Source organism: Lotus japonicus, chromosome 1, assembly GCF_012489685.1.
Source record: "Lotus japonicus ecotype B-129 chromosome 1, LjGifu_v1.2".
NCBI lineage: Eukaryota > Viridiplantae > Streptophyta > Magnoliopsida > Fabales > Fabaceae > Lotus > Lotus japonicus.
In genome coordinates this window covers 11,644,784-11,715,621 of record NC_080041.1, presented here as the reverse complement: position 1 = coordinate 11,715,621, position 70,838 = coordinate 11,644,784, and the positions used below count along the sequence as shown (strand labels likewise).

General features: G+C 36.5%; 7 protein-coding genes across 7 annotated transcripts in view; 2 read left to right on the top strand and 5 right to left on the bottom strand.

The window, feature by feature from the left end:
- Nucleotides 1–1,213, top strand: part of LOC130733622 (transcription factor DIVARICATA-like) — a 1,920-nt gene extending 707 nt beyond the window's left edge. The window contains exons 2-3 of the mRNA XM_057585849.1: nucleotides 1–178; nucleotides 921–1,213. The exon at nucleotides 1–178 is cut by the window's left edge and continues 228 nt beyond it. Of these exons, the coding sequence (XP_057441832.1) occupies nucleotides 1–178; nucleotides 921–1,137 (395 nt within the window). The 3' untranslated portion in view covers nucleotides 1,138–1,213. The remainder of the gene's footprint in view (nucleotides 179–920) is intronic.
- A 1,952-nt stretch (nucleotides 1,214–3,165) lies between these two features.
- On the bottom strand, nucleotides 3,166–7,487 carry LOC130733621 (coronatine-insensitive protein 1-like). The gene is made up of 3 exons (XM_057585848.1): nucleotides 6,523–7,487; nucleotides 4,719–5,190; nucleotides 3,166–4,223 (listed from the first exon to the last, which is right to left on the bottom strand). The coding sequence occupies exons 1-3, from the start codon at nucleotides 7,038–7,040 to the stop codon at nucleotides 3,402–3,404; spliced, it is 1,812 nt and encodes a 603-aa protein (XP_057441831.1). The 5' UTR covers nucleotides 7,041–7,487; the 3' UTR covers nucleotides 3,166–3,401.
- A 20,729-nt stretch (nucleotides 7,488–28,216) lies between these two features.
- On the bottom strand, nucleotides 28,217–31,378 carry LOC130733620 (signal peptidase complex subunit 2-like). The gene is made up of 5 exons (XM_057585847.1): nucleotides 31,161–31,378; nucleotides 30,913–31,064; nucleotides 30,602–30,683; nucleotides 28,689–28,831; nucleotides 28,217–28,563 (listed from the first exon to the last, which is right to left on the bottom strand). Exons 1-5 carry the CDS (start codon nucleotides 31,239–31,241, stop codon nucleotides 28,467–28,469), a joined length of 555 nt encoding a protein of 184 aa, XP_057441830.1. The 5' UTR covers nucleotides 31,242–31,378; the 3' UTR covers nucleotides 28,217–28,466.
- A 5,377-nt stretch (nucleotides 31,379–36,755) lies between these two features.
- Nucleotides 36,756–41,822, bottom strand: LOC130733619 (uncharacterized). Its single transcript, XM_057585846.1, has 4 exons — nucleotides 41,233–41,822; nucleotides 41,027–41,142; nucleotides 38,582–38,825; nucleotides 36,756–38,421 (listed from the first exon to the last, which is right to left on the bottom strand). The coding sequence occupies exons 1-4, from the start codon at nucleotides 41,575–41,577 to the stop codon at nucleotides 37,000–37,002; spliced, it is 2,127 nt and encodes a 708-aa protein (XP_057441829.1). The 5' UTR covers nucleotides 41,578–41,822; the 3' UTR covers nucleotides 36,756–36,999.
- Nucleotides 41,823–42,411: 589 nt separating this feature from the next.
- Nucleotides 42,412–46,248, top strand: LOC130725245 (uncharacterized). Its single transcript, XM_057576516.1, has 4 exons — nucleotides 42,412–42,502; nucleotides 43,409–44,488; nucleotides 44,796–45,398; nucleotides 45,488–46,248. Exons 1-4 carry the CDS (start codon nucleotides 42,412–42,414, stop codon nucleotides 46,246–46,248), a joined length of 2,535 nt encoding a protein of 844 aa, XP_057432499.1.
- Nucleotides 46,249–55,093: 8,845 nt separating this feature from the next.
- On the bottom strand, nucleotides 55,094–57,503 carry LOC130731605 (signal peptidase complex subunit 2-like). The gene is made up of 5 exons (XM_057583886.1): nucleotides 57,262–57,503; nucleotides 56,281–56,432; nucleotides 55,828–55,909; nucleotides 55,519–55,655; nucleotides 55,094–55,375 (listed from the first exon to the last, which is right to left on the bottom strand). The coding sequence occupies exons 1-5, from the start codon at nucleotides 57,340–57,342 to the stop codon at nucleotides 55,282–55,284; spliced, it is 546 nt and encodes a 181-aa protein (XP_057439869.1). The 5' UTR covers nucleotides 57,343–57,503; the 3' UTR covers nucleotides 55,094–55,281.
- A 3,106-nt stretch (nucleotides 57,504–60,609) lies between these two features.
- LOC130733618 (peroxisomal nicotinamide adenine dinucleotide carrier) lies at nucleotides 60,610–66,617 on the bottom strand. Its single transcript, XM_057585845.1, has 11 exons — nucleotides 66,223–66,617; nucleotides 66,052–66,129; nucleotides 65,874–65,948; nucleotides 64,563–64,693; nucleotides 64,368–64,422; nucleotides 63,419–63,529; nucleotides 62,912–62,980; nucleotides 62,727–62,834; nucleotides 62,295–62,363; nucleotides 61,466–61,520; nucleotides 60,610–61,009 (listed from the first exon to the last, which is right to left on the bottom strand). The coding sequence occupies exons 1-11, from the start codon at nucleotides 66,301–66,303 to the stop codon at nucleotides 60,816–60,818; spliced, it is 1,026 nt and encodes a 341-aa protein (XP_057441828.1). The 5' UTR covers nucleotides 66,304–66,617; the 3' UTR covers nucleotides 60,610–60,815.
- Nucleotides 66,618–70,838: the final 4,221 nt, after the last annotated feature.

The window sequence follows — 70,838 nt, the reverse complement described above, 5'->3', positions numbered from 1 at the left end:
TGAAAGTGGCAGCCATGATTCCTGGGAAGACTGTGTTTGATGTTATCAAAAAGTTCAAGGAATTGGAAGATATCCTTGGCATAGAAGCAGGGCATGTTCCCATTCCTGCAACTGTTAGGGTCAGGGGTCCTAATCATGTGAGGAAGAAAGGGGTCCCCTGGACCGAAGAGGAACACAGGTGAGTTTCATCAACTTGGAATCTCCAATTGTCTCTTTGTATTGATATTTTACTCCCTTCTCTACTTACTGAAAACTTCACCACATCTTTGGATCAGCTTCTATTTCATCGATATCTTTTTGGAATCCAAAAGCTACTTAGAAAAAGTTTTTCCCAAAATTGATTTTGATTTTAGTATCAATTGCAAAATTACTTCCAAACATGCCGCCAGTAGAACGAAAACTTATTGATATTGGAATTTTGCCCATGAATCATGATTATATTGAGGGCGAGTATCGGCGTAACGGTAAGGTTATTGCCATGTGACTCTTCAGCCATAGGTTCGAGCCGTGGAGTGTCTCTTTCAAAAATGCAAAGTTAGTCTAACTTTACTGTTATCTACATTAAATCCACAAAATAGATTTGGTTCTTCTTGGACTTCACGCATAATGTAAACTTGTATTTGCCCTTTAATCATGATTATACTCCACAAGCAATTGAAATTCAAGACTGCAATCAATTTTTTTTATTTCATTTTCCTTCAATTTCAGTTTCTTATCTTACTACTGATCCTGTGGTTTGTTATCCCATGTCAGCCAATTGAATTTTACACTAATTGCTTTGGCATTCTAGCATAGTAGCTATATGCTATAATTTGACCATGAGTTTGTATAAGTGAATTAGATTTTGAGTCATATGCTGTTTGATCGGTTTCAATCTCTATCATTTTTTTATGCTGATTTTGGTATTAATTATACTACAGAGGCTTTCTGATGGGACTTCAAAAGTATGGTATAGGGGATTGGAGAAACATCGCTCGCAATTTTGTTCTTACAAAGACTCCAACCCAAGTAGCTAGTCATGCCCGGAAGTACTATAAAAAGCAAAAGGTTTCTGGAGATAAAGATAGAAGGAGCATCCATGATATAACCACTGTTAATAATGGATCACTCAGGGTTTTCATTCAATCCAAACTGTGATGACTTTCTGATGAAGTACTAGTAATTGTGCTCTATTGTACCAAGTATATTAATAAAACATGCAATTCCATTCAAATATGAAGCCCTCATTCTCATCCAAATCCAATACATTGAACCACATAATGATGCCAGTGTTCTGCCCTCAATATTTGGGACAACCCTTGCTGGTTTCTGATACAAGCCTCAGGGTAGGCCCAAAATAAAAGGAACAGTATCCTCAAGTCTAATTTAGCTTATTAGATATTCCAATATAAAAACTCCTAGTAATTCTGAATCAACTTAAGACACTGAAGCTACCCACATAAGTTTCTCTGTAAAATTGATTATGACTTTAGAATCAATTCTGGAAGGATTTCCAAACATGCACTAATTATGTAAAACAAATCTTGAGCAGCCAGTTCATTTGCTTATGTGGGTCTCTTGATCAGTTAAGCACTTGCACTGAAATTTTGAGTACCATATGGAATGGTAAGCTTTATGTGTCTATGAGGTAGTTAGGCATTTGCTTTTAGAGTGCAAATGGCCAAGTTAGCCATGTTTGATAAGCATCACTTTGTTAGTCGAATCTGAGTTTGCATTCCACTGAGTCAGAATCTCATGCTTCATTGGCTCAGAATATAGGTAGATTCACGTAAGCATGCCAATGTGGCTCACACCATGACAGTCATCTTCTATTAAAATCTGATTCTCAGCCAATCCAATTTTACCTTTTTTGTTTCATATATTTCTGAGCACTCGCCAGTCAACTTTTCAATGGTGGCAATACTGTTGTGTCAGCGGTGTTCCTTCTTTTACTGGTCTAGTGAAGCACCATGCTTTATTTTTATCTTTCCTCAAATGTCTCTTTTGAGTTTTTGTTGAAGCTCTCTTCAAAATCCTGGAACATGTTTTTTTTACTTAAAAACTGAAGTTTATATGAAATACTGGCAAAAAGACAATCAATGCACCTTGGTATATATATAATATGATAAGTAAAAAAAATTACATCCTCGTGTCACATGATGTTTAAAAAAATTTACATGTTTTTGGGTAAAAATTTACATCCGTGTATATATAATATGATAAGTCAGGGCCGGCCCAACACTAAAGGAGGCTTAAAGCGAACTTAAAAGTGATGCCTTATTACCTAAATGAATGCTAAAGTAAACTTTATTTTTGGAGACCTTTTTTGCTTAGTAAAAAAAATTTGGGGGCCTTTTTTACTTAGTAAAAAGAAAAGAAAAAATTGAGGCCTAAAGCCCTTGCTTGGGTGACTTTACCCTTGGGCCGGCCAGATAAGTAAAAAAATTATCAAAGTGTTACATCCTCGTGTCACATGATGAGCAAAAAAATTTATTAACATTTATCAAAGTAGTACATTCCCGTGTAACATAAAATCAGTAAAAACAAATCATTAAAATATTAATCCTCGTGTCACACATAATAGGTAAAAAAATTATTAAAATGTTAATTCTCTGGGTCACGTTACTCAGTTACCTGAGTTAGTATTGTTTATGAATGAGGACTGTCATTTTCTTCAATTTGCGAATGATCCTTTTCCCTACAATATGGATATGGGTGGCATTGATGGGGTGACAACCGTAACGGGCACTGATTTTAAGGTGATGGCAGCAGAAAGATAATTTCATAACTTTAGACAAGAAATGAGGTACAGGTGTAGGCAACCACATTCTTTGTCATTTCAAAACAAGCTCAGTTATGAAGCCAGTATTTTCTTACCAGTGAATGTTAAATTTCGTAGTTAAATTGTCTGATGAACCGAAACATCAACATTTACTGTTGACAAAACAAATCTGAATTTTTCAGCCCCTTTAAAATATAAACAATTTTATCTATTCATTTTTGTGTAGTTCTTTTCTTTAAAATGCTGTTTAATCAAGAGTGACGAATGGTTCAAATAAAGCAAGACATTTGAGGGGAAAGACCATATTGGTACCCTAAAGAAGGTACATCTCACACAATTAAAAGGATGTGAGAAAGCTAAGCAAGATCACAAATTAAAAACACAAAAAAAGTAGAGGCAAATAATACATAAAAACAATCCTTTATATTCACAAATTTGAGCATCTTCAGGGGAAAGAGAACTAGCAGCACCAGTTTGAAGAAGAAGCATATCTGAATTACAAAAAGAGAAACAAAGTGTTTTATTGCAAGACTATAATGTCTACGAATTCAGAGAAAACTAGAAACCTCTGCTAAAACACTGCAATCACTTACAAACAAGATTTTCAAGGAAAAAAAAAAAGGTATGTACAAGTACAACTTTATGTGTCAACAACATAAGCTGCTGCAGGATCCAAAGGTATAACAGTATCTGGAAAATCTGTTCTTGGTCCAGCAAGTGAGTAATATGCAAGAATATGTGCTGGATGCTCCTGAACTATAGGCTCTTCATGATTAACAACCACGCGTCTCGAAGGAATCAACTCAATGTTCCAATAGGGGCGAGCCATGGCCAGAAGATCACGCCCAGATGGAGAAGCTCCATAACCTTGCACCCAAAGATACCTCAGAGATTTGAGTCTAGTTGCAGCAATAGCTAGTGCATACTCACTGAAAAAGGAGCACCCTCTTATTTCAAGTTTCTGAAGGCTGGGGCAACCTTTTGAGAACTCTAAAAGACCTGCATCAGTTTCCCCAACATAACCAAGAAGCATCCATCTCACGTTTGGACTGTATTGCCCTATGTAACCAAGGCCTACATCAGTTAAGCCTCCAGGTCTGAGATACAAGGCGAATCTTCTTAGCTTGTCACAACCTCTGAGTAAAGCCCTCACCCCATCGTCAAGTGGCAAATCAGTTATTTTCTCCTCACGGTCTAGTAAGACTAGGCGAAAATCACAAAGGTTTTTCAAGTTAGCACCAATCTGCTCTAGAGATGCATTTGTAATGTCGGATACATAAACAGCCATGTATTCAAGTTCTAGGCACCCCTGTGATAAGGCGATTAGTCCTCTCTGGGAAACTACACCTTCTTCGTCCTCCATTCCTTGATCATCGTCACCTCGTTCAATTCTAAGCCTTTTCAGCCTCTTACAACAGCGAGCAAGTACTTCTAATCCTCTGTCTCCAATAACATTTCTTGACTGCCCATAAAGAAAGATTATTGGTTCATTAATAACATTTCAAATCTTGTCTAATCACTCATTCAAAATAACCTACTATCCAAATACATTGTATTTTAATTTTCAGTTTATAGTTTCATGGCTCCTTTTATGTAATCAAAGATTCACATCAATATATGCAAGCATGTTTGTGCCTGTGGAGTACACTTAGAGAGGTGTATATATCAATTTGGAAGGCTAAATCAAAAGAAATTAAGATAGCATTTGGTGGATAAGTTCTGTATTTTGTGCATATCAAAAGTAGAACAGAACAAAACAAAGGAAATAAAAGTGGTATATTTTAATTCTATTAAAAAGAATAGAATCAAAAGAGAACAAAATAGAACAGAATGTCTTATTGCATTCTATTCATGTGACAAATGGAACATTAAGACCACCAAACAAATGAAGAAAATAGTAATCACATGGATTTTTTAAGGATAACCAATTTTAATGAGAAAAGTTATATAAACTTACCTCAAGGACTTCCAAGTTGGGGCACCTTTGGATTAAGGTACAATGATCCTCGGTATCAAGCATTGCATAAAGAAGATCCAGCTTTTTCAATAGGGCTGCGTAAGGGAACACGATTGGCATTTCATTTTTTCCAATATATGTCAGGCCCAACCGATTTAATTTTGCTGGTAACGATACAGCAGAGTATTTCTCCGGTTCTTCATTGTAGGAACCTCCACTGAATTCTTCTAGAGAAGTAGCATATCGAAAGAAGTTCACCAATTCCAAGATTTCACAATCAGTGATTTTCACAGAGACTAAGTTGGGGCAGTTTTTGGCTATAAGTTCGAGGTCCTTAACACTGACATTGGCAATATCGGTCAAGTAAAAATTCAGTGTCTCGAGAACTGAATTATTCAAAGCAATCTCATGGAGCCAGTCACCATCATTCTCAACAACAGAGCTTTCCTCCATAAACAAGACTCTTAAATTCCTGCCAAAATGAAAAAATCCAACTTCAGAACTCAGACTTGCGCTAATTTATAAAAAACAGGCACATGAAGCAAATGTTAGATTCATACACCTGAGAAATACCGTAGGTTTGAATCACATGTCATAAAAATCTTACATAAGATAATGTCCTAAGAAATGAATACAGAGGATCAACTAACACTACCCAAGCCAGTCTCCAAAATTTTGCGAGAAGAGGAAAAGACAAGAGATAAATTATAAGGCTAACATTTTTAATTGAAGCATATAAGTATAGGATTGTTTATATCCCGGACGAATGAAAGAACACAAGTATGAATCTTTCATGATTCTAAGGACTCTGCGACCATGCTCCTCACAGATTACAAGGATTTGATCAACATCGGTTTTAGTCAACAATTACAGGAATTCCATCTTCTTTAGACATACTTATTAGCGATCAATGACTAAAAGGTATATTGATTTGAAACTCAAGCAGCATGAAATGAGCCAATTTAGATAGATTTAGTGCATGTTTGAATACATGGGTGGCAGTGAAGCTAAAATCACAGTAGACAAATTGCAAGAGCTAAGGAAAGTTGCTTCTGTCCACTGTGAATTTTGACTTAGTGTAGTTTTCACAGTGTACACAAATATGCACTTAATTTTTTGGACTAGTCATCACAGATCACAAGAGTGCTTCCTTCTAAGCAATCTGAAATGCAGTATAACAGTAACAAAACAGAGGATTTTCAAAAAAAAAATAATAATAAGTGGCGTTACAAATCTTACTGAAAATTTGTGAAACATAAAATTATCCCACAAAATATTAGAATATTAAAAAGTACTACCAGAAAGGTTGAAAAAACAAAAAAAACACTGTCGAAATTAGTGTTATCAAATAGCGGCTATAACGGATTTTTGACTAATCGCGACGCTGCTATTGTCACTATAGCGCGCTATTCGCCGCGGCTGAAATAATGAATTTTTGACTCACCGTGATGGTCCGCAATCACGATTTGACAACAGTGGTCCCAATACAAGTGGACTATTGGTAGTGGAGCTAGAGCAGGTTACAAAATCCCAAAACATTAAATGAAAGCACAAACTCTAAAACCACTACATGAATCCCAGGTGGAAGCTATCATCATGATTTTCTGAATTATTCTAAATTAACAACAAGGGTCCAGCTTCAAAGAATAGAAAAGTTTTACCAAAATCACAACGTTCTCTATATCAATAAACCAAACTTGCAAGTATCCAAAAATTATATTTCTGATTCGATTCATTACCATTTGCCTAACCATAAAACGTAAGAATCCAAAAAAATGAAGAAAAAAAGTTTAAACTAAGCTACCTGCAAAAGCTACCAATATAGTAAAGCCCGTCAGTGGAGAAACCAGAGCACTTTTCAAGCTTAAGCCCTTGAAGGGTGTGAGCGCGTGAACGAGCAAGAGCCTCAAGATCGGAGTCAGTGACAATCATGCGGCGAAAGTGAAGCGACTTCAAGCAATCGAAATACTGCGAGATCTCCTTCACCCACGGCGTGACAAATCCACCCCAATCCTCTGGTATGAGATTGAACATCGCCGCCCTCGGCTTCCCCTTCAGCATCAGCGATTCCAGGTGAGGAAACCGCCGGCGAAGCCTCTCCGGCGTGGTAGTGTAGCAGAGCGCGATGGTGACGTGCTTGCGCGTGAGAGAATCTAGCTCGTACCACCGCCGGCAAACCTGCGACACGGCATCTCGGTCCTTCGAGTCGTGGATGTACGGCATCACGCAGTCAAGCACCACGTCGGTCAAGTTTGAATACATCGTCATCCTCCGCCTATCCCGGCCGCCGCCGCCGCCTCCTCCGTCGTTGTCGTCGTCCATAACAGCCTAAGAAAAAGGTTGCGGAGATTCCGGTGGCGGTTACAGAGATCTAGCTCGAACAGGATGTGGTTGACACGTGTGAGTGAGGAAGGGAGGTAGTTATGGAAGGGAGAAAGAAAAGGAGCCGTCAAAGGCTGTGGTTCGGTGGAAAACGAGCCAGGTGGATCGGAACCGAACCGTGGAGGTGGCCAATCGGAGGAGGGACGGTGGAGATTGGGAGAGATGAGGAATCGGACGGTGGAGAATGGGGGAGTTTTGTGGATTGGATCGGAGGGAGGAAATATATGAGAACCCAAAAATAGGGGTTGGAATTTTGGTACTAGTGATTAGAACTAGGTGTTAAGTATAGTATAGAAGCAAAGAGAAAGAGAAAGAGAAAGAGAAAGAGAAGGGTTTCCAAAGAGATGATGAGAGAGAGAGAGAGAGAGAGAGAGAGAGGGTTTGTGTTGTGTGTGATGTGAGGGAAATGGTGGTAGAAAGTAGAATCCAGACAGTGAACAAAACGACAAAAACTCACCTCTCACCAGTAGTGTAATCACTAGTACCTAAATATTAATGCAAAACTATATTGTTGGGTGACACTACCCACTAGTAGGAGTGTACAAGAGACGGGTTGGGACGGGTTTTGATTAACCCTAACCCGGCCTTAAATATTGATCGGGCCAATTTATAGACCCTAATCTGACTCTAGACCCGAAGCAACCCGACATTATGCGGGTCTATTTTAGGACGGGTCTATGTAGGACGTGATCGGGTTGGCCCGAGAGACAATGAGTCTAAGACTATTTGATACTAATTGTAAAATTTAAAGATAATAACATGCTAAAAGAGATATAAGTTTGAACTATTTTTTAGAAGAAATAACTTGAAAGGATTCAATTCTTTCATAATCTATTGCACTTGAGAGATTTACATTTTGTTTGATCTATCTACACGTGTCACTCATTTTGTTTGTTCATTCTTCACTTGCCTCACATGTGCATAATACACACACATGATTTTCTCTTGTTAGAGCATGAAAGTGTCCATAGTTTGACCAACGTTTTTAAATTCATAAGATAGATGTTAAACATTTTAATTTCATCCACATGGACTTAGGGGTGAACATGGGCCAGGTAGATCCAATGAACTCGTCCAACTCAATCCGATCAAATAGAAAAAATGCAGGTTGGATCGGGTAATCAGGTTAATCGGATGGATTTTACTACAACCCAACCAAGTTCGGATCGGATTTCGAATTGAGTTCAAATCCATCCAACCCAACCCAGAATCCACATATAATAATAATTTTTTTATAATTTTACTCATAGTTGGAATGCTAGTGTCATAGTGAAGACTTTTTGAAACTTTGAGACTTAAGTACTTGTAATTATTTGTCATATTTGAACTTAGAGTATTTGTTCGTAGTTATTTGTTACATGTTTATATATATTATTTGGCATATTGGAGACATCTAAGTTCTAGGTGTCATGACATGACATTTAGTGTTGCTTTTCACTTTTTAGGTACTATTTATGTTAGATTGTTTCATGTCATTTGGTAATGAAGTTTTATGTTTTCATAATATTTGGCTATATGTCATTTATGTGATATTATTTCATGCTATTTGGTATAACTTTTTGTGTCATTTTCATGCTATTTAGTATTGTAACATATTTAGTATTTTTTATAACTTTTTCTGAATTTATAATAATATTTACAAGATTTTTTAATATTTCAGATATATTATTATTTTAATAAAATGACCCAATCAATCCATCCAACCCAATCCGAACTTCGTCGGGTTTGTTCGGATCGGGTTCGAAGATGAAATTTGTGAAATCCAACCCAACCCAACCCATACAATTTTGATCGGTTCGGATTTTATTTTGACAAAAATTCATCCAACCCAACTCATGTGCACCCCTACACATGGTAAGATAAATTTGAGCACCATGTATCACATTTACTCATTATAACAAATTAAAATTTTATAAAATATATATGTGGGACGGACCGGGTGGCCAGAGTGTCAACCCGAACCCGACCCTACCCGAAGTCGGGTAACTCAAAGATCAACCTGAACCCGACCTCTTTTAATGATCGGGTCGGGTTCAACCCGACCCTAAAGGTTTGGGTCGGGACGGGTAGGGCCGGGTCTTGTACACCCCTACCCACTAGTGTATATTGTGTTGTGTACTTGTGTATGTATTTGTTAATATGTATTTGTTAATATGTATTAAATAAATGACATCATATATGGGAATTGTTATTATGATTTATGAGAAGAATAGATACAAAAACTTAATGAAATTCCACATGAGAGGATTTCTTTCCTTAACCATTGGTTTTTCTTCATATTGATTCATATATCACATTTAGAATTACATCTTTAAGAGACTTCTCTACATCCGGATAAATACATTGTTGGTAAGAAAAATGTTTTGCTCGATCTTTTGATAGGTGATTAATAAAATCCTATCTTATTGTAAAAAGAAAAAACATATTTTTTGACACAATTCATTATGATTGGTTTGTTTTTTGAAAAGTTAACATGTTTCTCCCAACTCTTAAAAAATATGATTTTTCAAATAATATGTCAATCACACCGAGTGTGTTTATGTGTTTCTAGTATTTCTCAAGAATAAAAAAAAAAGAGAAATAAATCACATGATGAAAGACAGATGAAAAGAAAAACTAAATGGAAGTGAAATATAAGAGAAAGTAACTATAATATGTGAAAGTGGTAATTACAAAAAAGAATATATGAAAGTGGTGTTGGTACTTGATTTCCACTCTATCATGTAGGTACCTTGCCTACGTGTAAAAGCATTTATTTGTAGTTTTCATTTTTTATTTGCTTGACTTCAAGAACTTGACTTTGCTTGATATCAATTATTTCTAGTTTATCTGTCTATTTATTTATTTTTATTTTAAGATGATAGCTGTAAATGGACGTATATGTATGGAAAAAGAAAGAAATATACGTCATAGAAATGTAATAGAAAAGGAAAAACATAAACGCAGTAATGAGGGTTGGGGTGAATGGGCCTGCACTATGTCGACCAAGTAAATCTGAACAAAATGATTACATGCACGTACAGCGGGGTGTAGTGGAAAAGATTGATGGCGTTTATGGTTCATCCAGAACTAGTTTCCATTTTTCATTGAATGTATTGTTTTTTTTTTCATTTACATGATACATATTTTTGAGAATTATGCTTTGAAGAAATTTATAATCTCCGAAGGTATGTAAAATTTATTTGAAAAGTTTAATAATAGGGAAGTTAAGTTCCCACCCTAATTCTAAGAAATGTTTTGCAGGAAATTTGATTAAAAACATGTTTAAAAAAGGTTTAGCTAATTAATATTTTTATCATATTCAACTATTCATATCAAACACGAACAATTTTGGATTTCCCAATTAATTTTTTCAGAAATTTAAATGAATCCACCTACTTATGAAGGATTGAGAAAACAAAAAACTGAAAAGATAACAGTAATTAGGAGGAAGGCGAAAAAGAAAACGTGGAATACTTATGAGACCAAACCAGGAGACGACATTATTGTGCGCCATGGATCACAACTCCACCATCTGATTCGCCAACAATAGTGAGGTGAGGAGGGGGAATTGAAGGAAGACAAAAAGACACAGAGAACACTTGGAGATCGCAACAGCGAAGTCCAAGACCATCCCTGGTCGCTGACAACAGAGAGCGCCTCAACACCTGCAATGTCCAAGAGATGCTCGCTTATCACAAGCAAAGAATGGAAGAGGAACAAGAAGAACAAGAAGGGGTTGTCAGGCGACGGAGCTGATGACGAAGACGGTCAGAGCGACGACAAAGATGATTGGAGCGACGATGACGAAGATCAGAGCAGTAACAACGAAGATCGAAGCGATGGACATGGAGGAATCCGACCAGTCACATATGTTTATGATTGTTTCTTCATCTCGAACAAGCTGAAAGTTCGACCCAACCGTCCATAATGGCTAAATTTGAATCGGTTATACAAGGTATAGGTCGGTTTGGATAATGTTTCTCACCCCTAGTCATGAGTGTGGCTTCTCACTCACATTCCAAAATTCATTCACATTTATTTTTTTACATTACATCAACTTAATTTTTGGATTATTAAATAAAGTTGTACCGCATTCTTAACTGCAAAATGCAATTTTCGTATACCGCAAATTAATTAACTTCCGAATTTTAGATCATGGAAAGTAAAAAATAAAGTTTAATTTCTATGCACCGACGGTGTAAATAAGTTTTACACCATCATTCAATCACATCCCTCCATTTTGTTAGCTCACAATTAATTTTGAATTTAATAATATCTAAAATAGAAAATGGAAGGTTGTGATTGAATGATGGTGTAAAACTTTTTACACCGTCGGTGTATAGAAATTAATCTCAAACTTAAATACCTTTGTAGTTTTTTTTGGAAGTTACATTTAAAGGATGATGATTTTTATTTTATTTTTTACGGAGAGGATGATGAAGTTAGATGTAGTGACAGTGGTTTTAGTGTTCCAGCCTTTCCCCAACTTTGTGTTGTACTTGCATGTGTGGCGCAACAAAATTAATCATTCCTAATGATTAATTAGTCATATAAGGTCCATTGTAGGAATATCTAGTTAACACAAAATATAAATATCAGGGTTAAATCGAAATATTAGTTAATCATTAAGAAACAAAATATGAAAAAGAGTGGGGACCTCCTGAAAGGTGGAGATGGTGCATATAATATGTGAGGGAACGCGTGTGCTGATTTCCTGACTAAGTTTGGTGTGAGCATCAAGAGGAGGCTCTGGTGTCTTGTTCGCTCCCGCCCATCGGCTTGAACCCCTTGCTTCTTCCGGATGCAATAAACACCTCGTTTATGAGGGGTAGTGGGTCTTGTTTTTTGTCCTTCTTTCTTACTTTTCCTTAAGAAAAATATGAAAAAGAAACTCAATTATTGTACAGAAGAAATAAAAAACACATCAATTCCGTAAAGGAACACGTCTTAAATTTTTTAACAGAAAAGGATATTTCCTTGAACCATATCTTGTTGTCCATAAAGAGAAAACCCAGTATCATATCGTCCAACACCTCTTAAAAAATGTCTGATGCAAAATATACGATGCAAACTTGAATTCCCCACCACATTAATTAGTTGTTGCAGGAAGCATCAATCTTTTTCCACTTCCATCGTGACTTCAAACTTGAAAGAGATAATACTGAGAAAAATTCCAAAATTTGTGGATCGGACGAATACAATGAACTAAACTATTGGGCTTAAATCACAATAAATGCTCGACTATTGTATTAATTTATGCCTTTCCTTTGGAAAGATAGAGATTGCACTAAAATCACATACTCCCTCCGTTCCTAAATAACTGATACTAATTTGGTTTTTTTTTTTGTTCCTATTTAACTGATACTTTTACAATTTCAAGAGAGCATTAATGCTACTTTATCAATTGTGTCCTTCATTTATTGTTGGTAGGAAAATTGAAAAGTTAGAATTGATAAGAGAGATAAAGGGTATAATAGGAAGTTAGATAGTAATTTTAGTAAAATAAGAATATTAATTGCTACTTCTTAATATTTGTGCCACAACCTTAAAGTATCAGTTATATAGGAACGGAGGGAGTATTAAGCTAAAATATACTATTAGATTAAATAAACCAACAAATTTTGGCTCAAGTTTTCCCTCCTAGAGTGTTAGAATTAGAAGCCCTGTTTTTAGATGTTATGATGCAAAAGGAATTATGTATGAAAAAGAATGAAAAATAAAATAAAAAACAACAACGAGGTTTTATGTATGGAAAACAAAAGTGAGAGAAAAAAAATGAAAAGAAAGAAATTAGGAGAAAAGAAAAATATACATTAGTAAAATATCATCAATATCCTTAATTAAGAAATTAAATATAATAATTAATTTTATCAAAAAATATAGTTCAAGAAATATAATTAAAAATAAATATTACTCCTATGTACCATTAATATTTATTGATATTTTTATTGTTGTTATAAAATATTAGGTGAGGGGTGTTTTGGGAAAATTATAAAGAAGGAGTGCCCTAGAGTGTTTTCTCCTCACTTTAGCAAAGAAAATAAAATGTGGTCCATATCATATTTTTTTCTCTCTCTTCAATTCTCTATAGAACCAAACAGGAGAATTTTTCTTGAAAAGTGTGGGTTCTTCAAATATTTTTCATTTTCACAAATTCTCTCATTTCAAACAAACATAAATGTGAGTACACTAAGACCAAGTAAATCTAAATAAATGATCACATGTGGTCCATGTAGTGGAGAGATGACACTAAGTGACTTCAAGAAGAGGAGTGATGATGGACATTGGACACCCTCTTTTACGGATACACTTCAATGACGCACTCATTATATTGTGATTAATTTGTGAAAAATATTAAATAGTACGTACTATGAGAGTAAATACTACTCCCTTCGATCCTTATTAACTGTCCACTTTGAAGAAAAAAATGTGTTTCTATATATCTGTCCACTTAGAGTTTTAAGAGAGCATTAAATGATGTTTTTCCAAGAAATGTCCTTGCAGGAACAATAAATGAGGAAAGATAATATGAATTTTAAAGGGTGAAGTAGGAAATCAAATAATACTTTTATGAAAAGTAACAAAATTAATTGCACTTCTTAATATATGTGTTTCTTCTCTTCCTGGACAGTTAAATAAGAACAGAGGGAGTACCAAACACAAGAATGTCTATGTGGCAAATATTCATCTACCTCTTTTCTCTTTCATGGTTTATTTTTCTTTGTCCTACGGTTTCATTCATTTTCCTCTTTTTCATAATTTCCCTCTCCCTTTCTTTCTTCCTCCGCCTTCAAGAAATAGTTTCAGTTTTGTTTAGTGAACACAATGAAAAATTATTTCTTCACACCAAATACACCTTTTCCAATAGCTAACAAGGCATAAGCCAACACTATAACATATTTGTAGTGGAGACAAGCGACATTTTATCGTGCCCTATGATAGGCCCCAATGTTCACGCAATGAACTTGGGAGAGACTAAGCTTCGAACCAGAGAAGAATTCTAAACTCAGCTTTTGGAAAAGTAAAGTGAACATGAAAATAACTCGTTACATATCACTTATAAATAGGCTAGTAAGCAACTAATCTAACCTAGTGCATAACCGTCCCGCCTTATTTCATGGCTACATGTTTAAACTATGAGAGAAATGTGTTTGACGTATTCAAAGACCGGTAATGCAAAATATCTAAACTACAATTGCTCTTTGGTAGTCCCTCTAATGGGCTTGCTCATGAAGAAGATATTGCCCATAATGAGAAAGTCGCCCATGAAGATGAAATCGCCGTCAAGATGAGATTTCACGTGAAGGTGAAGTCCTCGTGAAGATGAGATCACCCTTAAGGATGAAAACATCAGTGAAGATGAAATTAGGTTGCCCGTAATGAGGAGAATTCTCGTGATGAGGTCTCCCATTCAAATTTGCTTGGTCCAAATTTTACACTCTAGACTTAAGTTTGCCATTTCGGTCCATTAGTATTTTGAGGTCACCCAATACCACAGCTTATGAGACATGATCCCCTTCCACTCAAATAACCAAAATTTTGTTGGTTCTTCAAACAATATTTTTTTCGAAACAAACCACCTAAGACCAATCAATTAATCTTGACACAAGGAATGCGACCTGATATTAGCTTCACCTAACACCAATCAATCAATCTTGACACCACGAATTCTTCAAACAGTTTTTTAAAGTCATTTATGTAATTCCTAATGATGACCATTAATTTTCGTAATGAGAGTTGAGTTGAACTACACATAAATGCAAAGGTGAATGAAGTGCGCTATTGAGAAAAATACAAGAATATTGTACCATTGTAGTGACACCTCATATTACATATTTAACGTGGTAAAACATGTACTATATGTGAAGAAATAATTGAGATAAGTTGATAATGATTAAATCTGTGGTTTAGGTTTTTTTTTTGAAGGAAAAAAAAATATGGGGAATATATTTCTTGTCCAAGGTATATATCTCTAAGCTAGTGTTGTATCATTTTCCCCTTTTGTGATACGTCGATTGAGTGTTAAAGCCTCTAATCACATATCTTTTTGACATTGGCGAAGTCTACTTTACGTTTATGGGAAAAAAATATTGTTTGATTCTAACCTAAAGTAATTTTCTAATGCTGGTTGTTGCTTGTCAGGGTCCACTAGAGAACCTAACGTTTAATCAGTAAGATCCTCAGGGGACTAAATTACTGATGATCCATTATCATAGTGATGATCGATTTATAAAGTTGCAACTATATATTGACCATTAATTTCATGTCTCAGCTTCTGTTGTAGGTTTTAATTAGATTATTTACTCATTCTTTTGTAGCTTTGCTTAGCATAAGTTTTTAAGATCGAATTTACCGAAAAGGTCAAGCATATAAATTTTTTAAATACATGTGTTACGTTCTTTAAGTGTTCAATTTTTAGGTGATGTGTATGAAAAAATATTTTTTGAGAAAATTAAAATATTCATTTAATATAACCTGAAAGCCTTAAGAGATTTACTGATTTAGTTTCATGATTACCTGTCATAAGAATACATGTAAAATTGTAAAAATACTAAGGTGACCTATGTGTACATTACGATTAGGGAATGCAGTGGGAATAAATTTAAGGATCCAATCCTTCAATTTTTATTCGTCATCCTCCAATTAAATTTGTCGACAAGTTGATAAAAAGAAAGATGTACATCACTTGCAATGTGACCTCAAACTTTTATTTGTCTTCCTCTCACTACCGTGAGTTGTCAGATGACCCTAAGCTTGAACACGATTGAACGTGAACAGTATGCAAGTAAACACCAAAGTAAGGATAAACTCATATTTTATTGTAAAAAAAAACACCTAAACTAGAGAAATTACTAAAATAAAAGAAAAGCTAGCTACATAAAAATATAAATTAAAGCTAAATTACTAAATTAAATACTAGAAAAGACACTACTAAAATAAGAGTCATTAACTTTCCATATGATTATAGATGTGGTCTGCTAAGTGTTTTAATGTTTCTCCTATTTTGGTTTCTCTTTTTCAGTTTTCCTGCTTGCTTTTCTATTCCCATTTTATGTGATTATTTGGTTATGTAAATTCATATCTTACTTTTGAATGGCTGATTAGTGGTTAGTTGAACTAATTATGAGCTTAGAGAGTTGAAGTTAATTGGTATCTATTACTCTGTATTGAGATCATTGTGTAAGTGTTTCTCCACATGAGTCTGTAATTTTGTATTATGTAATGTAATTGGGCATGTACTTAATTAATACATATATAGAATCCCGCAAATTAAACTGGAAAATTTAAATTCATTAAAGTCAGGAGTTTGTCACTGTTCGATCTTAATTAGACAGTTGCAGTTCAAAAATGTTATTTTACACCTAATTAATTGTAAGAGCTAGGGACATAAATGTTGAGTGAGATGAAGGGTGAAGGGTCTCGGATTCGAACCCAGTGGAGGGATTAATTTACTAGCATTTTTAACAACTAACGCCCATAAAAAAATCAACTTATTTAAATTTAAGTTATCTAATAAGATCAAACCGTTAAGATCTCCTGATTTCAATGAATTAGGATGATTACCTTGTTGCAAGGATTCGACCACCACATACTAAGGAAACCAAGTCAATTCTACTTAGACAACATACAATGTTATTGCATACATGGTGGTTCCTCTACCATTTGAATTTTAGTACTGTATTTTACAAACGGGTAACCAGAAATATTAGATATTAATTAATCAAATTTTGGATTTACTCTTACATGATATAGATATACTGTTATTGATAATGTAATTATACAGCAGGGCGTATCCAGGATTTTTTTATAGGGGGCGAAATATAAGACTAAAAAAATCTTCATTGAATATTATATAAACTTTAAATTATAAAATATTATTTAAATACAACTCTTCATTATTTCATAGTACTAAATTTATCAATTATTGTATCAACATAGAGTTCTTCAGCAATTTCTCTCTCGATATATACAATTAATAAATTTATGAGAAGATCATCTTCAATTGTTGCAAAGCCGAAGTCTTAACAACTTTCATTTCATAAAAAGATCGTTCTGTAGATTCGATCTGTTGAAACAGGGAATGTCAAAACAAGATGTATCAATCTATCAACAAGTGGAAATATTGTTGTTTTTCCAGTTTCAACTAACTTCTGGTAAAACTCGGATAAACTAGAAAAATATATGAATGATAATATCTTAGTTGGAACTTGAAACGACAAATTTCTCTTTTCTAGCTCGGAAAAATTATCTGCAAAAAAATTTCTCAATAAGCTTACAAATTTTCTCATAACCAAATGATTTAAAATTTTCCTTAGGATCTAAAGTTGAACTAAGTAAGAGAAGCTCCACTGCTTCTACACTAAATCTTATTCTATTTAATTCAGATAGTTGCAAATCAATTGCAGAATAAAATACATATATCCTATAATGATGTTCCTTATCTCCATCGCTTGTTTCTTATGACGATCATTACCCATAAAATAATGAGTTTTCATGTCAGGAACTTCAACTTGATGAATATCACAAAATGTTATAACATCTTCTATATAAAAATATCTATAGTCGGTGAACATTTCAAAAAAATTGGGGGGGTGATGACCCATGTCTGCCCCTACCTAGATACGCCCCTGACACTAAAAAACAAACGTCATCACCCAACTCAATTTGAGATTTGTCACTGATTAAACAAATATTAGAAGTTCCTTGAAGGAGTTTAAGTTTAATATAATGTTTAATTGATGTAAAGCTTTTAAAATTATTATTATTTTGTATTTTATTAAAAATTTACTAGTATAGTTTCTATGGGCATGCATCTAGATAGTCAAACTCATACAATAATAACTATACATTAAAAAAAACTATACTCTCCTAGTATCCTTTCAAAAAAAAAAAAACTATACAATAACTATATGAGTGAAACTGATAATAAGTAATAACTATAGAATAACTATATATGCCTTGCTGGGGTCCCGTTCTGGGGTCCATCCTTCTTGTTACCTCATTCACTGGGCGAAAAAAGGGAATGTTGTGTTAGAAATCTGGTTGTGATAATCCTGGATAAAGTCAAGAATCGTGAGCGTCCACTTTCCGAACAAATTATTTCGACCCTATAATTGCCTGGGTTCACGAAATCTTTGTTGGGATAATACTTGACAAGAGAACAGATAACGAAAAATAGAGATATTCTGTTTCTGGTTTTCTGTATCAATTTCTTAGGCTGCAAGTAATCTTATATAAGAGGCTGCACGAATGATCACAACTGTTCGAAAATAAGTCACAATTTTTCAAACAATTTCAAACTAGGGTCACAACCGTTCTGTCAATTATGCGTTGGCTCACCGAGCGTGCACTCCGCACTAACCTGACTCGATTCCGAGCCTAACGCATAATTGCATCAGCCTATAGTAGATCACATTACTACTAAAATACATTGATGATTCTAAAATCACCAACAAATCCCCCCATTTTAGTGTAATCCTTGATCTACTCAATTTGTATAAGAAAATATATACAAATTTATAACACACAGATATAACGATTAAACAAATGCATAAATGAAAATATCTTGCGATTGAATTTCCACTTTAGTACAAATACACATTCCAAATACTCGAGAATCGGGGTGTCTTTAAAGATTGAACCTGTCAACCCATTTGAATACCTAAAGATATTGTACACATATGTTTCTACAACACTCTACTATTCATACTTGACACTTTACAAGCCATGTGTCCTTATCCATTAATAAGCATATAGGAAGCCAAGTCCAAGCTTCTTGAAGCGGCAAAACTTCATGCTTACACAGGTGATCCTTTTAATCTTGCACCTGCATTTACAATTTTCCAAAAGAACCATTAAGAAGATATACTTCAACCTAGCCATCACTTGCAGGTCTGAGCACATACCTTGGGAAGATAAACACAAGTACTCTAATCTCTAACTATGATCTCTCCACATTGAATTCAGCTTCTAACGTTGTATTAGAAGGGAATTGGGTATAACATAGCTGGTAGATTTAAATGGACTTTAATCCCATTCCAATTACCGACTTCTTCACTAAGTCTCTAGCTAACCCCTTCGTCAAGTGGTCAGCTAAGTTTTGTTGCAACCGAACAAACTCAATGGATATCACCCCATTCAAGATTAATTCCCTAATCATACTATGTCTAACACCCAAGTGTCTAGACTTTCCATTGTACATTTGACTATAAGCCTTGGCCAATGTGGCAGCACTATCACAACGGATAGAAATTGGTGATATCGGTTTAGGCCATAATGGAATCTCATATACCAAGTTTCTTAGCCATTCCGCTTCTTTACCAGCAGCAGCTAACGCTACAAACTCTGATTCCATTGTAGAACTAGTTATACATGTTTGCTTCTTGGAAGCCCACGAGATGGCACCTCCCCCAAGCAAGAACACCCAACCACTTGTAGAGGATGAGTCTTCAACATTATTTATCCAACTAGCATCCGAATAACCCTCTAATACCGAAGGAAATCCCACATATGACAATCCATAATTCATAGTACACTTCAAGTACTTGAATACCCTAGTTATCGCATGCCAATGATGTCTACTAGGATTACTAGTAAATCTGCTCAACTTTCCAACCGCAAAAGCAATATCCGGTCTAGTACTAATCATAGCATACATCAAAGAGCCTATAGATCTTGAATATTCAAGCTGATCTACAGATTTACCTGTATTTGGCATAAGTTTTTCACTCGGATCCATGGGAGTACTAACCGGAGAACAACTTTCATGATTAAACTTCTTGAGTATTTTCTCAATGTAATGAGATTGCGTAATTACAATCCCTTTATTCTCCCGTTTAATCTTAATACCAAGAATAACGTCCGCTTCTCCCATATCCTTCATGGAGAACTTTGATGACAAGAAATTCTTTGTTTTATCAACTTGATTTTGGTCCGTGCCAAAGATCAACATGTCATCCACATATAGACAAATAATAACTCCTTTACCGGATGTATCAAATTTGCTATATACACATTTGTCAGCTTGGTTTAGAATAAAACCACTAGACAAAACAACCTCATCAAATTTTTGATGCCATTGCTTCGGAGCTTGTTTCAGCCCATACAACGACTTAACTAGCTTACACACCTTATGCTCATTACCAGGCATTACAAATCCTTCAGGTTGCTTCATATACACTTCTTCTTCCAAATCACCATTCAGGAATGCTGTTTTGACATCCATTTGATGGATCACTAGATTGTGAATAGCCGCTAAAGCAATCAACAATCTAATAGTAGTGATACGAGCAACTGGAGCATAGGTATCGAAGTAATCAATCCCTTCCTTCTGTCTAAAGCCTTGGATTACCAATCTAGCTTTAAACTTGTCAATTGTACCATCGACTTTCATCTTCTTTTTGAAGATCCATTTGCAACCCAATGGTTTACAACCTGGTGGTAAATCAGATAATACCCAAGTATTATTTTCCATGATAGAACTCATCTCTTCATCAATTGCTTCTTTCCAAAAAGCAGAATCTCGAGATTTCACAGCTTCATCATACGTTCTTGGATCCTCCTCTATACTATAGCAATAATAGTATTGATTATCAATCTGATCCTTTGATCCCTCAACTAAATATAATTGAAAATCAGAACCATAAGATTTAGGTTTTCTAGCTCTTTTGCTTTTCCGAGGTTCGAGTGTCTCACTTGGTACATCAGTTGAATGATCATCCTTTATAGGTTCATCCGACTTAGATATAAGGTCCTTTGGTCTAGGTATAGAAGAGAAACAATTCTCATCAAATATGGCATCTCTCGATTCTATAATCGTGTTAATAGAAATCGAGTCATTAGGTTCTATAACATAAAACCTGTAAGCCTTGGAATGCTCAGCATATCCAACAAATATGCAAGCTACACCCTTTTCACCCAAAGTTTTCCTTTTAGGGTCCGGGAGTCTAACCACGGCCCTGCAACCCCAAACACGTAGAAATGTCAAATTGGGTCGTTTCTTATACCAAAGTTCATATGGGGTAGTCTTGTTCCTTTTATTAGGAACCCTATTTAACAAATAGCAAGCCGTTAATATGGCTTCTCCCCAAAACCCTTCACTCAAACCAGAATAGGATAACATGGCATTCACCATTTCTTTAAGAACTCTATTCTTCCTTTCAGCCACACCATTTTGTTGAGGTGTATAAGGTGTCGTAGTCTCATGAATGATTCCTACGGATTGGAAGAATTCAGGATCATAATATTCACCACCTCTATCCGTACGTAATGTTTTAATCATCCCATTCTGTTGTAATTCAACTTCAGTTTTATAAACTCTAAATTTATCTAAGGCTTCATCTTTAGAATGCAACAAATAAACATAACAGAATCTAGATGCATCATCTATGAAAGTGACAAGATACTTTTTATGTCCTAATGATGGAGTAGCATGCAAATCACATAAATTGTTGTTCCTTTGTTGTCATCAATTTTGTAAAAAAAAAACAACCTGATGTCCTAGCCGATGTTGTGACATCTGCCTTGATGAAGGCCAGGACATCCGCCCCTGCTGGCATGCAAGTGGGTCCCTTGTGGTTATGCTTTATGGTATGATCTGTGCTTACTTGAAGGTCAAGTAACTGTGTGTTGGGAGCCAGTTGCGGGTTGTAATTGTTGAAGCAAATCTGTGATTAAAAAGATTTGTTTCTATTTTTACTTGTTGATCACTCATATCAGATCTTGAAAGATTCTCTGCTGATATGAGTTGGATCAAAGTGTTCTTCAGCCCAAATAAACCCTAGCCGCCTCTGCTGAAGTATATATATTGACAAAGACCTGAAGCTTGAGGTTTATCGAGAGAATTACCTTGAAGATCAAGTGTTCTTAAGAGTGTAAGTTGTTCTTTGTCTTTGTTAGTTGTGAACTCGTCTTGCTCACTGATTCTATAAAGTGAGACTGAGTTCTGTGTTGTGTTTGAGTGTCAAACAAACTCTGTGTTATTGTTGTTCACCAATCACTGTGGCAGTGATTGAGGAAAAGTGAGAGGGGCTCTCATACTTAGGCTGTGGTTCTAAGTAGAATACCACTGGGTAGAATAGGTTAAGAACAATGAACTTGATGTGTTCATGTGGGTCTGTAATACCTAGTTCTTGAGATAGTGGAATTCCTTTTCATTGGGCGAAAGCTAACCAGACGTAGGTGTAGTTTCACCGAACTGGGTTAACAACTTCCTGTGTCTTGTTTCCTTTTAGTTGTTTGTTGTTTCGTGTTCAGGTCTTTTAGTTGTATGATGTTCTAATCGATTGTCCCAGCATCGTGCAGGACATTTGTTCTAAGGGATCTAGAATTTCATAAATCACTATGTATCAATTCAAGTATGACAGATTTCCTTGTTATGCTTTTAAAAGGTTGCCTAGTAATCTTTGTTAACATGCAAGTTTTACACTTTTCTACATTTCCATCAAAAACAGGGATTAAATCATCTTTAGACATTTCAAGCATTCTTTTATAATGTACATGTCCTAGATGAGCATGCCATAAAGATGAATTGGTAACATTCAAAGAAGACATAAATATAGAACCAGAATCTTTAGGAACACCGTTCAAATTCATCATAAACATTCCATTATTATAATATCCAAATCCTACAAACACACCAGACTTCGATAAAACATATTTATCGGATTCATACACTTGCTTGTATCCAAGCTTATTCAATACAGGACCAGAAACTAAGTTCTTACGTAATTTAGGAACATACAAAACATTAAACAAAGTAATAGTTTTTCCAGAACTGAATTCTAACATCACGCTTCCTTTGCCTTCAACAGGATCAAAGTGATGATCTCCCATGTAGAGGACAGATCCATCTTCCACTGGAACAAAAGTCTTGAACCAGAAACGATCCTTGCAAACATGTGTTGTGGCGCCAGAATCAATCCACCACGCAATAGCATCATCCTGCACATAAAATGCTTCAGAAATTAATGAAACTGAATGTTTAATCAAAATATTCAAGTTATGAATTGATTTCTGACCTTGTTCTTGGGATTGGTCCTTAGACCCCTTTCCCGAACCACTTGCATTCGCGTTATCATGCTGCTTTCCAGAACGGCAATCCCTCTTGAAGTGGCCTGTCTTACCACACTTCCAGCATTCTAGTTTCGGTTTCTTGTTTGAACCGAAACTTCCTTTGTTGTTCTTGAAAGCACGCTTCTTTCCTTTGTTTTTGTTATTATTGTTCTTACTACCCTCCTCGATCATATTAACCGAGGGACCAGCAACTTCTTTTCCTTTTCCCTTGTCACTCTCCTGCGCTCTTAGAGATTCTTCTATGCGCAAGTGACTTCCAAGTTGGACCAAAGACATGTCGTCTTTTCCATGCTTCAAATTGTGTTTGAAATCCTTCCATGAAGGGGGCAACTTGTCTATGATACTTGAGACAGATATTGTTTCATCCATCTTCAATCTGTGCAGTGTGAATTGTCCAAGAATTCGTAGAAGTTCATTGTATTGTTCCATGACAGACCTTGATTCAACCATTTTGTAATTGTTGAAATCAGTCACCAAGAACTTCTTACTGGATGAGTCCTCTGCCATGTACTTGGCTTCAAGACAATCCCACAATTCCTTTGCAGATTCCACATTTTGATAAATATCGAATAAAGGATCAGACATACCGTTAAGAATGTGTCCTCTGCATATGTAGTCGTCATTCTCCCACTTTGATCTGCTTCTTATATTTTCAACAGTTTCTTCCTCCAGAAGTTCAGGAATCGGTGTAGACAGGACGTATACCACCTTCAATGTTGTCAACAAGAAGTGCATCTTCCTCTGCCAACGCCTGAAGTCTTGTCCTTGAAACTTGTCCAATTTCCCGAACTTAGTAGTCATCTCCTTGACAGCGCCTTCTCCAGCCATGATTATCAGAAAATAATTTGTTCGTTTGTTAGAAATCTGGTTGTGATAATCCTGGATAAAGTCAAGAATCGTGAGCGTCCACTTTCCGAACAAATTATTTCGACCCTATAATTGCCTGGGTTCACGAAATCTTTGTTGGGATAATACTTGACAAGAGAACAGATAACGAAAAATAGAGATATTCTGTTTCTGGTTTTCTGTATCAATTCCTTAGGCTGCAAGTAATCTTATATAAGAGGTTGCACGAATGATCACAACTGTTCGAAAATAAGTCACAATTTTTCAAACAATTTCAAACTAGGGTCACAACCGTTCAGAAAAGCCAGGGGCTCCGCCCCTTGGACCCCGGTTCGTATTCGCAGCCAATTATGCGTTGGCTCACCGAGCGTGCACTCCGCACTAACCTGACTCGATTCCGAACCTAACGCATAATTGCATCAGCCTATAGTAGATCACATTACTACTAAAATACATTGATGATTCTAAAATCACCAACATGTTGCAATTTACCTATAACGTTAGAAGATCTATCCCAATCGGTTGATCTGTCTAAAGAGGATTTTGTCAAATTTTATCACCTATTTTTATTACCAAGAGAAAGCAATACTTGACTTTAAAGAACATAAACATCAAATTGTTCATATTAATATAGTTACAAGATTTGCTTATAAAAAAATAATAGTTGTAGATTTGATATCCAATATTTAAAACTTCGATTATAGCAACCTAATAAAATAGTTAGCAATGAATTGTCATAACAGTGATACATAGACCCATTATACCCGGTTTTTGTTTAGACACCATATATGCTCCATGAGGTATGTTCGAGTTAGGTATGAATTAGGTTTTTTTATAGAAGAAATGGTACTCGAAGAGGTATGTCGACAAACTGGGCAGGGTGTCAATGGCATACTGAAAATTTTCGGTGGAGGAGGATTGTCTTCTATATTAAATTGTGGAAACCAGCAAATGCCCACTTGAGTAGCATGATGGAGCGTCACAAGATCTCTTTGAGTAGAAACGTCCACTAACTTGAGATTTTTGTCCGCAATGGATTCGAAGCTCAAACCCGAGTTCTGATAGCTAGATGTTTCAACCTATATTAGCTGAATTACGTCATTTAATTTATAAAATTACAATCAAAACTATTTGTTTTAAAATTAAAATTATGGCTTGGCTTATTGACAATTAAGTTAAGAGTGTGTATGGTCAATCTTTTCAGCTAACTTCTATAATTTCAACTAACTCTATTCAAGTATCCTATAAATTCATTTGACAAAATAAGAGTTGCTTGCTTAATTAATTTATTTACTTAGCTTCTAACATTTATTTTTAAAAAATGAAATGGTGAAAGGTACGGAAGTGTCTTGACATGAAAATCAATGGATACTCTTGATCTAGACAAAACAAAAATGATTTTTAAGTTTATCAGTATTTAAAAAAAAAACTTAATAGCACTTTTGGTCTCTCACTTATTACGATTTGGAAGTTCTGGTCCCTCATGAAATCTGTTAGCCTACAACATCCCTCACGTTTACTAATTATTGCAGTTTTGGTTTTCCGTCAACATTCCATCCAATTTTTGACGGTTTTTGATTAAAAAATTAATTAAAAAAACTAGAAACCATAAAATTGTTAATTAGAAAACATAAATTTTATTCAAACCTTATTTTTAATTGATTTTTTAATTAAAACTCTTTAAATGTTTGATGAAAGTTTACAAAAAATCAAAACTGCAACAGTTAGTAAACGTGAGGGACGTTGTAGGCTAATAAATTTCTTGAGGGACAAAATCTGTCAAATCATAATAAGTGAGTGATCAAAAATGCTATTAAGCCAAAAAAAAATTGATTGTTCTGCTTTTTTGGATGAGTCTCTGTTTGTAGGTGTTGGGCTGCTTGATGGGTTCCCTTGCCGGTTGAACTTATTACGATATTTTAATTTTAATGGAGATCTTTTTAGAGTGGTAGATGCTTGAGGGTTTGCTAGGTATTTTTGCTTGTGGGACTTTAGAGGTAACTTTGGGATTTTTTTACTATAGTGGCTAGATTTCGTCAGGTTTTATGTTGATTAGGTTATTGTTATTGTACTCATGTTGAGATATTGCTTTCGGAAAAGAAAAAAAACAAATGCCAAGCATAACCATTAAATAATTATAATTATCTACATACAATTCTAGATTTGTAAGATTATATTTGTATGCATATAAAGGTTTATCACCCATTTCTTATGCCTAATAGATCCAATCTCCAACAACTGGATGATGACTTTTCACAGGGACAAATAGCTCTCTAATGACCAAGTGGTTCTCCACTTAGACGACACCAAGGTGCAATTATTGTATAATATGTTCCAATTGTCTTTAACTTGATTAAGACATTTTAACTTGTACATCCGTCTTACGTTGTGGAGGGGTCTACTATTCTTTTGTCTATATACATCATGCACTCACAGTTTATGCTCGAACATCATTTTCCTAAGGGGAAAACCTGGTATTCTAGGGCCCGAGACTTGAGAGAAAATGGTGATAATGCCTCATCTTACCTCACCACTTTCAAATGGAATCTTGAAATTTCCCCATACCGGACAAACATTTAGGTGTTCGCTCTCGTGCGATGCCCAATGGATGGCAATGTAAGCTTGACCCACCGATCCAACCAGTAAGAGGTGAGACGAGTCACACAATCCAACTTGTGAACCTACTTAACACATCAATCCAGCATGCCAACCCACCAGGCGCACCAGCTCACGACTTAGCGAATCAACCACGGGCCTACTTAACTTATTTAAAAAAAAATGTATTTAAAAATATTTTTTAAGTGTTTTGGACGAATTTCAGTATACCAATTCATGAACCAACCCACCAAATCATAAAAATATATTTATTTAATGCTTTTACATCATATTCATTATTATTATTTTCAAATAATTACTCACGAGCCGACTCACTACTAAAGGGAGCAAATTGATGTTTACAACTCATTCTCAAACAAATGGGCCAGGCAACTTGGCCCGCATTACCACTCTGCCGCCGATGGAGTTTTGTTTGCCACAAAAACTTGTGATTATGCTTCATTCTTTTTTGTCTCCATAAGTTCTTTTGTCATTTATATGTCACCCCAGCAGAAAACAGGTTAGTTCTCAAGCAGGGTTTTAATAATTGATAACATTGTTAATATACAGTCATTTCTACTGCATTTTAGAGAAGACAAGTGTAATGTTTTATAAAAAGAAAGAAAAAAATCATAATATCCCTCCCCAATAGAACAGCTGACATTAATTTTTCAAGATATATCATGACCAGAAAATTAAATTCCTCTCCAACAAGCAGAAATTTAAGAAATCAAATTCAGGAATATGCTAATGAGATTCTGTTTTACTTGATGATCACATGTAGGCTTCAGAAACTGTGTAACAAAGCTTAATATTGTTATTGATTGTATCGGGCTTGAAGCAGTCATTGGACTTAATTCTAAATCACAAGCCTTGAAACCTTTAACCTATCAAGGGGTTTCTATTGGTATCATCTTAGAACACTCTTCTCTCACATAAAAATATCTTCTGGAAATGACTGGGCCGGAAGCGAGTGGATGGAGCAGGCAGAGTTTTCAGTGGTACCAAAATAAACCCCACCTATCAGGTGACACCATAGACATGGTCAATCTGAGGTATCTATGGCGGGATATGCCACCCACTTATATTGTTCCATTACCGGCTCCAACTATCAGAGACACAATTGCTCACACTCACCACCACAGGCCACGAATGGCCCAGCAACATGATAACTCCAAAAAATAAGGACGCCTGGTGGGTTTCTAGGGACCATTGGCAATTCAAAATATAAAGAAGAAAATTGACAATGAAGGAAGGAATTAAGACAAAGCAAAGTTAGATTTTTTTGGGTGCCCACCGTGATCTTGAGGTAGAGTAGACTTTCCCCAGTCACACCAACTAAGAACTCGTAATGGCATAATCCAAATCATTAGAGGAGCCAACAACGCCAAAGTATTGGAAAATCATCAAATTTATAACCCTAAGTTCGAGATCACTATTCGAAAAAATTTGAGAACGACATTATCGCTTTCTTGATGATTCATGCTGCTAAATCTTCTTCCTCCTAAGAAGTTTCGGCATTATAGACAACTAGTTACAGAAATGTTAATGTTTCCCACATTCATGGGAATGTTGAATTTCCCCTTGGTAAGATTCCAGGGAAGCTTAAAAGAATCTCATACCAAACACCTCTAAAAGAATTTATTTTTCTATAAAAAAAAAGTATATGAGTAAATGAAAATAGAGGTTCGGCCTTTTCAATAGCATAAACTGAAGAAAAACAGGAATTACTTGTGTTCTAATGCTAGTGAAAGGTTGATTTACTCACTTCCATTTTAAACTTTAGAAATTGGATAGAAATAAAGTCCATATCCAGATATATGTTTCTCCTCCAAAATGTCATTGGCAGAACCAAGATAAGTCTTCACATCACTTACTCTTCTTTGGTTCTTTCGTATATTGAGCTATCAGAGCTTCAACATCCTTCCAAAAGAGGCCCTCAACTAAGACTCCATCCTTGGTGAACCTGCAATCCAAACATAAATAGACATGCATTTTAAACTTCAAAAAGCAGTGCAACAGATTCACATGTGCAGTGCCACTGCAGGCATGCATAAAGAATAGGGGTTGGATGCGGAGAGAGATAGGTACCACTGAGTAACACTTTTAGTTAAATGCTTAGGCTCATTTGCAGAAATTGATTTTGGATCAGCACTTGCTATGGTAAGTGTGTACATGTCAGAAAACCTAGGCAGTTTGGAGGAAACTACCAAACCAGTACTGGTAAAGGATCCCTGTAAGCATGAAATAAAATCGAAGTTAGAATATGTGATAATAATCCTAACTTATATGCATGTCAAATGCCATTACTTGGTTTGATACTACAGATCATAGGCAAACCTTAACTTATTGAAGTAAAAGACATTGTCGTACAGTTACTACAAAGATAAAAACATAAAATATCTACAGTCTATACCCTTGGTCCATGGAAACCCTGTAAGTATAATGAATCATGAGGCTATGTTTGGATATCTGATGGTTAGCACACACTTTAAGATAAAAAGTGAATGAAACTCTTCTTATGGAGTGGGGTGAAAGTCCATTCGTGTTTCACTCAACTCAACTGATATTCAAACACACACTTACCCCCTAAAAATCATCTATGAAAAATGAAGCAACATCCAATGAACACTGGAAGCAACTAAAACCCTAGAGAACATAAGCACCTTTGGATCAACTCAAATTCCAGATGAAAATGCATGAAAATTAGAAAAAAACAAAAATATAGGCAATAGTCTACAATATAATCATACCAGTACATAATAAGAAGTTCAACTCAATCATTTCATAACACAATATCAAATAAATATTGTTTACCAAACTGAGATTAGTTTAAGCTGTCAGTCAACTTCATGTATGCTTTAATGCACAGGTGATCTGCTTCATGTTTACAATGACTACTAAGCTAGCACAGTCATGTTCAGATTAACATATGTATCCTTAGGCCCATGCCAATGCCATGTCAACATTGTAACAGAACTAACTCAAAGGGTCCATTTCTTTTAGATTTTGATAGAATTGATTTGGAAATAATAGATGTAAAGAAGAATTGGTTTTGAAAGAATTGAGATGACAAAAATTGAGTAGTGTTCGGAAATAATAGTCTAAAAGTGAGTTTAGAAAAACAGATTTTTCTTTAGATGATAAAGTAGAAGCATCTTTTAAGTATAAACGAAAGTAGTGTGGTGGGCCCTACACCTAGAATCAATTCTGCTCAATGCAAAATCAAATTTTCTACCATGAAATTTATCGAAACACACTCTTCACAAACACACATTTTATTTTTATGAATGCCAATCCCGTTTGCATTTCCTGGAATGTTGACTAAACAAGCACTACGATACAATCTTAATCCAACAGAAGAAAGAAAAAACAGTAATCCAGAGAGTAGACAAAGAAAAATGGTATGATTATTGTAGAAATCATAGAAAATGCAGTAGGGAAACCGGCTACTCCCCAAAGCCAAACACCTACATATAATTAGTGCTCTCTATTCATGCTAAGAGAATGATTCTTTTTTATACCTCTCATTTCACTACCCATTCACCTATATGGACACGCAATCCTCACCACTTCACCACTAACATCCCACTCCCCACTTTCTCCCAACTCCAGCTCATCCTCCTTGGCAACCCTTTTCCCAGTTTCTCCAGGTGTATACCATCCACTCTTTAAGCCAATAAGACAACTGCTGAACCGAATCATTTTAAACCGCCTCTGAGGTCTATTAAAAGTTAAAACCCTAACCCCTCTATAACCTTTATAAATTGAAATCAGTCAGTCATAAAACATAGCCACATATTTAAACAGAGCACATTAAGCACTATGAAAGTAGTGAGTAGCATAGTAATACAGAAAAAATTCAAAGGTGATCTACAATTGCTGAGATATAGGAAGATCAGTCATTCAAAGCAAAGTAATTGTAACAATGCATCTATTATTCATATAGGAATTCAACCCTAGCATTAAAAACAGGCACCTTAGCTAAGTTCAGAGCAACTTACAGCAGGAGGATAAGTAAACAGAATGGCATTTTTCTCCTTAGTGTATATGATCAGCTGCAACACCCCATTGAAGATCACATACGTATGCAAGAGTTAAGGATCAAACAGCACTGAACCAGAACAAATCAAAATTAAAAAACAACAGCAATTCCCAATTCCTTTCTCACACAAACCATCAAATCCATCTAACAATGAAACTTAACAACTTTCAATCTGAATAACTCCTGCATACAAACCCAATTTCCCCCTACATGGAGCAATTTCATCAAATCAAAAGAAGCAAATAAATGGTGGAAATTGCAAAAGGATATAAGGCGATGCAGGCAAGGAGAAAATCCCGATTCTCAGGGAACTTCTTCTTGTAGAATTGAGCAAAGAGAGCAATGACAATGATGACAGTCCCAACCAAAAGCCTCACGTTGCTCAATCTCACATCTTCCACATACCCACGACTCGTTACAATCTACAAACCCAAAATTCAGATCCAAAACTCGATTCAAACATAAAATTAAAGGAAAATTGACCAAAATCGAAAATGGGGGTTAGGGTTTTGACAGACCTCAGAGACAGACTCGTCGAGGATGTGCTTGATGGAGTTGTGATCGAGGAGATTGGCTTTCTTTAGAGATTTGGACGCCATTAGAACTCTGAGTCTGAGACTACTTGGATTGACCAAATTGAGAAGAAGCAACGCGATTCAATTGAACCTGAACGCTGTGTAATGCTGCAATGTAATGTAGCAGTTACTAGCTAGCTGCTGCACCTCACTGAATAAAACCTCCGGTCAGTGCGTAATGCGCACTGTTTCTTGTCTCCACGTGTTATTACATTCATTCCATTTTTTTACATTGGATTGGATGAGGCTGAAAATGAGTAATCATGTTTTAGAAAAATATTAATGAATTATAGAAGAAATTCTTACACTTGGAAAATAATTAATAATAATTTATTTTCTTAAATTTTACCTTAATATGAAATTTCCAACTCGCCACAATATGTAATTACTAGTGGAATTACCCGTGCCCTGCACGGGGTGACTTTTGTTATTTAAAATGTAAATTTTGTGTAGTATTATGTTTTTTATTTTTTAGTAAATATATCTTAACAATTGTTTTAATTATATGTTCTTAATAGTGAACATTGTGTATTAATCTACCATAAATTTTTACTTATTTAAATTTGGAAAAATTGAGATTTTTTAAATAAAAAAACTTAAAGTCACTTAAATTTTCAACTCAGATTCTTTTTTATAATTCACTTGAATTTTAAATTAAAAAGTTCTAAAATAAAATTTATGGGGGAGTATAATTTTTTTTAAATGAATAAAGATAGAATTTTTGTTTTTTTGAAAGGTAGAAGTTATAATATTGAGGTCGTGATTTTATTTTCTATGTAATTCAATGTTTAAATCTAAGATAGATTAACAACTAAATCCAGTTCCTACTCTAGTATGAAACGAATAAATTTTAGGGATTTATTTTACATACTTCATTGTAGTTTTTTAATTTTACAATTATCTTGTAAACTGATTCATTTAACAAATAATTGGTCAATGAGTACATTAACATCGTCTGTGTTTGAGTCAATGTGATAAAATGAGTAGGGTGAAAACCTGCTAGATGGGTATACGATTAGGCATGGGTAATTACCCAAAAAAATACTGGTTACCCAACCCACCCCATACATTATTAATTTATATATATATATATATATATATGACATAGTATTTTAACAAACATTAAGTATAGGCATTTGAGGGGGACTTGTTTTGTTTCGCCGTTCTGGTTTGGATTCTGTTGTTTTCCTTATTCATGAGAGGGTTGTTCTCATGAAGAGTTTTTTTCTCTAATAATATTTCATATTCAGTTTTTTAAAAAAAAAAAACTTAATTGAAGTTATAATTTTCTACTATTTTAAAAAAATAAAATTTTTTTTTAATCATAAAAAATAATTGAATAAGTATTGTTATCATATTATATATATTGTTACCCAAAAGTCTTGTATCTATTGTTTTCTTAAAGTAATATTGTATATATTGTTGCTAATATACTCAACTTTTTATGAAATATGTAAATTATTAACCTACAACCTTACTTAAGACTATAACAAAAGAATTTAAATTACAAATTTCTCACTTCCTCTTTTTTAAAAAATCTATATACGCGGGTATAGAGACGGTATAGGTAGTTTTTGAAAGCACGGATACGGGGATGAGTACTATAATATCCTACCCATTGCCTTCTCTGTGCAGTGTACACCTCAAGATTCACTTCCGTTGGAATTCAATCATTAAGGTAAATATATAGTTTTCAAATTAAGGAATCACAAGAAGGTTAAATTATATTACTTACTCTAGAGCATCCAAATCAACAACAATATAGTTGACTTTTGTGTCTTATTTTTTGAAATCTAAAGTTCACCTTTAGTTACGACAAAACACATGACATCTGCATCAAAATATTGAAGATGGTGGTGATCTTTATTTTTTTTTTTTCATTGAAAGAAATTAGAAATATGTCTGAATTATACCGATCAATTTCTCATCTTCTATGAGTTGTCCAGACATAAAAAGAAAAGGTGTGAAGTTAACCCATCAAAGGGAATTTGTAAACTTTTTATTAGTTTCACTGCGGTGGTCAGCTTAAAGTACAACCTGCATGGATGAGTGCAAAGTTTATATTTGTACGAATTGATAGAGACGTTGATCAGGGCAATCTCGTAGCACAACCCCTCTTTTAAGGTTGACTTGAATTTCGCAACGTGGTTACATTAGACCGTGCACTGAATTTTGTCACCCTAAAAAATGTTGTAGATACGGTAAAACTTTTTACGAAGATTTTTCACCGTATTTTTTTGAACAAAACGTGGACATACTCATATCTTGTTACACATTATATTTTTTTCGCGCAAATAAGGAAAAAAAATAATTAAAATTACTAAAGAACATTCGATTCATTATATAAGTTTTTTTATAAGTTTTATGCTTTTATAGAAGTTTTTTGTATATACATTAAATCAGTATTTTTAATTTTTAATACATGTTAAATTATTAATATTTGATTCATTATTAATTTGCTAATAGTTTCTCATCATTGTTTGTATTTATAATAACAATAGGAAAATGCTTAATAGGCCGAGCATATTGTATACGAAACATAAGAATGGCGTGGCATGACATGTCTGTGTTAAAAAACTAATAAAAATAAAGCATAAAGGAAAAAAAATCCAGGATGATTAACACCAAAATGGTTAATAAATAAATAAAACGCACATGCAAAAATAATCAAATTGTTAATTTCAAAGAGAAATCAATATGTAACAACAAAATGAAAACCCCAACTCTAATAAAACTCAAATCAAATCACAGGAAAAAAATATCAGAATAAATAAACAAAAAATAATAAATAATTTACAAAAATTATTTATATCTAAATACTTTTCTTATTTTTGAATAAAATCTCACGTGACTAATACTGTTAGCTCTTTCCCCTTTTTTGTCTTCAGCCCTTCGCTCATACCTATGGTAACCACTGCCTACCAAGGATGATGGAGGAAAAAAAATCCACTTTATCAATCTAAGTAGAGAAATTGAAGGATTTCGGTATTTCCCCTTCATGATTTAAAAAAGGGGTGGAACAATATATAATGGTGAATCAAAAATGGAAGAATGAGTAAATAAGGGGAGCATGAAACATGAAATTGACCATTGGACACAACAAATAAAAAAGAGTGAATAATAGGATAACACAACCAATAATAAACTTACGATATTGCGATCAAACAGTGGCGGTGGAGAATTATAAAATAAAAATGGAAATAAAACCCTGAAAACAATAAATCAAAATAAGATAAGCACGATGTCACAAAGAACAGGTGAAAGAGAATGCTATAGACTAAAGAAATAATGTGAAAAATGTCTCGAAAAAAGCAAATGAATTCTAACCAATGCGCAAGTATTTATAGTAAAATTAATTATTTTTGGATTAAGATAAAAATCATTACCTTACACATGATTGACAAATTATTTTTCTATAGAGTTGTTCCAGATGAAAGAAAAATTGAAGGTGAAAGTTCCTTAGTATGAAATCGAATAATGAAATGAGAAATAGAAAAATGAAAGGGAGGAAAGAGGAGTATGGGAAATATGGAAAAATGTTGAAAATACTTAACATGGAGTAGGCGCATGGAGGAAAAAAAGATGAGTTTTTTTCATAAGAAATTCCAAAGATGGGAGGAAGAAGTATATGATGAAAAAAAAATGAAAGAAAATGAAAGTCCTTGCCTTATTGTCAAGGAGGTACGCAGGAAATGGTGCTGAAATTGTTGCCAATGAAAATAAGGAAATATATTTATTAACCTTCTCTAATCTAATTAAGTTTTTCGTTATTTATTACAAATTATATTATTGTTCAAAAAATCATCAATTCTTGAGCATCAATGTTTTTAAAATTTGAATTTCAAAAAGATAATTAATTATATTCTTTAATTTAAGGAAATGATTAAAGTCATTAATTTCAATTATAATAAATAAAATTTTAGTAAAGATGAGTAGAATAAATATAAATATGAAATATTTATTCTATTGGAAAATTTTCGATAACTTCAAAACAAAAATGATGCTGAAAATTTAAAAAAACCAATATTTATTTGATTTTCGAATATTCATTTGCTCATCATACTCATTTTATAATCAGTATAAATTTGTACTAATTTACTAACAACTAACTTTTACCTATAAAAAAAATATATCAATTAGATTTTAAACAATTACTATAATCAAGGAAATTCGAATTTATTAAATAATTTAATTTATCTTTTAAAATCATTTTAACCACGATATCAACGAAAAATAAGTAAAAAATATTTTAGAAAAATAAAAAATAAAAAATCCAATTTTTTTGGTACATCGAAAAGATAAATTACACCCTTCAGGGATCGGTCCAATATTTATTTTTATTTGAAATAATTAAAATATTTATTATAAGTATTTACTATATTATTAATTAAAATAAAAATGATTCCATTTATTTTTATGAATCATATTTTCAACTTTGTAATATAATATTTTTTTGATACTCGATACATCTTAAAAAAGAATATAAGCGAAAATAAAAAATAAAATTTAGTTTTAATTAGAATTGATTACTTTCGAATATTTTAAATCTAATAATAAGGAATTTTTAATAATGGATGAAATGAAATACAGTTAGAGATGTTCATGTTGTTATCATTTTTTCAAAAATTTGGAGGAGATGAAAATAATATGATTTTGAAGTAATATTCTTTTTTTAGAAAAATAACCAATATCCTGACCTTGATAATTTTCATAAGTAATAAGTAATACTGATGTTATTTTCAAAAAAAAAAGTAATACTGATGTTTTATTCTTAAAATTTTTTTTACTTGTAAGTGTAACAAAAAATAAAATAACTGAAGTTATCGGTTTGAATTATTTTTTACGTTTCTATTTTTATAAACTTTTTTTCAAAATTATTAATTTAGTGTGTATGTAGTCATAGGTATTATTGAACATAGCAATTAATGTGGCCAAAAAAAGTGGAAATGAGTTTTTTGTTTTGGAGGGAAAATGAATTAGTTAGGAGGGGACATGTGGCATAGGTCTTCTAGAAGAAAACCTTATTTTCATATATATATAGATTACAATTTAACATCCATTGGTTTCAGGAATAATAAAAGAAAGTAGTAACTATAATTTAAACAAAAAAATAAAACTTACTTAATAAAATTCCATATTATTATATTTATAAACTATTCTAATTTTAATTTTTCAAGTTACTTTACATATTGAGAAAATATAATGAAAATAATTTATATCACGAGTTATTATTTTTTTGCGTATTGGAATTTAAACAGCAACAAAACAAAACACAAAGACTAATCACACCTCATTACTGAACAATCTCATGAGGAGGGGAATTCCAAGTGGAAAAACCTCTTCTAGTCCTAAAGTCCTAAGACCCCAACTTAATTTGTATCTGATAGAAGTTGTACAGTTTGAAAATAACAATAAAATTACATCGTCTATAATTATCCACCTTTCCAGCCATTTGTGTATGACTATGCGTTTTGAATTATTCAAAGCCAAGTACATTACAAATCGCGTCAAAAAGAAATAAAAAACACATTGCAAATCTAGAGAGCAATTCACGATTTATCACATTGCAAATTACTTATTCATTTGGATAAGCACATTGCAAATTACTGAACAATTGATGAACAAAAAATCAAAGGTTACTACGAGGGATCAAGGCCCAAGAATGCGAAAGTCGCACTTTAAAACATTCAAAAGAGCTTACAGGCTACAGCACATATCTACATTTTTTCTGGACAAAAGAGATCTACAGCAAAAAGAAAAACATTAACTGCATTCATCACTATTAGTGGTACTTGGAATTAAAGGAAGGCCCGCCCTCGTCATCCGTAAGGGCACCATCTGAATCATTGGGATTCATGAATGTTCCCATAATCCCGTAGTTGCCACATACCTCCGAATCACCTTCATTGTCCCCATTGGATATCTGTGATACAAATCCCATGGCAGCAATGCTGTTTGCAATAACATTGATATCCCTGGTTCCTGTGTAAAGACCACGGCTGCCGGTAACAAGTACATTCCGATTGTCATCTGGACTAGTTAAGATTGCAGGCAAAGGATCCATCACCGCCCCCTGGCTTGAACCGCTAAGCAGCATCCTTAGTGTCTCTCGTGCACCCTTTACCACAGCATCAGATTCAGGAATCAATGGGTTCACAAGCTTGGGATGCAATGGTGGAATGCTAGTTGACATCGCAGGGCCACCAGCACTCACGAGATAGCCCTGGCCTGAAGAACACACATCAATAACTGGGACGTGTACAATTGGATCACACATTAATGGAGTGAAAGTGGGAATCTGCTGCGAAGTTGGCAATGACATTCTGACCAATGGATCACACATTAATTGTGTGAAAGTGGGAATCTGCTGCGAAGTTGGCAAAGACATTCTGACCAATGGATCGGGGAGAAATGGAGGGAAGTCCGGGAGAAATGGAGGAAAGTCCATAGAGGTACTAAGATTAAGAGGCTGCACTGGTTCCAACAGCCTAGCTGAGACAGTGTTGGGTAATAAAGAGGCACCTGAGGGCAGAGGCAGTGATTCAGCAGATGAGTGGGAAGATTGTGGAAGTGCTGAAATGGATGGAAGTGCAGAAATCTCAGGCGGACACCAACAATAGTAGGGAGAAAAAAGAGGTGACACCAGGGCAGGAAATTTCCCACCCGACCCAAGACTTGAAGGAACCGTAAGATTTCCATGTGATCCCAGAAAACCTGAAGAAAAGGTAAGAGATTTAGCAACTTCTGCAGATTTGTCCAGATCAGAAGCTGAAGACAAATTCAACATGTATGCTGAATCATTTGCCAAGTTGTCAATTGCTGGCTGATAACTGTCACCACGGCGCTTAATCTTCTCCCGGGCAGCAATCCTGTGGGAAGAGGAATTTCTTTGGGGAATTTCTTTGAAAGAACTTGATCTTGGACTAAGAATGCTCTGGTAAAGCATTGTATCTCCCTTTGTTGTCTGACCTCCAATTTGTCGAGATCGGGGAAATTTTGATGAAGTTTGGGAATTATCAAAAGCAACATTGTAGCAAGCTGTGGAATTAGCAGACGTTGAAGCACAAACTGAACTATCATGACTACTGCCTCCTGATGATCCCACAAGAAAAGCTCGAAGCTGAGTGGCAAAGCAATCAAGCCGTGACTTGCTAATGCCACTCAACTCAGCAACGGATGGTTTCCTCTTGAGCAAATCCTTCATCTGATTTATTGGAAAATGAGTTTGAAGAAAAAGTTAATCAGTGCCTGAATCTATATTAAAATATCACCAAAACAGTAAGAACTAGGAGGGATGCAGAATAGTTTTCAAATTACATCACATGCCCTGTTAAAAGTTAAGCAAGAAGAATACCAAAAATTACCTTTTCAAGTAATTCAATACCCAAAAGCTTGGACTTCTCTGAGCACCAATAGAAAAATGTTCTGCTATCTGGGCTCCTTATAACGAAGGATCGGCCTGAGCTGTCAGTTGGGATTCCATCAACCACAACAGCAGAGCATTGCAATTTGCTGGTAAGGGTGAATAATCTCTCGGTTTTACCATCATCCCCAATGAATGAGAGGCGAAGATCAGAACTTGGTAGTAGTACAAGTGTCAGGCTACCCCTGTGAACAAGTCAAGATGTGAGATGATTCCGCCTATAAAAGGACAATTGAGAAGACAATTAACAATAAGACTAATAAAGTATCAGATTAGTACCATTAAATTGTCATGAGGTCAGAATTTGAAAATTTAACCCAAAAATAACAAATTCATCTTCCAACTAACCACAAGGTTCAGTGGTAACAGTTAAAACAAAAAACACTACCAAAAATCAATAACACAAGAACAAACTATATTTATTTTTGGCACTGCAAAAATAAAATGCCACTCTGAGCATTTCCTAGTGTGTTTCTAAATCAGTCATTCAAACCAAATGATATCATCAAAGTAGTTCTTGTACCCGTTTGGATCCAAATCAAAGAACACTTATTGGAACTTATATAGTGCGTTTTCTAGTAGATAATCTACAACAAGCCCGTAGGCCGTATCCAAACGGGTTCCTTGTCAACACTATTTTCCGTTCAACACACATGCCTAAAATCAGGGTACAAAATTCAGACAAAGTTGAAAATCAAGGGTAAAAATTTCAGTGCATAAGTATTCCTAATTTGTTATATAATAATACTTGGCAGTTCAGGCATAGGGACCCAACCGCGAAACATAATTGATGACAAGAAGAAGACTCAGAATTACATCCATATTATTAAAGAAACCAGTCAACCTTTTAAGTTTAAACAACAAATAGAACCCTATATATACCATTCTAAATACAGAGAATATATATACCATTCTAAATACAGAGAATCTACATGAGAGAGTAAATCATCTTAACCACTTCCTACCAAATGTTTATGCTGCTTCAAGTTTAGTTTAGAACACACAATTAAAAATAGTCAATTACGAAATGAAATTCATATTAAACCTGTCTAATATACAGATTGTTGTCAGAAGACAATTCTTTGCCAGTGAACTTTATATTGATGCTTCTTTTTTCGTTTCAATTTTCCTTTCAGGGGGGGGGGGGGGATTTAAAAAAAAAACAACATATGATTGGCATATCAATAGAATCACATATAACATGCATTATCAAATAGACAGAAATATGCAAATAAGTAACATATTGACAAGTTGTGTGAGCCAGTCAATCAGTTTTTCCCTACATAAAAGCTTCAAACATATAGTTATCTGAAAAATCTGAATGGCGACAATATATATATAACAGGATCATGAAACTACCTTTACTTCCTCATAATTCAGAGATCATAATAGAATACTCCCAGTTACCTACAAGTCAAAAGACATTTTTACTTGGAAGAATGAACATATTACCATCAATAAACTAAACTACAGACTCTTAACTATTATGGATCGTTCTACAAACTGTACTTCTCAGTAAGATTATATTACAAGCATGTTAAGAAAAATAAACAACAACCAACCACAAAATAATTTCACTAATTGAGGCAGACATATAAGTGGAAGAATGGGAAGCAAAATTGCTAGAATAACTATTTTAGTTCACATACGGATGGTAAATGCTACTTAAATCTCAAGAGTTGCCATGTAGCAAAACAAAAGGTGAGTAACCGACTATACAAAAGCAAATAAATCAATTGCACAGTTATCAAAAAGCCACATAACAGCTACGAATAGAATTATGCACATATAAGTTATTTCAAATGTTCAGGAAAAGTTCTACAAGGGAATAAAAACTATTAATCTTAACTTCTGAAATTGAAAAGGAGTCAATAAAACTTCAAAATATACTCGAGATAGTGCTGCACAAGAATATTAATGGTTGCAGGACCAGTGGTATCCAGTTTAAATGAATCCATTAGACCCAAACCACATGTTTTTTGAAAATTAGACCAACCAATACGGCACGCACTACGGCACTAGTATGTCCAAGTAATAATATAGGTCAAGCCAAATAGTTATTGATCCCAAAAGATAGACCTATTTCAGACCAACTTTTTTCTTGGTATCTATGGTAAACCACACACTTACAGCACCCACAAAAGCTGGGCTGGCTAAAAGGAATCAGGAATGGTAGGGAAATTCATGTACATTTCGTACAAGTTTTTATCATAATGTGTGATCAAGGAACTCAAATAGGACAAAATATTGCTAATATTCCATGATATGTACTTAATAATTTAGGTGAACGAACACCACAATATGAACTATAGAAACAGTTGAAACGATTTGCCCCATCGAAGGGGGAACAACAGGTAGATTCTGAACAATGTTCCAATGACATTACCTGATATCAGTAGGGCAGAAGCGAGTGCCTTCATTGTGTATCTTCCCAACGCGAATCGAAACAAGAGGCACGCAGAAGCATCTTGCTAACATACCAACCTCCGATGGCTCAAAATGCTGCAAAGAAAACAAACAAGATTAAATCAAAACGAATTAGAGATTACAGAACGCAAAGATAGCGAAGGAACAATCACACAAAAGCCTCACCTGAGTCAATTGAGCCAACAACGGATCTTCAGCGACGCCGCAAGCAGTGTTCATCTTCAGCAAGGGTTTCAACCTCTCGTCAGCGCGACACGCTCCCACAACTTGCATATCAAGAGCCTGCAGCCACAGCAACAACCTATCCTCCCGATTCGTCTGCTGAATCAACAGATCGCTGTCGCCTTCGTCCACAAGAACATCCGTCAACCGCTCCGTCAGTCCAACCTCACTCCTCGAACCGCCGGATCCACCGTCGATAGATGAGGAATCGTCGAAGTCCTCACCATCCAAAGGATCCACCGGATCGACGCCGTGAAACAAATCTCGTTGTTCTCTCCGGTTCGCCATAACGATACTATAACTGTCCGAAAATTCAAATCCGAAATCCGAAACCCTAGCTCGTGTTGCAAGATCGGTAACGAATGCCTGAAATCTGAATCGAGAGATCGATCACACAACGAAGATTCAGAAGATTTTGAAGATGGTGAACGGAGTTAGAGAGAGAAAGAGAGAGAGGGTGAGCGGTTATAGAGAGAGAAAAAATATCTCTAAAACAGGTGGTGGCGGTGCCCGAAATGAAAGAGATGAGGTACGGTGAGTTTGTGGCTTAAATAGGAGGCGCGCCAGATTGACGTGGCGGACGTGAAATAGATTATAGAATGAGATTTGGGCGTGAGTTTGAGTTCCAGGCGCAGTGGTAGGTAGGGTCCTGATTACACGTCGGCTTATGGTGGGTCCTACTTGTGAACAAAGGTGGTGCCACGTTGGATTTTGGCCCACCCCTTCTCTTTGATTGATTATGTTTGAAAACGACAGCGGCCATTCAAGACGGTAATACTGATGGTGGGACAGGAAAAAGTTGGGTTAATTATCATTTTTGTTAAAAAAAAACTGTAAATATGGGGAAAAAAATTTGTTATTGGTGTCACTCCTAAAAACAAAAAAAAACTCCTACATTTATTCATGTTATCCTAAAATTTATAAAATTTGAAAAGATTTTTTTTCTCGCACTTTCGAATTGGATCATGTTTGCATTTTTAAAGTTTGTAATAGATACTTTAAAGTAAATTTAAAAGTGAAAACGTGAGTTTACCTGCGAACATAATTGATAAAACGAGCTAGGCGATAAAGAGTGCGGCGAGCAAAGAAAAACGACGTAGAGTGACGAAGATTAGTATGAAGATGGGCATGGGTATGGATGGTGCGGATGATGGTGGAATGAGGAAGGAGGAGGGACGATGGCAAATGGTAAGGGTGGGTGGCGGTGCACTGAGTGAGTATTTTTTTAATTAAGGGTATTTTGGTATTTTTGACACTTTAAGGGTAACATAATTAGATGTGGGGTGACACCAATAACAATGCCAAAAAAAGGGTGTATGATCATTTCTGTTAATTGCTTGGTTTGTATAGGGATTATGATCATCTCAAATGAATTGACTATGTGAATTCAAATTGTAAGATTACCTCTATCTCTATCTTCACAAAGAGTAATCATTAATCAGTGAAGGCTTATGTGATATCCTCCACGTGTTTAAGTGAGTTAACATGACTTCAATATTTGTTTTAATGAATTACACATCACAAAGATTAAACCATCTAATTCCTAAATTAATCAAACCAACCCTAATCCCAAGTCTAAAATTAATTTAACCTATTTTTTTCCAACCCTATTGTATGAAGCGAAGGAAGCCCTTCTTCGCATGACCTCCTTCTTCTTTCCCACCATTTTAGCCCTCTTTCTCCGTCATTTTCCTCTCATTCTATCCCCTTCTTGCATTTGCCCCATTCTTTCCCCCACCTTCGCCATTTTCTTCTTTTTTTCACCACTCTCCGCGTTTCTTCAAATGAGGTGTGGATATATAAACATCATCTTTTAGAGGGTGAAGAGTATATTTTATATAAGAATGACGTGAAGTGTTATTTTAACAAATATTAAAAAGTTTATGTATTTTACTCTAAAATTTATTACGTGTACATTGTCAGTTTACTAACTTGGGGACTATTTTTTATGGACTAACTTAGGGCCTTTCAAAACTTAGTCATTTTTCAATTTAATACGAAGAATGCATACAATAAGTAGAGGACAAATGGGTGAACGTAAAGGGGGTCGTTTATATATTTTTTTTTGAATAAAAACAGTATTATTTTCTCTAATGCTTATTTTATTTGTGGATGATAGTTCAAATGCTAAGAGCTAGGTGTCATGTGGTTTATACTTCCAAAGATAGTAGTGGAACAGGATGTGATAGAGAACATGTGCTCACCATGGAAGGATGCCCTAGTCATCTCCTTGCTGGGAAACGGCTAGGATACAAGCTAATGAAAGCAAAGCTGGCAAGCCTCTGGAGATTAATTGGGGACTTTGATCTCATGGATGTAGACAATGGCTTCCACATGGTCAAATTTGACAGGAATGAGGATAAAGACAAGGTGATGGGAGGTGGTCCATGGATGATCTTCGACCATTATCTAGCAGTGGCGACTTGGAGCCCGGAGTTCATATCCCCAGCGGCGCGGGTCAAGAAAACTCTGGCATGGATTCGCATTCCGGGGCTGAACGTTGTGTTCTATGATGAAAGCTATCTCATGTCAGCAGCACGAGCCATTGGCAAACCAGTGGTGGGTAAGATCTGCTTGGAGGACTACTGGTACAAGGTGGAGTATGAAGGACTCCATGTGATTTGCACTAAGTGTGGGTGCTATGGACATAGGTTCAGGGAATGTACGAATCCAGTAACTCCAGAGCCAAGTACCATGACTAAACCGGCAACCGGAGGCGTGGCGGCACCTGAGGAGGAGGTGGCGGTGGCCAACGACAAGGTGGGAGCCATGGAATGCCAAGACATGGAGATTCCTCCATCCCAGACGGCAGTTACGGAAACGAGCGAGATGGGAGGGAAGAGCATTGATGAGGCCATTCAAGTGGAGAGACCAGCAATAATTGCAAATGATGAGGCAGGGGCAGAACCGCTAGGCCAATGGATGACCGTTGTCAAGAAGAAAAAAAATAAAAAGAAACCGGTGGTGGCCATGAAAAAACCAGCAGCTGAGGAGCAGAAAATGAGGAAAACGCATAACGGAAAGGAGAAGAATGATGGGGCAATTAAGGTCAAAGATTCCACAAGAAAGCAGCACAGAATCTTAGGCAGTAATCATGGGGCATTGAAACTCACTAAAAAGGTGCCAGCTCATAATGAAGAGAGAGGAGGGTCTGCTGTTGAAAACAAGGGAAAATGGGTTTTCCAATTTGGGAGCAGCAGTGGGCCCACGAATCATTTGTTGATGATTAATTAAAAACGCAGTACACGAGGCTATGATTGGGAGCGCGGGGACCACGACCAAGTCAATGCAGCTATTCAACGGCCTCTTCGAATTTTGGGGCGCAATGATGAGGTCCCAATGAGTATTAGTGCGGAATTAATTGCTCAGCCGAGTGGAAACGTTAAAAACGTTGAGGGACATTCAACACAACCAATTATTGCTAATGATTAGCCGGATCCACGTGACCGTTGCCAGGGTTTATTCCCTGATTCACATAAATCAGTTTTTAATGATTAGTTTTGCAGATTTTAAAATTGTCTCTTGGAATATTAGAGGTTCAGTGCATGACCATGGTAAGCTTGCACTTAAGGATATTATCCGTTGTAAGAAACCGGATGTGGTTATCCTGTTGGAAACTAAGTGCCAATTCAAAAGGGTGAGTAGATTTTGGAACACTCTTGACTACACACCCATTTTCATTGAGGAGGCCCGAGGCTTTAGTGGTGGGATTTGGGTACTCTCTCATAGAGGGTCAAATGTATCCTTCCGTCTTGTGAAGGCTCATCCGCAAGTGGTCACTTTTGAGGTGTGGAAGGCCAATCTTTCTTGGGTCTGCAGTGCAATGTATGCTTCTCCGATTCCGGCCCAGCGAGATACCTTATGGAACCGTCTTCTCCACTTAAGGAGTTCAATCATTCTACCTTGGCTCCTTGTGGGGGACTTCAACGAGATTCTCCTCCCTTCTGAAGTTCGAGGTGGTGACTTCCTCGCTAATAGAGCAGATCTTTTTGCCTCAATTCTGGACCAGTGTAACCTCATTGACTCGGGCTCAGTGGGGCGCCAATACACTTGGTTCAGGAAAGTAAACAACCGTCTGGTCTTGTCCAAGCGTTTGGATAGAGCTTTTGGTGTGTGGAGTTTCCTGATGCTTTTGTCGAGGTTCTAAACAGAGTCCATTTTGACCATGCCCCCCTCCTCCTTCATTGTGGCAATACAGTGACTTACACCCAAGACTGTCCCTTTCACTTCCTGGCCGCTTGGGCGGAGCACTCTCAGTTTGAGACCCTTGTGGAGAATTCGTGGAGAACTGGTGAGGAGAACATCAGCCTAAAATTGAACCGGATTAGGGAGGCCTCCCAAGTGTTCAACAAAGAGGTTTTTGGTAATATCTTCAGGAGGAAGAGACATATTGAAGGCCGCCTGAGAGGGGTCCAACGTGAACTTGATTCCATGGTCACCTCAAATCTGGTTATGTTTGAAGCGGAGTTGCAGTGGGAATATAGAAATATTCTCAAGCAAGAGGAACTCATGTGGTACCAGAAAGCGAGAGACAATAGGGTGAAATTTGGAGATAGGAACACTGCCTATTTCCATACTCAAACTGTCATTAGACGGAAAAGGAACCATATCCATCAGCTCAAAGTTGGGGATGGAGGGTGGTGCTCAGATGTCGAGGTCCTAAAGCAGGAGGTACAAGACTTCTTCACCAAGCTTTTTGCGGTTGACACATCATTCCAAGGTGCCCACCTTAGCCATGATCGCTTTCCCACCTTGACAGATGAGGCTAAGGCCTCCCTTGTCCAACCAGTCACGCAGGAAGAGGTTAAAGAAGCTTTTATGAGCATGAAATCCTACACAGCTCCAGGTCCAGATGGCTTTCAACCTTTCTTTTACAAAAAATATTGGAACCATGTTGGACAATCCTTGTGGAAGCTGGTGAGAGATGCTTTCCAGGAAGGCCAGGTCAATGAGGATTAGATGGAGATATTGGTGGTCCTTATCCCGAAGGTGGATAATCCTTCCACAGTCAAGGAGCTCCGCCCTATAAGTCTCTACAATGTCACTTACAAGTTGATTACAAAGGTCATGGTCAATAGAATTCGCCCCTTCCTGAATAAGTTGATTGGCCCGATGCAAAATAGCTTCCTCCCAGGGAGAGGAACGATGGACAATGCCTTCCTCGCCCAGAAGATAATCCATCACATGTATCTCTCCTCTGCTAAGAAGGGGAGCTTGGCATTTAAAATTGACCTTGAGAAGGCGTATGATAGTGTTTCTTGGGATTTTCTCAAGGAGACCTTGGAATATTATGGCTTTCCGGAAACGACAATTTGCCTTATCATGTGTTGTGTTACATCTTCTCACATCTCCATTCTTTGGAATGGCTCTAGGCTCCCTAAATTCAAACCCGGGCGGGGCCTGAGACAAGGGGATCCCCTATCTCCATATCTTTATGTTCTATGTATGGAGCAACTCTCTGTCACTATTCAGAATCGTGTGGATACAGGTGATTGGAAACTAGTGAGAATTTCAAGATGAGGACCTCCAATATCTCATTTATTCTTTGCAGATGATGTGCTTCTTTTCTGCAAAGCAACAACAACTCAAGTTAATCTCCTGGCGGGAACCATGAAACCTTCTGTGATAGCTCGGGGCTTAAAATTAATATGAACAAGTCCAAAGCCATAACCTCAAAGGGAGTTAGTACAGAAGTAAGGAGTGAGATCTCTAGAATTGCCCCAATCCCTTTTGTCCGGGACTTGGGCAAATACTTGGGATTTCCCCTGAAAGGGGGATGCATGAGGATTGAGGAGTAGAAATTTTAATTTCCTTATTGAGAACATTCAACGCAAGCTGGGTACATGGAGGAGGAACATGCTTAATTGCAGGGAGGATTTATCTTGCAAAATCCGTCATTTCAGCCATCCCAGCCTATACAATGCAAGTTTTTTATCTCCCTCGAACTGTGACTAATCGCATCAATCAAATGATTCGCTCTTTTATATGGGCGAGCAAGGGTGGTACTCAGGGATGGCACCTTGTTAGTTGGGATAAAATTAAGCGAGCTAAAGAACATGGTGGGCTGGCGGTGCGGATGTGGGCTTGGCTAATGTAAGACCCAAGTTTTTAAGTTTAGAATAAGTGAATAAAATTCCTATTCACGAATAGGTTTGATGTATCGTGAAGGGAAACCTGAACAAGAGTTTATCGAATGGAATAAATTTATGAAGGAGAAAGTTCAGGAAAAGTCTAAGGACTGTATCAAAGTCGATAAAAGTTATAGCACGATTAGTATTCGCTTAAACCTAGGGCAAGAGCGCTAGTAAATAGCTAATTTACACTTAAAGACACGATGGAAACTAATTCCAAAAATCTTCAGAGAAATGTTAGAACTTCTCTTAATCCGTCTATAACAAGCGTTTCGATGCGAAACCCTAGAATGTACGAACGTCCGATTCCAATCCTCGGAGGTTTGCCGAAACTAAAACTCTGATAGTTCAAGAAACCTAAGATGAACGGTTGATGAAGACTTTTTCTATTCGGAGCTTCAAATGAAGATTCCACACGCGTACACCCATTTCTCTTGGTGTTTCCAATATTTCTTCAGAAAGAAGATTTCTCATCCGACATCCACTGCAAAAAGTAGTTTATCGGGTAAAATAGATTTACACCGACTTTGGATTGTTTACCTTAATTCCAATAAACCTCTATTAAGTTTTCGAATTCTGTCGCCAAAACCTATCTTAGAATTCACGGAGAATGAAGCCGGAAAAATCGGAATCGCGAAATTTTCATTTTCCCGCATTTTCCCATCCCCTATAAATAAAAGAAAAAGATCAAAACCTTCACCATTTTCACCATAGAGGCCGCGAGTTTGAGAGGAGAGGGAGGAGAAAAGATTTTCGCCGTTTCTTGCTTGATCGTTGTTCTGACAATTGCTACTTGAAGGTATCGAGGTATAGTTGCTCATCCTTACTTCTGATCGTCAATTCCGTAGTTTTTCACTATGTCTTTCTGTACTCTAAGTTTTGAGGTTTTTGCAAAACTGTCCAAATAACTTCATCTTTCTATCTAAACATCTTCCCTACGTGCCCAAGAGCATGTTTAGCGGATTACATTTCGCCGATTCTCGCCGAACTGCCGCCGAGTTTCAATTCTGCTTCAAATACCCATTTTTAGACAAAGTTTCGTCCTTTGGGCTGAAAACTATCGACTGAGCTTAGTGTCATTAGGATTAGTCGTCATAAACATCGTTGGTGACGTCCCCATCAAGTTTGTTTTTCGAATTTCCAATTTTGAAATTCTGAGCTAAAAATATTGACCAAAATACCCCTGCGACAGTTTTTGATCCGATAATTTTTCCGAGTTTAGATTCGCCTTAGTTACGACTAATGATAGCATAGGAACCAAGTTTGATCGAAGAAAAATCGACACACACAATTGTGATGTGTGGCCGTGAGCTATCCAAGGGGAGGAAGAAAATTTCTTTTTCAAAAACTTGTCCTTTCGCGTTAGATTATCGTACTTCGGAGTATATGCTACTTCGTGTAACCTTAGTGAGTATTGATTGCTGAGTTTCTGACTGATTATGATGGAATTCTGTGGTTTTTGCTCTAAGGTTCATTTGAGGAATTTCCCGAAGAACAAGGCGTGGAGTGTGAAGGAACGTTCGAGGATAACCCTGGAAGAACTACAGGTGAGGGCTACTCACTGAACTATTAGTTAATGCTTTAGGTGTCGACGCATTCGACTTGATTTACTGTTTATGCACTTGTTTGTGTTTGACTGGGAAAATGTTTTCTGAGGCTTCGGCTGACAATGATGATTATTCATCTCTGAACTGTTTTTGAGATTGATTCACATGCTATGTGCTAAGTGGTTAATCTAGGATGTGTGATATTTGCTCTATATGCTAAGTGCTAAATGGTTCATCTAGGATGTGTTGATATATGTGCCATGATTGTGGGATTGTGCTAATTTGACTATGCAATTACATATATATCTGTTGTGATCCAGAGTGAGGATAACGGGCAAGCCATGCCAAAATTTACTACGAGAGTTTGGGAAAGTTTGACGGGACGAACGGAGGTTCGGGCCTTGTTATTGTTTTAGTGGATCGAGACATTCTCTGGGAGTTATTAGGGATATGGGATCTTTGAAAACTCATAAGATTTGCGATAAAACTAAATGGAAACTAATTTACAAGGAAAATTCATAAGACATTAAACAACCTCTAAATCTTTAAATAATGATAACAATCTCGAATGAAAGCTTAGGATTCAAATCTTAGTTTTTGGAAAATGAGAAGTGTCGTCGAGTCCAAGTGTTGAGGGAACTAATAAGTTCTGAGTATGTTGATACTCTTTTGCTCGAGGAGCAGTTGTGTTGTTGGGCTATCCGAAAGATAAGCCGGGAAATGGGTAGTTTCCGAGTATGTTGATACTCTTTGCTCGCTGAGCAGTTTTGACCATCGGATGGAGATGAGTCGGATGATTCGAGGAATCATCATGAGATAATGTGTTTTGTAATGAATGGTCTTTTGTCGCAGAATCGACTTTTGCCTTAGGGTATGCTTTTAGAGACAATAAGTTAGCTAGAACACGTGGCGACGTGTCGAGTGAGGTCGGATACGTTGTTTGGCTAATCACTTTGCATTCATGCACACATTAAGAGGTTTAAACACGGGACGAACTCCGGACCTCGGTGGATTCCAAAATGGTCATAAGACCCGGATTTCCGCGTAAGAACACTGCTAGGTGATTCTTAGTAGCAGACCGAAATGGCAGACCTTCGGGTTTACTGCTGATCTGACTACCATTGTTGTTGGTGTAAGAGGCACGCGAGCCGAAATGGTCTCACCGTGGCTGGTGCTAGGGCTGATCCGTTGATGTCCATCCCTTCCGGAATGCATCTTGTTAACCGGCATTGCACTTCATGCAACATGCATACTGACTTAGTTGCTGAGTGTGATTGTTACTTGTTAATCTTATTTGATGCATATTATGTGTTATTATTGTCGTTATATTCATTGTGAAATATACAACCCTAGGATGCTATCTCTAACTTATAAGCCTAAGTGGCTACCCCTTACCTTTACCTATTGGAGTTATTATTTACATAATTCTTTGGAGTTGACCCTCGCGTCTTCTGTGTGTGCTTTGGCGGACTACGCCCCTTGTCAGATGTCTTTGGCGGACTGATTCACGATGGTCCACCCTTCGGGGGGGACTAGGTACGAGATGTTAGATCAGGATGACCCCGGTTCGTGGGTGGTCGACCCCGCTGGCCACCGAGCGACGTACTCGGGGAGGATTATGGAGGACCATGTTGAGCGATGGGGACACTTGACGGAAGGAGTGCTGAGGAGATGCACTGTCAGTTTCAACTTGCCACCCGGCGTGCACTGCGGACCCGGAGTACGAGCACCACCACCACCGTCATCTTCGGATGATGAGGACCCCTCAGAGGAGGAGCCTGTGGGAGGGACTTCTGCGGAGTCCAGCTCACCTACTGTTGCTGTCATCGATGACTTTGGCTCGGGCCCTAAGCCCGTGAGGCCAGCACAGGAGCGCATCGCGGTAGCGAGAGGAGGGAGGATGGTGTATATAGACTTGGTCGTTCTGGATTCAGATTCGGACGACGATCACGCTAGCACGTAGTTTTGAGTGCTGGTGTGAGCTTCTCGAGATAGGATTAGTGTAGGAGTAAAGTCTTAGCTCTGACCGTCATGTTTCATTTGGGGACAGGGTAGTTTCCTACCGATAGCTTTTTGTGTGGTTTCTTTACGGAAATCACAGAGAGTTGGTTGGACTAGGGGGTCTTGTTTTAGGCCGTTTGGGCTGACTTATTCTCATTTTTGAGGGATTGTGTTGCGGACACTTGACCTATCCTTTTGGATTGTACATATTGCCTACGGGCGTTGTTTTTGTTACTTTCCGTCACTGGAGGTTACTCGTGACGAGGTTCGTTACTTACAGCGGGGGCTGTATTTATATTTTGTATATTAGTTCTGTTATCTTTTGTTGTTGAGTTTATTTCATTAAGTCTTTAGTTTTATCAGTTAAGTAAATCAAAAAAAAAAATTCACGTTTTTTCCGCTTAAGTTTCTTTTTTGTTACTAAAGTGACGCCACCGAAATCAGGGTGTTACAGCAAACACGACATTGCTGGGCAAAGCCGTGTGGAGCCTCATCCATAAACCTCAAAAGTTATGGGTACAAGACATGAAACACAAATACTTGGATTCTAACTCTGTTTTGCAAGTTCAATCTAAGAGGAATGATTCACCAATATGGAAAGGAATTCTCAAAGCCCGTGATCACCTCAGGTCGGGGTTCAAATTCAGTTTAGGAGATGGGTCTACGTCACTGTGGTATGACAATTAGAGCAGCGAAGGTAGAGTGGCGGATTTGATACCGTATGTTGACATTCATGATGTGAACGTGAAGCTGCGTGACATTATTCAGTCTCATGTCTGGAACTTAGAGCTCCTGTACATAGTGTTACCTCAGAACATTGCCTCCCAGTTGCAGCTCTTGAAACCCCAATTAGTTGTCAATCGTCAGGACCTTTGGGTGTGGGAAAGCAGCGATAGTGGGTGCTACACCGTCAAAGATGGGTATTCTTGGCTCGCAGACCGGTTGCAGCAACATGAAAACCTTGAGGATTGGCGTTGGCTTTGGCGTTTAAAGATTCCGGAGAGAATCCGAATATTCATCTGGCTGGTGGTGCACAATTCCATTCAAACAAACCTACACCGCTTCAGATGTAACATGGCAGCGTCTCCTAGCTGCACTCGTTGTTCTGCTCCTGAGGAAGATGCAATCCACTGCTTGAGGGATTACCCTCATTCAAAGGAGTTATGGATGCGTGCGGGTGCGCTTTCATGGCCAGGGTTCATGCAGAATGGGTGTGATGCGTGGGTACGGAGCCAGGTTCAGGGGAGGAATGGCAGCCGTTTTCTGGCATGTTTATGGGGGATATGGAAGTGGCGTAATAACATGATTTTCGAGGAGGATCCTTGGACCGTTGATGTGGCGTGGCGTCGGTTATGCAATGAACATGATGAGATCCAGAAGGTCTTGAGTGGGGAGGCCGAATCAGAGGGCAGAAATTGGATGGCTAGAAGGTGGCAGCCACCGCCAGCAGGAGCGTTTAATCTATGTGTCGATGGCAGCTATAATCCCGTTGTCAAGGTCATGGGTTCCGGCGGCCTGATTCGCAACCACCAGGGACATTGGGTAGGCGGATTTCACAGTCATCTTGCAGGAGGAAATGTGCTCCTTGCGGAAGCTAGGGCTCTGTTGACAGGATTGCAGATCGCTTGGGAGCAAGGAATCAAGGATCTAATTTGCAACATTGATTGCGGTAATCTGTTGCGGGCGCTGCAGGACGAGGATAATCGTAGTTTCTTCCCTATCCTCACCGAGATTCATGACCTGAAGAGCACGGAATGGAAGGTGACTATCAATGTGATTAGCAGGGACTGCAATCAACCAGCAGATTGGTTGGCCAAGAAGGGTGCTTCCGCTACGTCCATGAATCTGTGTCTCCTGGAGGCTCCGCCTTCAGACTTAGAGATCCTCATTTTGAGGGATCGGTTGGCTATTCCTTAGTCTTTTATTTTGTTGTTAATTTTCCGATGTAGCAAAAAAAAAGGTGCCATGTGGGTTGAGTGAGGAAGGTTCAGGGATCAATACTTTGAGAGTGCAATTTATCTTTCTGATGTATAAAAAAAAGAGGTGAAGTCCAATTTGCTCCATCCAGGGATGGCAATTTTGCCCAAACCCATGGGTATCCGCCCAAACCCGATTCGATTTGATGGACAAAACCCGATATGATTGGATTTGGGTTTGGGTTTTGCCCGTTACTGTAGCAATTTATGGGTTTGGTAGTAGTTAAATATGTGCCCATACCCGCCCGAACCCGAACCCAAATATACCCGAAACATAAAATTGCAAAAAAAACCCTCGTATATATTTATAAACTTTGTTCTTAGTGTTTGACAATTAATTGTACCTTTGTATGTTTGAGAAAGTAAACTCTAAACTATTGTTGTCTAACTTTGGTGATGGATGAAGATGATAAATAGTATTTGTTTTTTTTTCTTTCTAAGAATTTACTTTTTTTTTATGAAAGCAGATTTTGAATTGGATTTTGGGACGGGTTACTATTTCACATAAGTAATGGATTTGAGTTTGAGTCCCGTGCCCGTTGCCATCCCTAGCTCCATCTCATATTGTTCACATCCTGTGTTGCCCTAATGCTGTTTGTTTTTTTATTTTCCCATGTAACCAAACAAATATCTACCCAACTAGGTTCTTCTCGCTCTTATACTTATACATTGGGTTCTTCACTTCTTTGGCTGGCATCCAGGATTGATTGACTATATGTGGCTTTAAATAAGATTTGATTCGATTAAAGTACTATTTAATTAAAGGACCACTAAGGTCTAAGGTATGGGGCACTCATTTTGACAAACATGTATTTCTTCCTAGGTCCCTTGACAGCTACTTGCATGACATTGATTGGTATCAATCCTACGGTTTAATTGTTTTTTTTGTAAAACATAAACTTATTTGCACTATCTCTATCTATTGTGATTGTACGTTTAGGTCCTTAATATTCAAAATGAACAATTTTGATACAAATTTTTTTGAAGTGTGAAAATTGAGGCACATCCAAAATGTAATAGACATGTGGACCGTGAATGTCAACTTGAGTGTTTCATATCATATTTTAATTTAATGATAAAATTGAATTATTTAATACCCAAAAATCCCTAATTATAATCCCTATCACCTTCGTGAGAGAAAAGGGAAATTGGAACAAACGGAGCTTGAGGGTGGTTTTGGTCAGAGGTTGATTACCCGTGACCACTGTTAATCACTTCAACCTTCACTTCTAGTCGACACGAGCCATTGCACTGCCTGAAGAAGAATTAGTTACAATGAAAGCCTGCAATATCCAAGCTCCACTTTGGTTACTTCAAAGCCATTGATAAAAACCTGCGTGGAAACAGAGGCTGCCACCTCCTCAAAATAGAAACCAAAACCCCTCACTCCACGACCTCCTTCCCAAGTCGACACAACAACTCTACGTCTCACTACCTCAACAACACCACACACCCAACCACTTAGAACGCCTCTCTATTCCCCTAAAACCTTCGCGAACCACCATGACCATGGAGTAAAAGTTTTTGCGGAACCTAATCATATACTACCCAATTCAACTTGATTTAAAAATCCAACTTAACACATACATGACACACTGAAGATTTACTAAGACAACTCTGATAAAATTTGGATGTATCACTAATGGAATGACTTGATAGGAAGTAGGAACACATCATAAAATTTGAGGACCCAAGTCACTCCATTTATACATGAGACCGAAATTGTATAATCACGATATATGAGGGGCCCAAAGTACAATAAAGCCATAAAAAATGTAAAAATCCTTAAAAAAATCTTATGAAAAAAAAAAGAAAATACTATGACAAGTAATAATTTCATATGCTTGTAGTTCTATTTGTACCAATTAATATGTATTAAAATGTGAGTTGTCCAAAGTGTGACGGTAAGCATCACTATGATAATCTTTCCACATAATTTCATATGCTAAACCCTAACAGAAATCAAACTAAACATGGACTTCGGTTTCAAGCTTTTTCTTCAGTAATTTTCTTAAGAGGATGTCTGTCCTCTTTCTTTATACTATTCCTTCCTTCCTTAATAGAAGTTCTTTTTCTATGTAAAAAATGATGAACTAAAAGAACATAGAGAAAGAGAACCATTAAATGGTTTTAGGAAATCAAACGGAAATAAAGGTTCGACTTTTTTCTATAAAATAGACTGAAGAAAAATGGAAATAAATTGTGTTCTAAAGCTAGTGAAAGCTTGATTTACTCACTTCCATTTTAGATGTTGAGAATGTATAGAAATATAACTCATATCTAGATGTATATTTGCCCTCCAAAATGTTCCCTGCAGAACTAAGATAAGTCTCCATATCACTTGCTCTTCTTTGGTTTCGTATATTGAGCTATCAGTGCTTCAACATCCTTCCAAAAGAGGCCCTCAACTAAGATTCCGTCGTTGGTGAACCTGAAATCCACACAAAAATACACTGAAGCGTTTTGAACTACAAAAAGCACTGTAACAGATTCACATGTCCAGTGTAATTGTGTAGGCATGCATAAGTAATGGGGATTGGAATGGGGGGATTAGAGAGAGATGTGTATATATACCACTGAGTAACACTTTTAGTAAAATGTACTGGTTCATTTGTAGAAATTGATTTTGGCTCTGCACTTGCTATGGTAAGCGTGTACATGTCAGAAAATCTAGGCAATTTGGAGGAAACTACCAAACCGGTACCGGATCCCTGTAAGAAAGAAATAACATCCAAGTTCAAAGTTAATTATTAGTTACCGACTTAGACTTGTGAAGATCAGTCATAAGCATAGTAGTTGAAATAGAGCATCTATTATTCATATAGAAATACAACTCTAGCATTAAAGACAGGTGCCGCTTGAGCTAAGTTCACAGAAACTTACAGCAGGAGGATAAGTAAACAGTATAGCATCTTTCTCCTTAGTGTATATGATCAGCTGCAACAACCCATTGAAGATTACATACGTACGAGAGTCAAGGATCAAACAGCACTGAAGCAGAATGAATTAAAATTACAAAATATCAGCAATCCCGGTTCCTTTCTCACACAAAGCATCAAACCCATTTAGCAAGGAACTTTGGAAACTTTCAATTTGAATAATGCCCACATCCCACGCTACTTCAAAGAGTTAATTCAAGATGTTTCATTTTCCATCACCCCCATTAGACCCCCCCCCCCCAAATACGCACAAACAAAACGTTTGAAATATTCTTAGTTTTAGATGCTTCCTTATTCAATTTTACCCTCACAGCGCAATGTCATCAAGCATATGTATATTTTTTCAAACAGCCCAACAAAATATAACAACAATAATAAAGAGGCAGGAAAAGGATATAAAGCGATGCAGGCAAGGACAAAATCCTTATTCTCGGGGAACTTCTTCTTGTAAAACTGAGAGAAGAGAGCAATGACGATGATGACAGCCCCAATCAACAGTCTCACGTTGCTCAATCTCACATCTTCCACATACCCATTACTCTTCACTATCTACAAACACAAAATTGTCCAATTAGTAAACCAAAAACTACACCTTTTCTCTGAACACTAAGCACACATAACATAATCATGCACATACAAAAGCAGGATTACACCTTTTCAACTATGTAAAAATGCATAGGTAAATCCAGACAAAATACATTTCAAGCCACTTAGACTGAGAAAGTAGTGAGAAACTTTAGTTAGTTTGCATAAGAACTTGGGTTCAAACTTCGTTGTTGCAATTGTATACGAAAAAATAAAAAGAACACAACGTCCGCCGTCACAAGTGCAGAAGCAGGACTCTACATCAACCCAGTGTTATCAAATAGCGGCTATAGCGTAGTGGATTTTTGGCTAATCGCGACGCCGCTATCGCCCACTCTATTCCCGCTATTCGCCTCTAAATAGCGGCCGAAATAGCGGATTCTTGGCTCACCGCGATGGTCCGTGATTTGACAACACTGCATCCACCACCCACCTGTAACCCTAAGTCCTCCTTACTACACACACACTGAAATCTGAATTAGATCACCTCACATTCAGCTACATTATCATGACTATCCAGAAACAAGCCCTACTAGCACAATGTAACCTAGCCAATCATGTCAACACATAATCAACAGAAAATTCTCGTCCTGTTTCACCAATTAACATCAAGGAACTTGACTACTATGCTTTATCAAAGTGAAAAATACACAACAGATAGGCACATTGACTTAAAATTTGACTTCAAAAAAGAGGCAAAATCATACATTGAACTAGTACATCAATTGCAAAAAAAGATCGTCCAACATCGAAAATGGGAAAAAGAGAGGGGTTAGGGTTTTAGCCGACCGACCTCAGAGACAGACTCGTCGAGAATGTGCTTGATGGAGTTGTGATCTAAGAGGTTGGTTTTCTTCGGAGACTTGGACGCCATTTTTCACTCTCTGAGACTCAGACTACTTGTCTTGACCAGTGACGGAAGAAGAGAAGAGGGAATGCGTTTCAATCGAAACCTTCGGACTGTGCATGCAATGCAATATATACTAGCATTTGCTTGCTGGTGCACCGGCTCACTGAATAAAACCTCCGCTTGGTGCGTAATGCGCACTGGTCTTCTTACATATTTTGTTGCATCAATTTTTTGTTTTTTGTTTTTCAATTGAATTGGATGAGGCTGAAAATGAGTTAAATCAAAATCAATTCATTTCCTCACACCCATTAGAAAAAATAATATTGTCTTTTGAGAGTCAGTCTTGCAATACTGATTGGTCATAGCAAAAGTATATTATAATTTTTTTTTTTTATGCATCGGAAAATTACAAAGCAAAACTAAAGAGCTAAACAATCCCTGAGCAAGAGGGTCTCCAACTCAAAGGAAGGAACATCAATGACCCAAAAGCTATGATTGAAACTACGAGCCACAATCCGGGCCAAATAATCAGCTACAGCGTTACAATCCCTGGGAATACGACTCAGAGAAACATCCCAGCTCCTCTCCAAAAGATTCTGGATTTGGTCAGCAACGACAAACACTCCATTCCTATCCTGGCGGTGCCCCCTGAGGAAGGTAAGTGTACACCCTCCTTAAATCCCAACCTCCATTCGCCACCACGTCCCTCAAGGCAAGCTTTGTATCAGCTATGTTTACGTATGGGACCTGTAAAGCAAGCGCACCTGTGCCACTCCAATCCGTGTACCACAGAGAAGAATGACCATTCCCAAGCTTGAATGAGAAACCCTCCTTCAGGTGATCCCTAGCCCGCAAAATACCCTTCCAAACCGGTGAATCATTCTGGTTTCTAGTCAACTGCAGGATCGAGTTCCCTCGCACATATTTCTTTGTGAACATTTGAACCCACAATTTTTCTGGACAATGCAACACGTTCCACACCGATTTTCCCAATAGAGCTGTGTTGGCTAGCTCCATATCTCTCACCCCGAGACCCCCATCATTTTTTCTACGGGTCAAGACATTCCAGTTCACCAAATGCCACCCTCGGTCACCTCTTCCTTTCCCCCAAATGAACCTACGCATATCCTGATTCAACTTCTCGATCAAACCCCTAGGGAGCCAAAATACTTGCATAATGTAAGTTGGAATGGAAGCCATAACTGATTTCACCAAGCAAGTTCTACCAGCCATATTCAACATATTAACCTTCCAGGAAGCTAACTTCTTGTTAATATTATCCAATAAAAAATTGAGACTACTTCCACGAGAGCTCCCACCCTGAAGGGGAAAGCCCAAGTACTTTCCCAAGTTTCTGACACAAGGAATAGGAGCTATACGTGTGATTTCTTCACGAACCTCATGTCTAACACCCTTAGAGGAGATCGCCTTAGATTTACTGAGATTCACTTTCAGCCCTGAACTATCACAAAACTTTTGCAAGGCAGTAGCCACAAGATTTACCTGGGTAACAGACGCTTCACAAAATAGTAACACGTCGTCTGCAAAGAATAGATGAGAGATCGGGGGACCATCTTTGGAAACTCTAATCGGTTCCTAGGCTCCATTATCTACTTGATGCTGGATATAAACAGACAAACGCTCCATACAAAGTACAAAAAGATAAGGAGATATGGGATCCCCTTGGCGAAGCCCACGTCCCGGTCTAAAAGGGTCAAGTTTGTCTCCATTCCACAATAGAGAAATCTGAGAAGAGCTAACACAACACATGATCAACTCAATTATGATTCTTGGAAATCCAAAGAGTTCCAAGGTCTCTTTTCAGGAAGCCCCAGGAAATGCTATCATATGCCTTCTCAAGGTCAATTTTAAAAGCCAAGTTGCCTTGTCTCGACAAGGATTTATTCATATAGTGCACCACCTCCTGTGCAGTATATTATAATTTTAGATTAACTTATAATGTGTTTTTTTTTTAGTAAAATATCTTATCGCGATAGTCGTGAGACTAATTCATTATTTCACGATCAGTGCATTAAATGATACATGATTGACCAATGAGTTTTTCATTCTCAAAAAATTGATTTAAACCACCAACAACTGACTTAAGAGACACTTATATTGTGTTTTCTCTTACGGCTAGGAGTTCGAGATAATACATTTTATGAAAAGTTATAAAATGTGTATAAACTGATCATGCTTTAGATCATATCACCACCATAAATTTAAACATATTATTTAGCCATAATAAGTATGTTAGCAAGTAGCAACAATTTTTTAATACATTCTATATAATTTGTCCATTTAAAATAGTCAACTCTTTTTAAAAAATAAATAATCGTAAAATACCTAGTAAGAAAATGTGTACTCTTACTAGGCTATTATACCAATTAGATACCCTAGTTGGCTGAATTTGACGTGACTCATTGGTCGTTAGACCAACATAACGTCGCTTGGCTACTCCATGATATTTAGCCACCCGAGAATAAAATTTTTAATCTTTGCATAAATGTCGATCATGTATTTACGTGATTCTAGCCTATCACGTGAATTGTAATTAAAGAGACCTCGAATATGTAAGGGCACCCTAATACTGGTAGGAGACCTGTAAACATAGGATTTCATGAGGGAGAGTGAGGCGCCTGACTAGCACATCTTTGATCCTGTGATTTGTTTTCGTGTACATATGGCGGCGCTCATTGTGTGTTCTAGTAAAACTTTCCCAGACCCCAACCTTTGAACCTTCAATTTCTACCAAGGAGACATGGTGCTCACACGAAATGGGAATCCATCGGGTAATGTTGCAAATGACAAGTGAGAGATCTCAAAAGCTCTAATACGAGGTCTGATGACCAACTTAGCCAAACTTCGAGAACAAAATCATTTACTTCAGACTCGGGTGGCTAACCTAACTCGCAAGTAACGGTGGCACAAAGAGGAACCCCAAGGAGAACATTCATAAATCATTTCAAACAACTATCGCCTCCACAACGATCCCAAACAATTTTAAAACCCTTGTCAGACTCTTATGATGGCACTTCAGATCCAAAGGAGCATCCATAAATCATTTCAAACAACTAGCTCCCTTGGTTGAGAATGACAATATTTTTTACTAGTAAAATTGTAGGAATTTGAAAGCTCAGCAGTAAAGGGATTAAAAATTCCATTCCAAGAATCAACATTCCCAATTGCATGTCTTAGAAAATAGATGAAACGATAGTATGATAGTAAATGTTATGTTTAGTTACTTTTATGGATAACAAAATAGTTAGCAATAAGATCAAGTGGTCTATATACTCACAACACAAGAATATAAATTCCATTGGGGAAATGTCTGAAGAAGATAATCAAGATAGTTAAAGCCATATTCTAATCCCCTATTTATTAAGTTACAAGCTTTCCAATGCCAGAATCTATTTCCTACCAATTGAATGAATATGCCAACTGAATATGGTTCAAGAAATATCAATCAGAAGCAAACTAAATTAAATGATTTCCAGTCACAGAGGCTTTGGCTTTACAGTGTTGGAAGAAGCCTTAGTGAGCAATAAACGGATCTGCTTAACTAGTTCTTCCTTCACCATAAACAAAACAGCAGCAGCCAGCACACTTTGTACAATTTTAGTGCCCATGCCTTTGTAAAACCCATAAAGCCCTTCATACCGGATCATCTTAATAATAGCATCCTGTGTGCCTGGATTTGAAGAACATGCAACTTCAGATTGGAATCAATGAAATATATGGAATGAAGACAGAAGACTTAATGGGTACAGATTTCAATGAGATTGATATGCTTATGGAAACACAGAACAGAACTTTTATGATGGGTTTTCTCCCAGTGTGTGTGGTAATCCTCACTGCATTTTCTTTGCAATATAGCATTAGAGAATCGCGCTTATGCTTTTAAAGTGAAAATCATAGCTTTAAGAAGTTTATAATTTGTTTCAAGTTAGTTCCAGAAGGACATGTGGCGCTGATTCATTGGCGTGGCAAACATGTCAGCAAATCACCAGCCAAAAGATACATGTACCATTCACACCAGCGACCAGCCTCGCTATTTTATAATTTGAGACCAGAAGTAAAGATGAAGCACAACAATTGGTTTATGAACCATATTCATGGTATAATAAAAGATCGTCAAAACTTAAACCTTTATAATTGTGTCTCTTGTCTCCATTTTTAACCTGTCTAGCTTGAAGCCTTGCCTGCAATAGGAACATAACAAGTTAGGGATTGAGAAGAAGCATTTTGGGTGCAGATCCTCATTTACTTTTATCGGCTCTCCTCATTTATTAGTTCTTGTGAATAATGGACATCAACATAACCCACAAGGATATGCTCACGCAACAAAATTAAGAACTTGACTATCGAGTATTAGAACAAACAATTATCTAACATTGCAATAAAAAACCCGACATCATTGATAACAGATGAGTAATTTACCAACAGCATTAGATTAGGCACATGTATCATAAAAACAAACAAATAATTTGTCATTTTCTTGTAATGCATAAAAAATCGCTACTCCAACTTTTCCAAGTTCCAACTAGTATGATTACAATATAGATGTTGATGTCCTAGAAAACACTACAAGACAAATTTATGACACATTCTAGCATTTTGTGATCCTAAAACTATATTCAGATGATTTCTTGGTTTTATCTTCTCAGACATTCAAATAGATCCATACTCCCTTTCTTTGAGTACTACAATGCACAACGCTGTGTTCAGGTAAGAATTTTTCTTTTTCAAATTCTACATGAAAGTAATGCCATTGATGAGTTTATTGTTTGACAATCATTGCCTGCCTACTTGCCAAAAAAATGTCTATGGCCAATGAAGGTTTCTACCATTAACCTCCATGTCTGCAGTTCAAGAATTATTATATTTAATTGCTCATTATTATTTTTACTCTGCTAAAATTAAGATTACATAGAGCCAGATAAAATCAGCATAATGCAAAAACTAGTATGATATACCTTCACAACTAGGAGAGGATAAGTTACAACAGTAGCTCCAAGCTTAGCCAAAGCTCCAAGAAGAAATATCTAGTGACAGAAAGCAATCTTAGTCTGACAATGTTGCAAACAATTAAAAGTAATACAATAAAAAAATAAAAGGGCCTATTTTTCCTGAGAAACTATTTCCTATTTTTATTTCCTGTTTTTACTTTTAGTTACAACAATGCCATCTTGTTTTCAATTAGCTGCTGTTTTTTAAAATTTAGCAGGAAACAGTGAAAAAAACTTTTTTCTTTGGTTTTCATTGTATATCCTATACAACCTTTGAAAACAAGAAACCAAATAGAAACAGAACATTTCCTCAAAGTAAAAGTAAAACACCCTACGTGTGAATGAAGCCATTCGTAAATCGTAAGCCATTTTACTAACATAAGTGAAATAAGATAATACCTCCAAAGCAGTTACCCCATTGCTATCCTTCTTACGTTGAGCACGTCTTCTTTTTAACTTCACTAACATGGCTTCATACAGCATGAATTGTATGGAAGGATTGCTTACCTGAGAAATGATCAGCGACAACCAATCACTCAAACTCTTTTAGCATGAAAAAGATTCACAACCAAGTACCAACATACCATGACCAATGTTGGTAGTACACCTTTCCAGAAACCCAAGACTCCAGCTTCATCATAAACTTCTTGAATCTGCAAACACACAGTAGAATATTATACATACATAAGTTAACTTTCCAGGTTTGGAGTTTACAATGTTCAATCAGACTCAAATTCATGCAAAGTGTAAAGCGTCATCCGAACTCCCCAGAAACAAGAGGAGAACTTCACTAAAATTCTATGTATGATGAGAGGGAAAACATTAATTATGAATTATAAATCAATTCATCGAAATATTTTCAGATCACCTCTTCCAATTCAAATATAAATTATGCAAAATGTAGCATACTAATCAAGAGTCTTGAGTCAAGAGTCAAGAGTCAAGACAAGCTCACGTTCTCTAAAAAATTCTCATGGGTGAATAGCTTAGAAAGAATAACTAGAAAAACTTGTCTAAATTGCCACATGAGGTGTCATGTGAGCAGGACTTTCATAATAAGGATACAGAGGCCATAGAGAGACTTTGCTTACCACATGGCTAGTTCCATAAGAAAGGGGCTCAACAGTAGAAAGCACTGTTTGTCCTGTGGCATCTGACAACCGCTGATCAGGGTGAGTTCTGCTTGAATCTTTTTTATGGGTCTGCACAGTAAAAAGAACTTCTTTTGACTCAAAAAATATAATCAATGAATGTAATATTTGTTGGGTGAGTCAAGTAGAAATATAATTAGAGATAAACAGACAGGCCACTTATCTTCTGCTACTTTGTTCCAATTCATTCTGAACAGTCAAACACTGGACTACAGGTGAATTTTTTTTTTGAAAAACTTATTGAAACACAAATGGCATAAAAGATAAGTGACGGATGGTGTTATGCTATATCCTATTCTAAATAACTTTAACTTGACCAATAGAATCCCTTTTGTGTATTCTTGACATAGAGGTTCCAAAACAGCAGCAAAATTCCTAAAACCCCTGATGAGATAAGTCTTATAGTGTAAATATTCAATCCCAATATCGAAATTGTTTGCATAGACAACAAAAAAACAGATCATCTCATTATTTCCGAATTTTTTTCAGTAGAAATCCCAATTCTATTATTAGATTTGAGTCCACTACCAATATCTGGGTTGTGGATATGAAATACTCTCTTTTACAAGTCCAAATAAGCATCAGAATTCATGAATCTTTCAGTTAAAAGTTTATTTACAAATAAGTTGAAAGTCTTTGAGGAATTCTTTAGGAGGGAAGGAATAAATAAACATCCGGAAGTCTTTGTTATTTCATTCCCCCCCCCCCAAAGTAACCAGATTCTAGAATCAAATAATGAGAAAAGGAAGTTTCCCACAGACAACAATATGTCTCAATTCATGTTTAGTGCATACTAGAAAATAAGAAAAGTGAACGGACAGGGAGAGGAAGGAAGGGGAGCGCCAGAGGATAGAAAGCATAAAGGTGAAAATCAACTAACGCTAATTACCTGCATGCGGGTAACGACTAACCATATGGGATTTGTCAAGAGCACATTAACACACCTACAAGAAGGATTTAACGAGGAAGTTGGGTCAAACCACATGAACATAAAGTCTTACACGATCTGCGATCCTAACAACTCGATTGAGAGATGAAAAAGCAAACTAAAAACACGGGTTCTTTACAGACAAGTAAATTTTACCCAGATAAAGCAGCAACAAAAAGTGAGGACATCATCCCAACTGATCCATCACCAATGCCTAGCCTTTTTTGTTCTAATGCACCTGCTTCAGCTCGGTTCCTGAATATTTGATAGAAATAATAGTAAACACCCTGTATCATAAAATTGTAGTAATCAAAAAATGGGAAAACTAAATAAAAAGTTAACAGGTTGCCAGAAAATACATCATGCAGGATCCATGACTTGTAAAACTTTCATTTTGATTAAAAAAGAGTAACACTACAAACTTTCCTATGAGTCATCATCATTTATAAGGCCCCCTCTCTAGGTTTGATGAGCACTGAAACTGTCCTAAAATTCTCAACTAAAACAAGTCAATTTAACTTGCAAGACTAATCTTTAGGTCAGACAATCTTTGATTTTGGGTTCACATCATAGTTGCATTGCATCTAGCAAAATATAGCTCCCACGGTATGAATATAATAGCTAATAGCCAATGATGCAAGAATTAGCAAGACCTTTTACTTAAAACTCCCACAAGCCCAAATTGGCAGGAAAAAAAAAGCCAGTAAATATTTAATTCAAATGCAATAAGCGTGATATAGGGAACTCAGTCAGTAAATAGGGATGGAATTGAAGTACAACTGATAGGTAAGGATTGAAACAGAGGTAAATTTTGAATTGTCATGTGACTATGTATCATTTCTGTTCAAATTCACCACACATGTATATTACTACATTTTCACAGCCAATGTTCCCTTCAGTTATTTCCCAAACAAATAACATAAACAGCAGTAATTACATTTTATCAATGAAAAATTGTTAGGAACTTCCCAGTGCAAGAGAAATCTCTTGGTTTCTACATTGATTGTGTACCACATTAGCTTTGTGCGCCATTAGGGTCCCTAACTCAAATTTGTAGCTCACACAGTAAACATTCAATGGTCTAAAGCAAGAGAAATCTCTTCCTTGTGAAGCAACTAAAAAATTATCTTGATTCCAGTAAATCTACATTTCAAACACTGGACAAAGTAAAACCTCAAATCATGTTATTCCTGAGAAAATTTTGATATAGATACTAAATTGACAGCATCTATTTTCAATTTGTGTTAATAATCTTACTCTCACAAAACAACAAAAAAGTGTCAACATCCTCAATCATTGCATTATTATAATTTTCTAACTTTCTCACTCCAACAAGAACAACAAAAATGAAATATATCAAGAAACAAATATACAAAATATGACTAGCTGCAAGATTATAAAGTTAAGACGGAGCATCCGATACAAAGAGCAGCAACATCATCAAACCAGAAGCTAAAATGAGCTCACCTGAGATGCAGCTGTACCCACTAGTGATGGTGTCAAACCTCCATATAACCGCTCCCACCCCTCATGTTTAACAACCTACAAAACATGTTCCCATAACCAATCAATTATTTCGTTGACCAAAAACACAAAACAATTCAGATAAACAATCATGACATGATCCGGGGTTAAAATCAGAAACCTGGCACATTAGCTGGAAAGTTCCTAGATTCTTGTTGTTCTTGTTCGGATCACGATCGGTTTGTTGACGAGTGTTTACCTGAAAATCACCACCCCACAAAAAATAAATCAAAATTTTCACATCTAGAGAAACATACTGAAGAAAAATACAAGTTTGAAACCATGTTCGTACCGTTTGAAGAGGGTATGTGATGAGCTGAGCAATGATCCCTCCTCCAGCTCCGGCCAGACCATTGATGACAGCGTCAGACATGTTTGGCGCTCGAGAAAATGGAGATCGGTTGTGGGGTGATTTTCTCAGGAGATCATGCCATCGAGGAAGAGAGAGAGACGGGGAGAAGAAGATAAAAACTGTGATTCGTGAGAGAAAATGGGAAAGACCGCGCGCTTACGAGTGCATTTGTCTGTAGTAGCAAAAGGGTCGTGGATTCAGAGTTTTCACAACAGAGTTTGTTTCGCTGTCAATGTTGCGTTTGGGAAAGGTAGTGACATTAATTAACGTTTGTAGAGGGTGGTTGTGACTTGTGCGTGGACAGTTCTGCCCTTTATTGTGGGAATATGCTTCTGCTATTTGCCTTGATTGGTACATACAACAACACACAACGTGTATATTCAGAGAAGGAGCAAGAGAGAGATCTCCATGCTTGAAGGCAACCTATGCTTTTTTTTTTTTTTTTTCAAAAGTGTATGGAATAAAACTCAAAAGTTTGTCAAATGACATTTACAACATGCGAGAATCTCTGAGAACTACCACAATGCACACAATCATAAAAAAATAAAGAGCAAGCATGCCTACTCAGCTGAAACAATCAGCATTAAACATGATGTAAAAACCCTTGAGACAAACAAAAGCCCCTCATAGCCCAAATTAACAAAGCGCCATATGACTTCTGAGCGAAGAAGATATGAACAACTTTAACCAGCGCTCCCAAACCTACAACCCAACTCTGCCGGATTAGTAGCGCGCCGACGAAAAGGAAGCCTACAGCGTGGCTTCAGCGGCAACAAAAGGGGTCATTTCACAGCTCTGAGAACAAGGCGATGAGGGAAACTTCTAATGATTCCAAAAACACAGCAGCAACAAAAGCTGAAGGGGCGAAGGATGAAGTAGGTGAGAGAAGCCCAGAAGGAATGCCAGAGATCGTTGTGCCGTGAGCGAAACCAACAGAGTGGAGAACCAGCGCTGGTACTGTGGCCGGAGCTAAATGTGGGGATCAGAACTGTTACCACGAACAGTGGAGCACAGATCCAACCCACTTTCCTTACAAAACAGATTCAGCTCAAGGTCACCTCTTGCAACCTAAGGTGCCACCAGAAAGGGACGAAGAAGAAGATGGCCTCAGGCACAGGTTGCAACAGAGCATCACGACAGGTCGAGCTTCTGGATCATTGAGGCTAAACCAGAGACCTGGTTCCTTTGAAAAAGACATGAACACTCTAGATCTGGAGCTTTGACACCCGGTGGTTGAAGGTGGTGGCGGATTTGGCGATGGAGACAAAGGAGGCGAATTTGGAGGTGGCAGCGGCGACGAGTTGGCCGGTGGAGGAGGGGGCGGCGGTGGGAGGAGGATGGGGTGTATGGCCAAGGAAGGGAGAAACTCAAGCTAAAACAAGAGAAACAAAACCCACTTATTTGGGTAAGAAATCCACCTAATGTGGAAGAAACCCACCTGATGTGGGAAGGAACCCACCTAATGTGGGAAGGAAGCTCTAAAAAGCAGAAGGAAAGCCTCCATGGTGGAGGAGAAAACCCCCCAATGGGGGAGGAGACCCCCAAAGGGGGTTGACGGCGCTGCACACCAAGTTGTGCCCTAGCAGAGGAGTTGATTTTTGGTCTGGTACAGTTAGCTTTGACCTCAAGCATGCCCCCCAACCTATGCTTATTGGGATGTGTATTTTTGGGGGCTAATACTTGGGTTAAGCCTACTATGCGGGAAAAAAAAATTCTACAACACTTTTTGTCCTGTTGAATTAAGTGGGCTAAAGATGTCTTAATGAATAAAAAACAAACAAATTACATTTCTTTATGAAAAAAAGTTGAGGCACTATCTAAGAGGAACTAAACTGAACAAAAATTAGGAAATGTTCTAAAAAACAAAGTGTCCAACAAATCTAAACCATGTATGGTTAGGGTATCCGCTAAAGAGTTCGTCTTCTGAAAGATAAGTCATATCTAATGATAATCTTTGGTGTCTTCTTTGATGAAACAACTTTAATCCCCAACAAAGGTTGTACAACCTTGCATAAGGGCTTTTTGACCCACTATTGGAGACTTTTCAAATTTTTCATTTTTTGATTAATAAAATTAATATCTTTTACTTTTGGTCCTAAATTATGCAAAAAAGTTGGGTTAGTCGGGAATCATGCTGAGTTATACTTCTATTAATTCACTTAGGTTCTTCTTTTTATAATTATACTATGGCAACCATTCTTCTTCTTCACCAATCCCACGTCCCTTGGGTTTCCAGGTTAGATGAAGTTGGGTCGATGCGGGGATAGTGGACTTTTGTGGTTTTATGGTGAAAGTTTGTTGATGAGTTATAAGTTTGAAAATTGGTGATTTATGTTTCAGGATTGATTGATGAATTGTGTTGTGATTGAGATGAAAATTGATGATTTTCGATGAAGACTGATGAAGGTTATCTAATTTAGCCAAACAAAAAAATATTAATTTCTATCTTAAGTTTAGTTTAATTATTAATTAAATACGTGTCATTTAAATTTTAATTAAAAATATCGTAGACTATGCCGTATCAGCTCTAGCCTACCACCCGATCCTCTCACGACGACCAAAGTCTTAGTTTCCCTAAACACAAGGGTACATTGTTGCAAATTTTAAGTAAGGGACGAAAGCCAATATACTGAATATAGTGTCAAACTTATGACTAATATGATCATTATCCATTTGCACTTTCATTTGGATTTAATTTATATGCAAGAGTATTTTCACATGCATTATATCACATATCTCCATTTTTTATTATAAATACTTTTTAAATTCAAATTTAATTATGATATATTTTATTGATGAATTTTAATTTGATGACTCTGTAAAACTATTTTACATTATCAGTACATATTAATTAAACTCTTTTTATTTTATATTTTATACTTTTCATTTATTCTGTGTTGACTTTCTTGACTTTACTTTACTAGTGTTTTTTTTACCCGTGCGTTGCACGGGGAATATGTTTATTGTATTTGATACATCGATTATATTTTAAATTATAAAAAAAATTAAGATACTAAGAATGTAAGAAAAATCATAATGAAGCAGATGATAAACACATATTAATCATGGAAAAAAAAAGAATGTGTCTATTGAATTTGATACATCGATCAATATTTTAAATCATAAAAGATTTAACATACTAAGAATGTAAGAACAATTATAATAAAGCAGATGATAAACACATATTAATCATGGAAAAAAAGAATGTGATAGTTGCACAAATTAGGGTTGTGAAAGATAAATCACAAAATATGACACCATTTTTTTTATTTGAAGTCATAAAATAGCAATATATCAGACTTTGTACAAAATTTACGAACCTTAAACCGACAAAAATAATTTTGCATAGATTTTAAATTAGCCAACATAGATTTATTTTGGTAATAAATTTTAGGTGCAGAAATTTCTCCTCTCTATTTATAACTGAATGCATTCGGTTGTCATCCCATTTGATTTTATTTGAAATTTAACATAAAATCAATCAATTAGTTTAGAATATAATGATTGTTTAAAAAATATAATGATACTTTTTATATAAAACAAAATCTTACATTACATATGCATAAAGAAATCTCTAAAGTTAAAAAGAAGGTTTTAATATTTTATGAAAAAGTTTCTCATATTTAAAATTTTTAAATTAGCCAGATTTGTTTTGGTAATAAATTTGTGGTGCAGAAATTTCTCCTCTTCATTTATAACTGAATGAATTCGGTTGGTATCTCATTTGATTTTATTTGTAATTTAACACAATATCAATCAATTAGTTTAGAGTATAATGATTGTTTAAAAAAAATATAATGATACTTTTTATATAAAACAATATCTCACGTTACATATGCATAAAAAAATCTCTAAAGTTAAAAAGAAGATTTTAAAATTTTTAGTGTAACACGTGTCAAAATAGGAGAAGGATTTACTTATACATAGGTGGCAACACCTTGAAACATCATTACAACAAACATTGATCTTTGCATGCTCTTTTTTGCCACCATTTATCAAGAAGTGTGGTCCTTTAGAGCTGTATAGTAGCCACCAACTGTATTTAGAATAACACATTTTATACTATTCTTGGTGTAAAACTCAGGCTCCATTACTTGCAAATCCATCACATATCATCAATCATCGTCATGCTTCTTTGGTAGTTGAGAGCATCAATGTCTTTCTTTTACTCTACATCATTGGGAATGATCTTAAATTGTGCACGATGATGCATCTGTTATAGAAAAAAAATACAAAACCAAATTGCAAACCAAACAAGAGCTTACATTGCACATGTGAGATGGACAAAACAGATTGAGAGGAATAATGAAATAATGTTTAGGTAGTGGAAAACAATTGAATTACTAAAAAAAAAGGTGAGCAGCAGACATGCAAGTCCATAAAACCCGGATAAGAGTTAATAATCTTTTTATACTAAGCAATCAGAATGTGTGAAGGCTATAATAAATTTCTTCCCTTACCTAAGATTGAGATGAGAAGTGATGTCCATAGAGCTCAGCAAAGTCCCTATCCTCATTATATGAACCCAGAACTGTTCATTCTGCCACCAATCTTAT

What these genes read in the sequence shown, in the direction of transcription:
- LOC130733621 (XM_057585848.1), bottom strand. Translation starts at nt 7,040, where the DNA reads ATGGACGACGACAACGACGGAGGAGGCGGCGGCGGCGGCCGGGATAGG. An exon ending in TATATTGGTAGCTTTTGCAG is followed by an intron (nt 5,191 to 6,522) that starts GTAGCTTAGTTT and finishes TCATTTTGGCAG; the next exon opens with GAATTTAAGAGTCTTGTTTA. An exon ending in CCAACTTGGAAGTCCTTGAG is followed by an intron (nt 4,224 to 4,718) that starts GTAAGTTTATAT and finishes CTTTATGGGCAG; the next exon opens with TCAAGAAATGTTATTGGAGA.
- LOC130733620 (XM_057585847.1), bottom strand. Translation starts at nt 31,241, where the DNA reads ATGGCGTCCAAATCTCTAAAGAAAGCCAATCTCCTCGATCACAACTCC. An exon ending in TCGACGAGTCTGTCTCTGAG is followed by an intron (nt 31,065 to 31,160) that starts GTCTGTCAAAAC and finishes TTGGGTTTGTAG; the next exon opens with ATTGTAACGAGTCGTGGGTA. An exon ending in ACTAAAAGTGTTACTCAGTG is followed by an intron (nt 28,564 to 28,688) that starts GTACCTATCTCT and finishes TTTGGATTGCAG; the next exon opens with GTTCACCAAGGATGGAGTCT.
- LOC130733619 (XM_057585846.1), bottom strand. Translation starts at nt 41,577, where the DNA reads ATGGCGAACCGGAGAGAACAACGAGATTTGTTTCACGGCGTCGATCCG. An exon ending in TGTTGGCTCAATTGACTCAG is followed by an intron (nt 41,143 to 41,232) that starts GTGAGGCTTTTG and finishes TTTTCTTTGCAG; the next exon opens with CATTTTGAGCCATCGGAGGT. An exon ending in GTATTGAATTACTTGAAAAG is followed by an intron (nt 38,422 to 38,581) that starts GTAATTTTTGGT and finishes CCAATAAATCAG; the next exon opens with ATGAAGGATTTGCTCAAGAG.
- LOC130725245 (XM_057576516.1), top strand. Translation starts at nt 42,412, where the DNA reads ATGGGCATGGGTATGGATGGTGCGGATGATGGTGGAATGAGGAAGGAG. An exon ending in TTTCCAATTTGGGAGCAGCA is followed by an intron (nt 44,489 to 44,795) that starts GTGGGCCCACGA and finishes TTAGTTTTGCAG; the next exon opens with ATTTTAAAATTGTCTCTTGG. An exon ending in GCGTTTGGATAGAGCTTTTG is followed by an intron (nt 45,399 to 45,487) that starts GTGTGTGGAGTT and finishes GTGGCAATACAG; the next exon opens with TGACTTACACCCAAGACTGT.
- LOC130731605 (XM_057583886.1), bottom strand. Translation starts at nt 57,342, where the DNA reads ATGGCGTCCAAGTCTCCGAAGAAAACCAACCTCTTAGATCACAACTCC. An exon ending in TCGACGAGTCTGTCTCTGAG is followed by an intron (nt 56,433 to 57,261) that starts GTCGGTCGGCTA and finishes TTGTGTTTGTAG; the next exon opens with ATAGTGAAGAGTAATGGGTA. An exon ending in TGTTTACTTATCCTCCTGCT is followed by an intron (nt 55,656 to 55,827) that starts GTAAGTTTCTGT and finishes TCTTTCTTACAG; the next exon opens with GGATCCGGTACCGGTTTGGT.
- LOC130733618 (XM_057585845.1), bottom strand. Translation starts at nt 66,303, where the DNA reads ATGTCTGACGCTGTCATCAATGGTCTGGCCGGAGCTGGAGGAGGGATC. An exon ending in TGGGTACAGCTGCATCTCAG is followed by an intron (nt 64,694 to 65,873) that starts GTGAGCTCATTT and finishes TTTATGATACAG; the next exon opens with GGTGTTTACTATTATTTCTA. An exon ending in ATCCTCTCCTAGTTGTGAAG is followed by an intron (nt 61,521 to 62,294) that starts GTATATCATACT and finishes TTCCTATTGCAG; the next exon opens with GCAAGGCTTCAAGCTAGACA.